We start from the raw sequence: 72,089 nt of genomic DNA on the forward strand, positions 1-72,089 counted from the left end.
ACAAGTGGTACTGGTATAAACTAAAGCTCACAACACAACAACATGAGCCCTCATACAGCTTCTTAGGTGGTCAGAACATGGTGATACACAGATTATTTGAGGTATTAGAGGTAAAACACACATGTATAACAGACTAAGGCTAAATTCAACCACTTCCAAGCACCTTAATGCCAAGGCATAAATCTGACAACATATACTGCTGTCAGATGTTTATACTTTTAAAATAAAAAAGCTGCAAAAAGTATACCTTTTAAAGAAATATCAACTGTTTTGGTGTTATTTTAATGCAAATATATTTGTTTTTTCATGAAAACTGTTAAAACAGTATTATTATTTTTTGGGTATTTGGTATTAAATTTTTTACTTACAATACATACTGATAGCTTTATTTAGCACTTAGATTGTAAGTTCAACAAAAGATTATATTTTAATACAATTTGCTCATTCTGTGCATTTTAGAGGGTGGTACCAGAGCTGGGCTGTTTTCCAGTAGTACATGTGCATGAGCTTTATTTCCCTTACTTCTCTGGCCAATTACAACACAGCGCTTACTCCTCTCCTCTCACAGTGCTATACCATGATCGTGTGCCAGATAAAATGCATTGGACTGAAAAGGCTGGCACTGTGTTGGGATGATAATTTACACAGCACACTTCTATGGGGGTATGTGATGGAAGAAAGAGTTTTTATGCACTGGGAGCAGAAATGAAATAAATAACAGCAACAGGATCACAGCAAGAAAAGAGTCAAACCAAGTGCTGGGCGGCTACTGTTGTTACTGCTGCTGAGAAGCTAGAGAGAAGAAAAAGGAAGAGAGGGGGAGATAACACTGCAACAGTAATTGACATTCTCTCTCTCTCTCTCTCTCTCTCTCTCTCTCTCTCTCTCTCTCTCTCTCTCTCTCTCTCTCTCTCTCTCTCTCTCTCTCTCTCTCTGCATTTTTGGTTAATCAATAACATTGAGTGAAGTTGACAGTGTCCATTTCATACATGATATTATTTAAATAAATAAACAAACAAATAATATATATATATATATATATATATATATATATATATATATATATACACAGACTCTAAATTTAATACATACCTTGTGTATCCTACATCGAAATTGCCTTAGTGATTCAACATTATTATATCTGAATAAGAAATTTGGACAGTGAAGGACGCAATGTCTTACTAATAAAAGATCTTGACTTGTGAAAACCTTGCCTGAGACAAATAATAAACTGATGATGGTTTTGTGCAAGAACATTCTTCTTGTGCTCTCTGCACAATAGAGTTAGATTGTAAGTTCTTCTACATTAGTCACGATACTGATAATATTTTTACATCCATGAGCACCTGCTATGTTAAGAGTAAGATGAAGAACACGCTGAGTGCTTACAAATATGTAGTCTATTATACTCTTATAATTATGTCAATTAGCTTTAGATGCAAAAATACAATTACTCTGTCATGGCTTTGTTTTATTTGATCAATATACCCACACGCTGCGCCCTGAAAGATAACCTCAGGAAAGCAAAATATAGTTGAAAGATGACATTCATATTGCAATATTCAGAGATATTTGCCTAAAGCTTATGTGTTCCTGTTTTTCCTGGAATGTTTTCCTTTTTTGTTCTTTTACATACAACATTCCTTTATTCTCCAATATACAATTGAATTAAAGACAATATAATTCATTGGTTTTTCTATATGGTTTTATTTATCTAGTCTTTGTTCAAGATTAATGGGCTACCTTTAGTCTCAAAATGTGGAATGCATTTAGATGTGTTTAACGTGAGAGATTAAATTAATGTGGGGGCTATTGTATTATTAATCATGTAACATAGTTTATAGGAGTTTGCAGGTACAAATGATTAATGTCCTGTCCTCAGGATAGACCATCAATCACTGGTCTGTGGGGTGCTGATACCTAGCACCCCCACTGATCATTTCTTCAGTGAGGCTGCCATGGCCAGATCTACATAGTGTGGTGGAATGAAAGCTGTTGCAGCTCCCTTTGGCAGAGATTCGGCTGCAGCAGCCCCTCGATCAGCAAGCGATTCTCTATCCTCAGGAAAGGCCATCAATCATTTTTGCCAGGATAACCCCTTAATATATGCATTATATACCTGGTGTGACATATTCATTGTAGCACTTCTTTATATGATCATTTAAAAAGTTTTACGCAGTACACTTTTGCTGCATTGTAAACACACATTTTCTGTTTTAATTGATAAACTACCACGTCTCTCAATAAGCTCCCCAAAAAATGTAAATGCTACAGTAATGCACCGTGTAAACACAGCCTGAGAAGTCAACACAGTGGAGGGAGAAAGAGACTGACACTTCAAAGGAATACAATGACTGCTCTGTACAAGGAACCAGCTCTGTATGAGGAACAAGCTGACTGTGTGGGAACATCAAGAAGGACCTGTGGCGGTGCTGACAAGCATGTAAAGGATCAAAGCCAAATGATAAGCACGGAGGAAGAAAAGGATGCCACACTCACCAGTCTGGTATAAACTTCTTTATTGAAGGATGTAAGTGGGTGTGCAGGTCAGTGTAGCGGGGGCACCTCCATGGGACGGATGGTATCCATTTCGTGTGCTGAGCATACTTCGTTTGCCAACGCTCTAGCATTGGCAGACGAAGTGTACTCAGCACACAAAACGGATACCATTCGTCCTATGGAGGTGCCCCCGCTACACTGACCTGCACACCCACTGACATCCTTCAATAAAGAAGTTTATATCAGACTGGTGAGTGTGGCATCCTTTTCTTCCTCCCTGCTTATCATACAGCCTGAGGAGTAACTGATACAAGCTTAATGAATCTGTGAGATGGGAAAATATAGATGTTACCAGACAAGCAATGGAAGCTGTCACTGAGGTAACAAATGTTAACTAATAATCCTGTCCTAATGTACTTTGCATAAGTTTTCTTCTTGCCCATTGTGCTATTAGAAACTGCAATTCTAATAGACTTTTACCATTTGATCAACACAACATGAATGGTACTTTTAAAGCACCTGACCTGTTTGGTGAGTTCCATGGTCTTCATGCTATTGTTTTTTCAGCACATGTGTGTTTATACTGAGATTAAATTGCATACAGGTGGACCCAAATACAGAGGTATAACTTGTAGCACTTGTAGCTTTTAGGCCCTAATCCAAAATCTGTAACAGGGCCCCAGTGTGCCATTTATAATGCTAGTCTCTTATGGGCAGAACAGCTTTGGGCCACCCGTAGGCACCAGGGCCCCAATTGGACTGCTACTTCTGCACCCCCTTTAGCTACACCCAAGCCTATTTACTAAATATGTGACTTGCTAATGTGACTTGTAAAGGCAATTGGTCTCACCATTTCTTTGTTAGGGGTTTTACAGTAAAGGTGGTAAATACATTTGCACACAACACTTTTCAGATTTATATTTATAAATAATTTTGAAATCCATACAATATTTTTTCCTACTTCCAATTTATGAACTATTTTGTGTTGTTCCACAAAACACAACAAATCACAATAAACTAAGTTTAAATATGTAGTTATATTGTGACAAAATGAAGAAAGGTCAAAGAGAGTAATACTTATGCAAGGCACTGTATATTCGGGCTGCAATTCTGTAGTGAGACACCTTTACACTGGGACTGATAATTTGATATGTTGGTTTTAACCTTTTAAATACTTTAACAACTTCAATAATCGTGGTTTAAAATTGTTCTAGTGCATAAAAAAGCATCAAGAATTACAGATTTTATTACAAGCAAGAGACTCCTATTATAATGCCAAATCTTTCTTTCACTCAGAAACAGCAGCAAAAGAGTTAACAGCAACAAGAAGAAAAAACATAGGTGGATGCAGGTGATATCAGGTTTGCAATCACAAGATGTCCACCAATCAGCATACAGCATAGGTTATAATAGTGTAGGGATCTCTTCATCTTCCTCTTTCTTTTGCTGCTCTCAGATAAGTATCCATATCCCTGGTTTACCTGTTATAGTAATACCATATTGCATGTTTCTGTAGTGCAGCAGCATACTTTCGTTACATATACCCAGTCATTGTTAGTGGTTCCTTATTCTCTGCGGGCATACCGCTATTCACCTTACCAGGCTCGGAACTCTCCTTTCCCCCCATACTACTAACCTGTTTTTCCGTTTCTCTATCGCGGCACCTCCCCCCCCCCCTTTTCCTCCTAACCTCAGCCATAACGCATCCCGGGTTCGCGCCCGGCCGTCTCGCTCTGATGCGATCTCGTCAGATCTCGCGAGATTCTCCTTCTCTGATATGTTCCTTACTACGCGCACGTTACCTCACAGATTCTCAGTCAGCTGTGACTCCGAGCAACGCAAATTGTAACCCTTCAAACCCTTCAGCATTTTTCAATACCTATACTACTCTTTAACCCTTATATCCCCTCTGACCTCCCTTAACCCCTTATTGCCTAATATTTATAATTTTCAGTCATTACCCATTACTCACTCAGTCTCTCCCAGTCACGGCTATACAGTTAGTGAACATGACTGAGGAAAGTGTGACGAAAAAGTTGATTAATCCTGCTTCCCCTGGGGAGGATAAGGACTTTGAAATCTCTTTAGAAGACCATATTAAAAATTTGGTTGATGAATCTGTCTCCATCTCAGTCAGGTCCGCAGTACAGTCAGCCATGGGTACCATGCAGGAAGCACTAACCAATTCTGTGGTTTTAGCCATTTCCCAGGCCTCTCCTGCCAATATACATAATAAACTCCCCGTTACCCCGTCCGAATCCTTTTGGTCGGCAGAGGAATCAATTTCGGCCTTAGCAAAAGGCTTTAAAAAATCGGGGAAGCATTCTCAGAAAAGACATTTTTGCATTACCGATCCTCCCGCCTCAAAAAAGGCGAGTGTCACGATTCGGCTTCCAGGTAGTGGATCCTCTGTGTCAGCGAGGGATTGGCGTGGACCGTGCTAGTGGACCGGTTCTAAGAGGCTACTGGTTTTCACCAGAGCCCGCCGCAAAGCGGGATGGTCTTGCTGCGGCAGTAGCAACCAGGTCGTATCCACTAGCAACGGCTCTACCTCGCTGACTGCTGAGAAGGCGTGGGACAGAAGGACTAGGCAGAGGCAAGGTCAGACGTAGCAGAAGGTCGGGGGCAGGCGGCAAGGTTCGTAGTCAGGATGGGTAGCAGAAGTTCAGGTACACAGGCTTTGGACACACTAAACGCTTTCACTGGCACAAGGCAACAAGATCCGGCAAGGGAGTGCAAGGGAGGAGACTAGATAAAGGCAGGGAGCAGGTGGGAGCCAATTAAGCTAATTGGGCCAGGCACCAATCATTGGTGCACTGGCCCTTTAAGTCTCAGAGAGCTGGCGCGCGCGCGCCCTAGAGAGCGGAGCCGCGCGCGCCAGCACATGACAGCAGGGGACCGGGACGGGTAAGTGACCTGGGATGCGATTCGCGAGCGGGCGCGTCCCGCTGTGCGAATTGCATCCCCAACGGCCAAAACAGTGCAGCGCTCCCGGTCAGCGGGACCGACCGGGGCGCTGCAGGGAGAAAGACGCCGTGAGCGCTCCGGGGAGGAGCGGGAACCCGGAGCGCTAGGCGTAACAGTACCCCCCCCCTTAGGTCTCCCCTTCTCTTTGTCCGGAGACTGCCTCCCCTGGGATGAGGACACCGGGAAAGAATGGAGGGTTTCCTCAACGGCAGGCAGTACAGCAGGAGTGGGAATGGGGAGGGAGGGCAGAGGGCAAGGCCTGGCACGGGGCAGTGTGACACCAGGACGGGGGCCATGGGGAGGCACAGAGGCTTGCCTGATGGGACTGGGAGGGGGGGAGAGGCACTTCCTGTGGCAGGCAGAGTCCCAGTTCCTGATCTCCCCGGTGGTCCAATCAATGGTGGGGGAATGAAGCCGGAGCCAAGGCAGACCGAGGAGGACCTCAGAGGTACAGTTGGGGAGAATGAAGAACTCAATCCTTTCGTGGTGGGGTCCGATAGACATCAGGAGGGGTTCTGTGCGGTAACGCACGGTGCAGTCCAATCTGGCTCCGTTGACCGCGGAAATGTAGAGCGGTTTGACGAGACGGGTCACCGGGATGCTGAATCTATTAACAAAGGACTCCAACATGAAATTCCCGGAGGCACCAGAGTCCAAGCAGGCCACGGCTGAGATGGAGGAGTTGGCTGTAGGGGAAATCCGCACGGGCACCGTGAGACGTGGAGAAGAAGACTTAGAAGCAAAAAATGCCACACCCACGTGAGCTGGGTGCGTGCGTGCGTTTCCCAGGCGTGGAGGACGGATAGGGCAATCCACCAAGAAATGCTCAGTACTGGCACAGTACAGACAGAGATTTTCTTCTCTACGGCGATTCCTCTCTTCCTGGGTCAGGCGAGACCGATCCACTTGCATGGCCTCCTCGGCGGGAGGCCCAGGCGAAGACTGCAAAGGATGCTGTGGGAGAGGTGCCCAGAGATCTAAGTCTTTTTCCTGGCGGAGCTCTTGGTGTCGCTCAGAAAAACGCATGTCAATGCGGGTAGCCAAATGGATGAGTTCTTGGAGGTTGGCAGGAATCTCTCGTGCGGCCAGCACATCCTTGATGCGACTGGATAGGCCTTTTTTAAAGGTCGCGCAGAGAGCCTCATTATTCCAGGATAGTTCAGAAGCAAAAGTACGGAATTGTATGGCGTACTCGCCAACGGAAGAATTACCCTGGACCAGGTTCAGCAAGGCAGTCTCAGCAGAAGAGGCTCGGGCAGGTTCCTCAAAGACACTTCGGACTTCAGCAAAGAAGGACTGGACTGTGGCTGTGGCAGGATCATTGCGGTCCCAGAGCGGTGTGGCCCAAGACAAGGCCTTTCCTGAAAGAAGACTTACTACGAACGCCACCTTAGACCGTTCTGTAGGAAACAAGTCTGACAACATCTCCATATGCAGGGAACACTGAGACAAAAATCCACGGCAGAGTCTGGAGTCCCCATCAAATTTGTCCGGCAGGGACAAGCGGAGGTTAGGAGCGGCCACTCGCTGCGGAGGAGGTGCAGGAGCTGGCGGAGGAGATGGTTGCTGCTGTAGCAGAGGCAGAATTTGCTGTAACATGGCGGTCAACTGCGACAGCTGCTGTCCTTGTTGGGCAATCTGCTGCGATTGCTGAGCGACCACCGTGGGAAGATCAGCGAGACTTGGCAGCGGCACCTCAGCGGGATCCATGGCCGGATCTACTGTCACGATTCGGCTTCCAGGTAGTGGATCCTCTGTGTCAGCGAGGGATTGGCGTGGACCGTGCTAGTGGACCGGTTCTAAGAGGCTACTGGTTTTCACCAGAGCCCGCCGCAAAGCGGGATGGTCTTGCTGCGGCAGTAGCAACCAGGTCGTATCCACTAGCAACGGCTCTACCTCGCTGACTGCTGAGAAGGCGTGGGACAGAAGGACTAGGCAGAGGCAAGGTCAGACGTAGCAGAAGGTCGGGGGCAGGCGGCAAGGTTCGTAGTCAGGATGGGTAGCAGAAGTTCAGGTACACAGGCTTTGGACACACTAAACGCTTTCACTGGCACAAGGCAACAAGATCCGGCAAGGGAGTGCAAGGGAGGAGACTAGATAAAGGCAGGGAGCAGGTGGGAGCCAATTAAGCTAATTGGGCCAGGCACCAATCATTGGTGCACTGGCCCTTTAAGTCTCAGAGAGCTGGCGCGCGCGCGCCCTAGAGAGCGGAGCCGCGCGCGCCAGCACATGACAGCAGGGGACCGGGACGGGTAAGTGACCTGGGATGCGATTCGCGAGCGGGCGCGTCCCGCTGTGCGAATTGCATCCCCAACGGCCAAAACAGTGCAGCGCTCCCGGTCAGCGGGACCGACCGGGGCGCTGCAGGGAGAAAGACGCCGTGAGCGCTCCGGGGAGGAGCGGGAACCCGGAGCGCTAGGCGTAACAGCGAGGACATCTCATAAGGATCAGGCCACGGCTACTGATACGCCTGACCAAGGCAGCACATCTTAAGGTGTTCAGAAATTGCACCACATACCCTCCACCCGTGAGGAGACAAATAAGAAACGGGTTGTAAAGTCCGCTAACAGGCAAAAACCGGACTCTTATAATACGTCTTCTAGCCATGAGTCTTCAGAGAAATCAGGTTCGGATGCGGACCCTCAGTCCTCCAATTCTGAGTATGAGAATATCTCTGACCATGTAGAAGAACCTCAAATACCGACGAGAACCCTACTATATTGGACAGTAAAGGCAAACCCTTTAACCCTGAACTTATAAAACATCCACGTTCGGGTGAATGGGTTCCCAACCCTCAAATCGACGAATTTTTGAACGCCTGGATCCGTAAGCCCTTAGATAAGGCTTCTAGGAGCAAACTGAAGGCGGAGTGCCCCAGACCAGCCTTGGCACACAAAGCCTCCGTCACTCCTGAAATTGATCCGATACTAGTGAAGTATTTGCAGAAAACTGGCAAGAATCCTAAACAGGGGATCGACAGATCCTTTAGGTATTGCCAGGATAAATTCCTAGATCTTCTAGGACCTATCACTAAGATATTAAACCTGTCTGAGGAGGCATATGTATCTGGCCAGCCCGTGGATACGGATACCCTCAGGGGTTGGGCACAGAGATTAGCTTGCCTATTCGGCAGCATTAATGCTGCTTTCTGCAGCAAAAGACGCAGGGCCATATTGTTGAAACTTGATCCCCAATTAATGCATTTAGCTAACACAGAACCTGAGTCCACTAAAGAAGGTCTACTTTTCGGGGATTCATTCATCAAGGAAATCAGTAAATACGTCGGGCTGTTCTCCTCCCTCAGTAAAGCCCAGAGATCTCTCAAAAAAGTTTTTCAGGACAAAATTTTTGGGAAGGCCAGGAGAGGAAAGGGCCGCTTTCCTGGCCGACGCTCCCAAGACAGACAGCATGACAAGGCCCAATTTCAGTACGATAGCCAACTAGGATCGACTTCATACCAACAGTCTCCTTTCTTCCCATCGAGAGGCCGTCCATGGAGCCCGAGAGGTCAACGCGGTTATTCCAAGTCTCGCCCATCCACAGGTAAGTCCATTAATCCAGTTTTCTTCCCCTTTTCCATTAGGAGGAAGACTCAAAAAAAATTTCCCCGCTTGGAATACGATCACTTCAGATGTCTGGATTCTGAACAAAGTCAGAGGATATCTAATAGATTTCCTCTCTCCTCCAATCCAGCTGTCATTTCCTCATCCTATAATTTTCGCAAAGGCAGATCACAATGCGAAAACGGCAGAGATCAGGGATCTTCATGCCAAGAGGGCTATCATCCCGGTTCCTCTAGAATCCCCAGGCTTCATGAGCAACCTCTTTTTGGTAAAAAAGAAGGACGGTAGCTTCAGGCCTGTCATAAATTTGAAACTACTGAACACATTCGTCCAGTATGAGCATTTCAAGATGGAAGGGATTCATCTGTTAAAAGATCTTCTGATCCAAGAGAACTGGATGGTCAAAATAGACCTGAAGGATGCCTATCTAACGGTTCCAATAGACCCCAATAATCAACCTTATTTCCAGTTCCTATGGGAGAATCAGAAGTGGCAGTTTACCAGCCTGCCCTTCGGCCTCTCCTCAGCTCCCTGGTCCTTCACCAAGCTCCTGAAACCAATGGTAGCCTCTCTCCGAAGCCGTGGAGTTCATCTAATAATATATCTGGACGATATACTCATCATGGCTCAATCTCTGTCCCTCATTCACCTTCGTTCGCAGTGGACCCTATCCCTTCTACAAGATTTGGGATTTTTAATAAATCTCAAAAAATCGATCTTAACCCCTTCCAAGGAGGAAGAATTCCTAGGATTTACAATCGACTCCCACTCAGCTCTCTTAAGCTTACCATTAAAGAAATTAAATCTAATCAAAAAAGAAATTCGTCCAGTTCTGAACAAACAGGTAGTATCCTTGAGATCCATCGCTCAGATAGTGGGTCTTCTCTCTGCCTCGATTCAGGCAGTCTTCCCGGCTCCCCTACACTACAGAGCCCTTCAACGCCTCAAGGCTCAACATTTGAGGAACGGCCTGGGATACTCGGACGAGATCCCGCTAACTCCGGACACCAGAGAAGAACTTCTCTGGTGGTTAGACCACATTCAAGAGTGGAACGGGAAGACGATCTTCAACACCTTCCCAGATCTGATTATAGAATCAGATGCGAGTCGTCTGGGTTGGGGGGCTCACTGCGGAGATTTATCTACCGGAGGCAAGTGGTCGGAGGAAGAATCTCTGCTTCACATCAACTGCCTCGAGCTCTTGGCAGGGTAATTCGCCCTCAAGAGTTTCGCCAAAAGGAAATCTCATTGTTGCATCTTGCTGAGGATGGACAACATCTCAGCAGTGCAATACGTCAACCGCCTAGGAGGCACGAAGTCGGAAGCCCTGGCCAACATCGCCAAATACTTTTGGCACTTTTGCCTGAGCAAGAACATAGTTATCAAGGCGGAATACCTCCCAGGCTTATCCAACTTCGTAGCAGATTGGAATTCGCGATATCTTGCGGATTCCAGCGACTGGGAACTCGATCCGGATATTTTCCGGCAAATCAATTCTCTTTGGGGCCCCTTGACGGTGGATCTCTTTGCATCTCGTCTGAATCGTCAGGTTCCCACATTTTTCAGTTGGCGTCCCGACCCGGAAGCTCGGGGAGTAGACGCTTTTCTACAATCTTGGCCAGACGGAATTCTCTACGCTTTTCCTCCTTTCTCCCTCATTTGGCGGACCCTTACCCAAACCAAAATCCAGAAAGCAACCTTAGTGGTCATCACTCCTTGGTGGCCCTCCCAGTCCTGGTTTCCCCAAATCCTGGAAATGTCTATCGATTTTCCGCGCATCATTCCGTCCTCTCCGAACATTCTTCTGGACCCCTACGGGAATCCCAATCCCCTCATATTATCAGGCAATCTCTCCCTAGTGGCATGGTTGATATCGGGTCACCTCAATCTAACCCAGAACTTTCTCAATCAACTAGAGATATCCTTGCCGACGCTTCGGCTCCGGGTACCAAGTCAGCTTATAGAGGTGCCTGGAAACTTTGGCTTCGTTGGTGCTCACAACGGGACCTGGATCCCGTTCATGCACCTCTCGCCCACATCCTGAATTTTCTCTCTTCTTCTTTCGATCAGGGTAAAGCCTATCGCACTATTAATGTCAACCGTTCGGCCATCTCCACTAAACATTCTCCCATTGAATTTTTTCCCGTGGGAAAACATCCCCTTGTGTGTAGACTCCTTAAAGGCATGCGCTTCAAGAGACCTCCACAACCCAAATACCAAACCACTTGGGATGTTTCTTTGATCCTTAATATGTTTAAATCCTGGGAAGACAATGATCTGCTATCCCTTAAACTTCTCTCGTTTAAACTCACAGTTCTTCTTTGCCTTATTTCGGTCAAGAGAGTCTCGGACATCAGGGCTTTAGACATCTCCCATCGTCAATTCTCTCCACAAGGTGTAATCTTTTCCATCCATCGTCGCACTAAGACGAATCTCCAATCTATATTTTACCCCGCTTTTCCTTTCCATGATAAATTATGTGTCGTACGTTGCCTAAAATCTTATGAATCTAAGACAGCTATTCTTAGACCCCCTTCCGCTTCTCAGTTACTTATTTCTTTCTGCAAACCTCACCTCCCTGTTTCTTCTACCACTCTGGCTCGTTGGGTTAAAAAAAACATGCATCTTGCCGGTATTGACATTTCCAATTTCGGAGCTCACTCTATCAGAAGGGAAATGGCTACTAAAGCCTTTCAATCAGGTTGTTCCCTCTCCGACATTCTTAGAACCGCAGATTGGTCATCAGAATCCACCTTCAAAACTTTTTATTTTAGACCAGACTCACATGTTTCTATGAACATTATTTAACTGTGTATATAGATGGTTACTTTACCTGTTTTATTGTATATATATTTGTTTGCAAGCTTTGAACTGGCATTATAATAGGAGCCTCTTGCTTGTAATAAAATTGGAGATTTTCCTAGTGTTTATGACGGAAAATTTGGATTTTATTAAAGACAAGAGGCGAGTATTATCCCACCCTAATTACCCACCCCTATAATCTCGTGTATTTTTCTTCTTGACAGCCTAAAGGATTCCACTGCTTCAGAGAGATCATCGGTTTCCAGAAGCTCCTCAGATGACTATCGTGGTTATTTGTTTGAGAAATTTGGTGATCCTGTTTTCCTGGTTTACTGCATCAAAGATAGAGGAAGATGAAGAGATTGGTGGACACCTTGTGATTGCACACCTGATATCACCTGCATCCACCTATGTTTTTTCTTCTTGTTGTTGTTAACTCTTTTGCTGCTGTTTCTGAGTAAAAGAAAGATTTGGCATTATAATACTCGCCTCTTGTCTTTAATAAAATCCAAATTTTCCGTCATAAACACTAGGAAAATCTCCCATTTTCGACCAATTATAGGTATACATACCTTATTCAAGCTTATGTACTAAAATGTCTTATCCAGGCTTTTAAATTGATGGTTTATCCTCTAGAGAAGACATTAATATGACATTGGTGGGGTTCCGGCTCCTGGCACCTCAGCTGATCATCTGTTTAAATGGTCTGTGGTGCTTAAAGGAGTACTATTGTGCAGGACAATTTATCCTCTTTTCAAAGGAACACGGGTGCGCTGGGTGGTGTGTGGAGGTGCAGGGTGACAGATTATGACCTCTGGGATCCCCCACAATCTCCTACAAGGTACCCCTTCTCTTCCTAGGAATGGAGTGTGTCAACCTACGCACGAAATGGTGGCCGAGACGCCCCCTCCATGTTTCTCTATGGGAGAGCCAGAGACACCTGAACGCTATATCCCCTGGTCTCCCATAGAGATGCGTGGAGTTAGTCACCCCTTCATGCTGGGGTCGACACGCTCCATTCCAGAGGAGAGCTGTGGTGCGGTACAGGAGATCAAAAGGGGTCCCAGCGATCAGACACTTATGTTCTATCCTTTGCAAAGCTGATAAATTGTCATGCACAACAGTGCTCCTTTAAGTGGTGGTAGGTTGTGCAGTATTAACCCATTCACATAATTGGGCCAACACGCACAAGTGCCCTGGCCCCTTTAAACAAATGATTGGCAGGGCTGCCTATAATCGGCCTCCACCAATCTAATATTTATCACCTCTCCGTAGGATAAGACATCAATTTAAAAATACCCAGACAACCTCTGTAATATTTACAGATTAAAAGCAAGCACCATCTGTCTGATCCTGCATTCACGTGTTACTTTATTCCTTTTGCCGCCTCTGTTTGCTAACCTACTAAGACAGTCAAAAAAAAAAAAAAAACATTCTATAGCTTCTCTAACTTTGGGCTGCTAATGCCAAAGGAAGCCACATCTAAGCAGACAGATACCTAGCTATAAGGGTGTAGCATTACATATTGGAAATTCACATAATAGACGGTACATGGATATGATGTGTTCACTATGCTTTTACATGTTTTAGTCACTGTTACGCCTAGCGCTCCGGGTCCCCGCTCCTCCCCGGAGCGCTCACGGCGTCTTTCTCCCTGCAGCGCCCCGGTCAGTCCCGCTGACCGGGAGCGCTGCACTGTCATGGCCGTTGGGGATGCGATTCGCACAGCGGGACGCGCCCGCTCGCGAATCGCATCCCAGGTCACTTACCCGTCCCGGTCCCCTGCTGTCATGTGCTGGCGCGCGCGGCTCCGCTCTCTAGGGCGCGCGCACGCCAGCTCTCTGAGACTTAAAGGGCCAGTGCACCAATGATTGGTGCCTGGCCCAATTAGCTTAATTGGCTTCCACCTGCTCCCTGACTATATCTGACCTCCTCCCATGCACTCCCTCGCCGGATCTTGTTGCCTTGTGCCAGTGAAAGCGTTTAGTGTGTCCAAAGCCTGTGTACCTGAACTTCTGCTACCCATCCTGACTACGAACCTTGCCGCCTGCCCCCGACCTTCTGCTACGTCTGACCTTGCCTCTGCCTAGTCCTTCTGTCCCACGCCTTCTCAGCAGTCAGCGAGGTAGAGCCGTTGCTAGTGGATACGACCTGGTTGCTACTGCCGCAGCAAGACCATCCCGCTTTGCGGCGGGCTCTGGTGAAAACCAGTAGCCTCTTAGAACCGGTCCACTAGCACGGTCCACGCCAATCCCTCGCTGACACAGAGGATCCACTACCTGGAAGCCGAATCGTGACAGTAGATCCGGCCATGGATCCCGCTGAGGTGCCGCTGCCAAGTCTCGCTGATCTTCCCACGGTGGTCGCTCAGCAATCGCAGCAGATTGCCCAACAAGGACAGCAGCTGTCGCAGTTGACCGCCATGTTGCAGCAACTTCTGCCTCTGCTACAGCAGCAACCATCTCCTCCGCCAGCTCCTGCACCTCCTCCGCAGCGAGTGGCCGCTCCTAACCTCCGCTTGTCCCTGCCGGACAAATTTGATGGGGACTCTAAACTCTGCCGTGGATTTTTGTCTCAGTGTTCCCTGCATATGGAGATGTTGTCGGACTTGTTTCCTTCAGAACGGTCTAAGGTGGCGTTCGTAGTAAGCCTTCTTTCAGGAAAGGCCTTGTCTATTGGACCCCACCTTGAGAGGATTGAGTTCTTCATTCTCCCCAACTGTACCTCTGAGGTCCTCCTCGGTCTGCCTTGGCTCCGGCTTCATTCCCCCACCATTGATTGGACCACCGGGGAGATCAGGAACTGGGACTCTGCCTGCCACAGGAAGTGCCTCTCCCCCCCTCCCAGTCCCGTCAGGCAAGCCTCTGTGCCTCCCCATGGCCCCCGTCCTGGTGTCACACTGCCCCGTGCCAGGCCTCGCCCTCTGCCCTCCCTCCCCATTCCCACTCCTGCTGTACTGCCTGCCGTTGAGGAAACCCTCCATTCTTTCCCGGTGTCCTCATCCCAGGGGAGGCAGTTACCGAACAAAGAGAAGGGGAGACCTAAGGGGGGGGGTACTGTTACGCCTAGCGCTCCGGGTCCCCGCTCCTCCCCGGAGCGCTCACGGCGTCTTTCTCCCTGCAGCGCCCCGGTCAGTCCCGCTGACCGGGAGCGCTGCACTGTCATGGCCGTTGGGGATGCGATTCGCACAGCGGGACGCGCCCGCTCGCGAATCGCATCCCAGGTCACTTACCCGTCCCGGTCCCCTGCTGTCATGTGCTGGCGCGCGCGGCTCCGCTCTCTAGGGCGCGCGCACGCCAGCTCTCTGAGACTTAAAGGGCCAGTGCACCAATGATTGGTGCCTGGCCCAATTAGCTTAATTGGCTTCCACCTGCTCCCTGACTATATCTGACCTCCTCCCATGCACTCCCTCGCCGGATCTTGTTGCCTTGTGCCAGTGAAAGCGTTTAGTGTGTCCAAAGCCTGTGTACCTGAACTTCTGCTACCCATCCTGACTACGAACCTTGCCGCCTGCCCCCGACCTTCTGCTACGTCTGACCTTGCCTCTGCCTAGTCCTTCTGTCCCACGCCTTCTCAGCAGTCAGCGAGGTAGAGCCGTTGCTAGTGGATACGACCTGGTTGCTACTGCCGCAGCAAGACCATCCCGCTTTGCGGCGGGCTCTGGTGAAAACCAGTAGCCTCTTAGAACCGGTCCACTAGCACGGTCCACGCCAATCCCTCGCTGACACAGAGGATCCACTACCTGGAAGCCGAATCGTGACAGTCACCAAGCCGATGTTTCATAGAAATGTAACCAATATGTTAGCTCAGTGGTTTACCTTTACTTATTACAGATTTACATACATTGCTGTTCCCTATTCCATCTATTATTACCAATATCTGTATTTTTGTATCACACATAGATCAGAAAAATCAGAAGCAATGCCAGGAATATTATATTACTAAAAGAGTAGTAGAGTCTTTGAACAACCACATCTAGCAGATGTGAGTGAATCCGCAGTAAGTTACTGTAAATATATTTGGGATAAACATAATGTACAGTATATGTATATCAAGGTAAAAACACAAATAAAATAATATAGGGCAGACTAGATGGACCAGGTGGTATTTTTCAGTTGACATTTTTTATGCTTCTTTTTAATCTGGCCAAAGATGATTGTTATTTCAATGATAAGCAGCTGCCAGACACCTGTAACACTACTTACCTCCATGGGAAATGAAGGAGAAGCCAGGAAACAAAGTTCTAGCAGGCCTCATGAACATTGGAGCCTCTATAGACCCTCAGGCCAGGTTTAGTCATGTTGTTTTGCTGCCTCATTTGATATACAGTACAAATAAAAATCACAGACGTTAGGTTTCACAAACCACCTGAGATTGTGGAGATGCAATTCACGGTGTAGTCTGATGGTGTCATCATGTAACCATGGTATAGAACTGGTGCAGTGCGTGTTTCTACTGAGATACTTAATATATTATTCTGTAATTTTTGTCTTGGAAGTAATGAGGCCTGACAGCTTTGGCTTGTGCATGATAACAATCCCACACTGGTATCTTTAAAATCCTGCATTGCCAAATTCATAAGGGAAGATATGACTTCTGCAAAATGACAGTAAACATGCTTCATTTTATAAGACATTTGTGGTTAACAACCTGAAACGATAGAGTGTTTCCAGAGCTACAGCTAAACTAATTTAGGTTACATTAAACATACTGATCTGGAAGCTAAACCTCTTTTACTGGGGAAGTCTACAAACATATATTGTTTAATTCTTATGTACTGTGGCTTGATATATCGTGGTAGAAAAAAATAACATTTGTAGATGATGTGGTAAGGGCTGCAAAGCGAGTGCTCACTAATGCTGACATGATATTGCATAGGACAGTTTTGTGTACAGGAAATAAAGGGATTTTACTTCATCTATCAGCATCACATTAGTAATAATATTTTATTGAATGATAATCCTGCTGATTATTCCGGATTCTTGTCAGTCTGATGACAGATTTTAAACACTGCTGTTTCCTTAAAGTGTACCTGTCGTTACCAAAAACTTTTGATATTGTAATGTCCGTTTTTGTATTTTGTGTTCAGACAATGGTATTCTTTTCTGAGCAGTGTCTGTTCTTATTCTTCCTATTCTTGAAAGAGTTAATTCCTTGAACCAATTGCAACTCGGGTGTGGCTATTTAAACCCTAGCTGTGCTGCACTCTGGTTGCTGGTGATTGATCTTTTCTGATTGTGTTTTATGATGCAGCTTAGCTATTGTGCTATGCTGTCCATGTCTGCTTAATCATGCATCTAGTATTTATATTGTGATATTTCAGAGTTTTTAACCCCTTAAGGACTAAGCGTTTTTCTGTTTTTGCACTTTTGTTTTTTCCTCCTTACCTTTTAAAAATCATAACCCCTTCAATTTTGCACCAAAAAAAAAAACATATGAGGGCTCTTTTTTTGCGCCACCAATTCTACTTTGTAATGACATCCGTCATTTTACCCAAAAATATATGGTGAAACAGAAAAAAAAATCATTGTACGACAAAATTGAAGAAAAAACTCCATTTTGTAAATTTTGAAGGCTTCCGTTTGTACGCAGTACATTTTTCGTTAAAAATGACACTTTATCTATATTCTGTAGGTCCATACAATTAAATTGATACCCTACATATACAGTTTTTGATTTTGTTGTACTTCTGGAAAAAATCATAACTACATGCATGGAAATGAATACATTTAACCCCTTAAGGACCCAGCCATTTTACACCTCAGGACCCGGCCATTTTTTGCAATTCTGACCACTGTCACTTTAAACATTAATAACTCTGGAATGCTTTTAGTTATCATTCTGATTCCGAGATTGTTTTTTCGTGACATATTCTACTTTAACATAGTGGTAAAATTTTGTGGTAACTTGCATCCTTTCTTGGTGAAAAATCCCAACATTTTATGAAAAATTTGAAAATTTTGCATTTTTTTAACTTTGAAGCTCTCTGCTTGTAAGGAAAATGGATATTCTAAATAATTTTTTTTTTATTCACATATACAATATGTCTATTTTATGTTTGCATCATAAAATTTACGTGTTTTTACTTTTGGAAGTCACCAGAGGGCTTCAAAGTTCAGCAGCAATTTTCCAATTTTTCACAAAATTTCCAAACTCACAATTTTTCATGGACCAGTTCAGGTTTGAAGTGGATTTGAAGGGTCTTCATATTAGAAATACCCCACAAATTACCCCATTATAAAAACTGCACCCCCCAGAGTATTCAAAATGACATTCAGTCCGCGTTTTAACCCTTTAGGTGTTTCACAGGAATAGCAGCAAAGTGAAGGAGAAAATTCACAATCTCCATTTTTTACACTCGCATGTTCTTGTAGACCCAATTTTTGAATTTTTACAAGGGGAAAAAGGAGAAAATGTATACTTATATTTGTAGCCCAATTTCTCTCGAGTAAGCACATACCTCATATGTCTATGTAAAGTGTTCGGCGGGCGCAGTAGAGGGCTCAGAAGCGAAGGAGCGACAAGGGGATTTTGGAGAGTACGTTTTTTTTAAATGGTTTTTGGAACGCATGTTGCATTTAGGAAGCCCCTATGGTGCCAGAACAGCAAAAATCCCCCACATGGCATACCATTTTGGAAACTAGACCCATTGAGATACGTAACAAGGAATAAAGTGAGCCTTAATACACCACAGGGGTTTCACGACTTTTGCATATGTAAAAAAATAAAAATAAAATTTCACTAAAATGTGTGTTTCCCCCCAAATTTCACATTTTTGCAAGGGTTAATAGCAGAAAATACCCCCCAAACATTGTAACCCCATCTCTTCTGAGTATGGAGGTATCCCATAAGTTGACCTGAGGTGTACTATGAGTGAACTACAATGCTCAGAAGAGAAGGAGTCATATTTGGCTTTTTGAGAGCAAATTTTGCTCGGGGGCATGTCACATTTAGGAAGCCCCTATGGTGCCAAGACAGCAAAAAAAAAACACATGGCATACCATTTTGGAAACTAGACCCCTTGTGGAACGTAACAAGAAATAAAGTGAGCCTTAATACCCCACAGGGGTTTCACGACTTTTGCATACGTAAAAAAAAAATAAAAAAAATCACTAAAATGTGTGTTTCCCCCCAAATTTCACATTTTTACAAGGGTTAATAGCAGAAAATACCCCCCAAAATTTGTAACCACATCTCTTCTGAGTATGGAGGTACCCCATAAGTTGACCTGAAGTGCACTACGGGCGAACTACAATGCTCAGAAGAGAAGGAGTCATATTTGGCTTTTTGAGAGCAAATTTTGCTCGGGGGGCATGTCGCATTTAGGAAGCCCCTATGGTGCCAGGACAGCAAAATAACCCCCACATGGCATACCATTTTGGAAACTAGACCCCTTGAGGAACGTAACAAGGCATAAAAATGAGCATTTACCCACCACTGGTGTCTGTCAAATCTTTGGAACAGTGGTCTGTACAACATTTTTAATTTGCACAGCCCACTGTTCCAAAGATCTGTCAGACACCAGTGGGGTGTAAATTCTCACTGCACCCCTCATTACATTCCGTGAGGGGTCTAGTTTCCGAAATGGGGTCACATGTGGGGTTTTGTTTTTTTTGCGTTTGTCAAAACCGCTGTAACAATCAGCCACCCCTGTGCAAATCACCTCAAATGTACATGGTGCACTCTCCCTTCTGGGCATTGTTGTGCGCCCCCAGAGCACTTTGTGCCCACATATGGGGTATCTCCGTAGTCGGGAGAAATTGTGTTACAAATTTTGTGGGGCTTTTTTCCCCTTTACCTCTTGTCAAAATGAAAAGTATAGGGCAACACCAGCATGTTAGTGTAAAAAATTTATTTTTTTTACACTAACATGCTGGTGTAGACCCCAACTTCACCTTTTCATAAGGGGTGAAAGGAGAAAAAGACCCCCAAGATTTGTAAGGCAATTTCTCCCGAGTACGGCGATACCCCATATGTGGCCCTAAACTGTTGCCCTGAAATACGACAGGGCTCCAAAGTGAGAGCGCCATGTGCATTTGAGGCCTGAATTAGGGATTTGCATAGGGGTGGACATAGGGGTATTCTACGCCAGTGATTCCCAAACAGGGTGCCTCCAGCTGTTGTAAAACTCCCAGCATGCCTGGACAGTCAACGGCTGTCTGGCAATACTGGGAGTTGTTGTTTTGCAACAGCTGGAGGCTCCATTTTGGAAAGAGTGGCGTACCAGACGTTTTTCATTTTTATTGGGGAGGGAGGGGGGCTGTGTAGGGGTATGTGTATATGTAGTGTTTTTTACTTTTTATTTTATTTTGTGTAAGTGTAGTGTAGTGTTTTTAGGGTACAGTCACACGGGCGGGGGGATTACAGCGAGTTTGAGCTGCCGCGCAAAATTTGCTGCATCGCAAACTTGCAGCCCGATACTCACTGTAAGCCCCCTGCCCATGTGAATGTACCCTGTACATTCACAGGGGGGGGACCTCCAGCTGTTGCAAAACTACAACTCCCAGCATGCCTGAGAATGTTTGGGAGTTGTGGTTTTGCAACAGCTGGAGGCACACGGGTTGGGAAACACTGAGTTAGGAAACAATGTTTCCCAACCAGTGTGCCTCCAGCTGTTGCAAAACCACAACTCCCAAACATTCTCAGGCATGCTGGGAGTAGTAGTTCGGCAACATCTTTAGAGCCAGATGTTGCCGAACTACAACTCCCAGCATGCTTGGAGTTGTAGTTTTGCAACATCTGGAGGAATACAGTTTGCAGACCACTAATACAGTGGTTCCCAATCTGTGCCCTTCCAGATGTTGCAAAACTACAACTCCCAGTATGCCAAAACTGTCCAGGCATGCTGGGAGTTGTAGTTCTGCAACATCTGAAGGGCCAGATGTTACAGAACTACAACTCCCAGCATGCCTGGACAGTAAGGGCATGCTGAGGATGTGTAGTTTTGCAACATCTGGAAGGGCACAGTGGTCTCCAAACTGTGTACCTCCAGATGTTGCAAAACTGCAACTCCCAGCATGCCCAGACGCCAAGGGCTGTCTGGGCATGCTGGGAGTTGTAGTTTACAGGGTCCTATTACAGCAATGCCTGTCGCTTTACGGCGACGTGCATTGCTGTAAAGGGCCCGACCGCGGCTGAAGATCTACTCACCTGTCGCCGCCGCCGCCATCTTCATCGTCTGGATCCGGGTCTTCAGGGACGAGGTAAGTACCGGGGCCGGTCCCCAGCACTCCCCCGTCCCCCGCCGTGTCCTCCGGTCTTCCTCCCGTCCTCTCCGGACTTTCAGGGGCCGGGCAGGACGGGAGGAAGTAACCGCCCCCCCCTCCTGCGATTGGTCGGTTAACTAACCGACAGATCGCAGGGGATCGGAGGAGGTGGCCGGCTTGCCACCTCGCTCCGATACTCCAGCATGGTCCTGGCTGTCTGTGACAGCCGGGATCATGCGAAATTACCGGGTGGTCGGGTCCCAGAGACCCGATCAGCCCGGTATCGCCGCAGATCGCAAGGGCGATTTCCCTTGCGATTTGCGGCGATCGCCGACATGGGGGGCCTACATGGCCCCCCTCGGCGTTTGCCCTGGATGCCTGCTGAAGGATTTCAGCAGGCATCCAGTTCCGATCTCTGCCCGGCGAGCGGCAGAGACCGGAAAACGCCATGACGTATGCATACGTCATGGGTCCTTAAGACCCAGGGTGTGAAGACGTATGCATACGTCATGGGTCCTGAACAGCTTAAAATTGTCATCTTCTGACCCCTATAACTTTTACATTTTTTTTTTTTTTGCATACGGGGCTGAATTAGGGCTAATTTTTTTGCATCGTGATGTGAAGTTTTCATCGGTACCATTTTTGTTTTGATCAGACTTTTTGATCGCTTTTGAAAAAAAATGTTATGGTATAAAAAGTGACCAAAAATACGCTATTTTGGAAAATGTTTTGCGTGTACGCCATTGACCGTGCTGTTTAATTAACAATATATTTTTATAATTCGGACATTTATGCACGCAGCAATACCACATATGTTTATTTTTATTATGTTTATATATTTTTTATATGGAGTTTGGGAAAAGGGGGTGATTTAAACTTGTGTGCGTGTGTGTTTTAAACTTTTTTTAAACTTTTTTTTTTTACACTTTTAAATCCCCTTAGGGGACTTTTAGGAAGAATCATTTGATTCCACATACAGATACAATGTGTGCTCTGCACTCGATTGATAAAGCCTGGTCCTACCAGGCTTTATCATTCTCAGTGCAGGAGCCGGCAGTGAAGGAGAGGTAAGCCCTGAGGCTACCTCAGAAGTGGATGCCCCCCCGCGGGATCGTGCTGTGGGGGGGCATCCCACCCCACTGGACTACCAGTTAGTGGATAAAGGCACCTTTAGACACAGCTGTCATCTTTGACAGCGGCGATCTAAAGTGTTAATAGCCAACCGCGGCGATCACCACATATCGGCTTTTAGCACCGGCCCCCAGCTACAGAAATAAGCTGGGGGCGGGCAGGTAGGACACGGCCTCATGTCGGGAGCCTGCGCCATAACACGTTAACGGCACATGGACGAGTATTGACCTCCATGGTCGTTAACCTGTTGGGGATGAAGGGCGCACAGGTACGCCCTCACGTTCTGGTATACGCCCGTGGGAGTTTTTGTCCCTGTCGTGCACCAGACGGGGACCGGACAGGGATGACTGCTGATATCTATCAGCAGGCATCCCGTGGCAATGCCTAGGGGAGTCCTGAGCCCCCCCCCCGCATGTTGGCGATCAGCGATTTCAGGCTGATCGGGTCTCTGATGACCCGATAGCTCGGAAAATTTTGATGATGGAGTTGTCAGAGACCGCTCCAATGATCCTAAAGGATAGGAGTGAGGTGGCAGTGGTTCCACCACCTCCTATCCCCTGCCATTAGTCAGTTAAGACTAACTCCCCAATGGCTGTTGGTGGCGGGGGGGTTAAAGGTGAAATTCCCGCTCTGCCCACCCCTGGAAGTCGGGGCAGAGCGGCGGGAACGATGGTGGCGGGAATCTGAGGGACCGGTGACCAGCGGCGCGACCAGCAGTGGGATCGGCGGCGGTAAGCAGGTAACGGCGGCAGAGCAGCGGTGAAGGTAGCAGTAAAGATTGCCGTAAAGTGATCTTTACTGCTGCCTTCTAGAAGTTGCCAAACTACAACTCCCAGCATGCCCAGACAGCCAAAGGCTGTCTAAGCATGCTAGGAATTGTAGCTTTACAACATCTGGAAGGCCACAGTTTGGAGACCACTGTGTAGTGGTCTCTAAACTGTTGTCCTCCAGATGTTGCAAAGCTACAACTTTCAGCATGTACTGACTATCTGGGCATGCTGGGAGTTGTAGTTTTGCAACATTTAAAGTGGCACAGTTTGGAGACCACTATACAGTGGCCTCCAAACTGTAGCCCCCCAGATGTTGCAAAACTACAATTCCCAGCATGCCCAGACAGTCAGGGATGCTGGGCTGAGTAGTTCTGCAATCCCCTGCCATTAGTCAGTTAAGACTAACTAACCAATGGCTGTTGGGTGCGAGGGATTAAAGGTGAAATCCCCTCTCTGCCCGCCCCTGGATGTCGGGGCAGAGTGGCGGGAAAGATGGCGGAGGGAATCTTAAGGACCGGTGTCCAACGGCGGGATCAGTGGCGGTAAGCAGGTGGCGGCGGCAGGAGCAGCGGTGAAGGTAGCAGTAAAGATCGCCGTAAAGTGATCTTTACTGCTGCCTTCTAGAAGTTGCCAAACTACAACTCCCAACATGCCCAGACAGCCAAAGGCTGTCTGAGCATGCTGGGAATTGTAGTTTTACAACATCTGGAAGGCCACAGTTTGGAGACCATTGTGTAGTGGTCTCTAAACTGTGGTCCTCCAGATGTTGCAAAACTACAACTTTCAGCATGAACTGACTGTCTGGGCATGCTGGGAGTTGTAATTTTGCAACATCTAAAGTGGCACAGTTTGCAGACCACTATACAGTGGTGTCCAAACTGTAGCCCCCCAGATATTGCAAAACTACAATTCCCAGCATGCCCAGACAGTCAGGGATGCTGGGCGGTGTAGTTCTGCAATATCTGGCCCTTCAGATGTTGCAGAACTACAACTCCCAGCATGCATGGGCAGTCTGAGCATGCTTGGAGTTGTAGTTTTGCAATATCTGGAGGGCTACAGTTTGGAGACCACTACTTAGCAGTCTTCAAACTATTCTTCCCCAGTTGTTGCAAAACTACAACTCCTAGTATGCCCAGACAGTCCAGGCCTGCTGGTAATTGTATTTCTGCAACATCTGAAGTGCAAATATTGCAGAACTACACTGCCCAGCATCCCTGACTGTCTGGGCATGCTGGGAATTGTAGTTTTGCAACAGCTGTAGGCACACGGGTTGGACTCACTGAGCTAGAGTCTGTTTCCTAACTCAGTGGTTCCCCATCAGTGTGCCTACAGCTGTTGCAAAACTACAACTCCCAGCATGTACGGTCCGTCAGTGCATTCTGGGAGTTGTAGTTTTGCAACGGCTAAAGGTTTGGGGTGCCCTCCCCCCCATGTGAATGTACAGGGTATATTCACACGGGCGGGTTTACAGTGGGTTTCCTTCTACAAGTTTGAGCTGCGGCAAATTTTCTGCTGCAGCTCAAACTCCCAGCAGAAAATTCACTGTGAACCCCCGCCTGTTTGAATGTACACTAAAAACATTACACTACACTACCACAAAATAAAAAGTAAAACACTACATATACACATACCCCTACACAGTCCTTCCCCTCCCCCCTCCCCCCAATAAAAATGAAAAATGTCTCATACGGCAGTGTTTCTAAAATGGAGCCTCCAGCTGTTGCAAAACAACAACTCCCAGTATTGCCAGACAGCCATTGACTGTCCTGGCAGGCTGGGAGTTTTGCAACAGCTGGAGGCACCCTGTTTGGGAAACACTGCTGTAGGGTTTTGGTGGAGACAAGCCCCATCCTTCTATCCGGGTCTGCCCCTATTGCAAAGTCCTAATTTAGGCCTCAAATATGCACGACACTCTCTCTTCGGAGCCCTGTAGTATTTCAAGGCAACAGTCTAGATCCAGATATGGGGTATTTCCGTACTCTGGAGCAATTGTGTTACAAATTTTGGGGGGATTTTTCTCCTTTTTCCCCTTATGAAAAGGAAAAGTTAGGGGCTACACCAGCATGTTAGTGTAAAAAAAAAAAAAAAATGACACTAACATGCTGGTGTTGCCCCATACTTTTCATTTTCACAAGAGGTAAAAGGAGAAAAGACCCCCAAAATTTGTAACGCAATTTCTTCTGAATACGGAAATACCCCATATGTGGACGTAAAATGCTCTGCGGGCGCACAACAAGGCTCAGGAGTGAGAGCGCACTCTGTACATTTGAGGCCTAAATTGGTGATTTGCAAAGGGGTGGCTAAAAAAAAAAAAACACGTGTGACCCAATTTTTGAAACTACACCCCTCACGGAACGTAACAAGGGGTATAGTGAGCCTTAACACCCCGCAGAACTTTTGACGAATTTTCGTTAAAGTTCGACGTGAAAATAAATTTTTTTTTTCCCTGTTTTTTTTACTGGTGTTACCCCAAATTTTTCATTTTCACAAGGGGTAATAGGAGAAAAGGCCCCCAAAAATTTGAAATGATGGAAAGAAATTATGCAAGTATCGACAAAAATTTACCACTAACATAAAGTAGAATATGTCGTGAAAAAACAATCTCGGAATCAAGTTTATAATTAAAAGCATAAAGTGATAGAGGTCAGATTTTAAAAAATGCTCTCATCCTTAGGGTCATAATGGGCTCCATCCCAAATGGGTTAACAGGTTAACCATGGTGAATAGTCCTGTGTATTATAGATTTTAGTCTGTAGTACATTTGTCTTTTTTTTGGATTATGTATATCCGTTCTGCTTTAGCCCTGTGTCTTAGTCTGTGGTCACACTGTAAGCCTCTTTTGTATAATTCCTGTTCTGGTATCCTGGTTCCCCCATGTTGTTTGGAGTTTGTTTTCCTGGAGTCTAGTGTTCCATGTCTTATATTTCTGTTTCCTTCTAGGTCAGTATACTGATCACACGGTGGAGTGTGCCCACCAAGTTGTTTGCTTATCTTTAGAGTTTATAGTACATGCACTGATCATAGAGTACTTGATCACTGTTCTAGTGTTTCCTCTTTGCTTTACCATTGGTCTATAGTGTCCTCTGTGCTTACTAGGGATTAGCGAATCGAATCTAAATTGCGGATCCACATGTGAGGACATGGGGCAAGGAATCCTGGGAAGGTGGGAACAAGCGTTGGCGGGATGACCCTGAATCACATGCAGCATGCAGCCTATCAGCAGCCAGCCACCCCTGTGATGTCACAGCCCTATATAATTGGCAGCCATCTTGTGACCACTCACATCAGTGTTCTATTACAGAGAGAGAGGGACAGAGAGCAGAGTGTTGCACAGAAAAGCTTTTTTACAGCAGAAATTCACCCCAAGCCCAAATCCAGCCTAGAAGCACAGATTGAGAAGGCAAAGAGATTGAGAGAGAAAGTGCAATTGTAGGTGTATTACAGCAGTGTAACACTCACTGTTCAGTAGACAGGAATAACGGTGGATGTGGATCTGCTGGACCTATGTGGCAGATGACGCAGATCATACTAGGGAGCGGAGTCTAAAGTGCTGCTAGTTTTCACCAGAGCCCACCGCAAAGCGGGATGGATTTGCTGCAGCAGGCGGCACCCAGGTCGCTACCCCTGGCATGACTCGACCACACAGGCGGCTGAGGAGATTCGAGGTACAGATGTAAAGCAGCAACTCATAGTCTGCATAGCAGAAGGTCAGGGCTGGCAGCACAGGTGCGTAGTCAGGAACGAAGCAGGAGGTCAGTAGTCAGGCGGCATAGGAGCAAGGTCAGGAACGTAGCAAGAGGTCAGTAAAAAGGCAAGGCCAAACACAGTAACACTTTCTCATTGGCACAAGGCAACAAAGATCTGGAAGGGATGTGGGGGAGTAGACACAGGTGAACACATAATAAAGGGTGTAGTGGCCCTTTAAATCTTAATGCTCTGGTAAGTGTGCCCCAGAAGATGAGGACACGCTCGCCGGAGGTGAGAGGCAGTAGAGGAGGTGGCAAAGGACCGGGGTGAGTGACGGGCTGGGATTCGCATGTAGGTGCTTCAGTAGATGACAGGAAAATGCGCTCACGGCCAGCACAGGCAGCCAGAGCGCAGACCTTAACAAGCAGTGATTCATCTCAATAACAAATCCAACCTAGAAGCACTGACAGGGAAGGGAGTGAGATTGAAAGAGAAAGTGCAATTTTGGGTGTAGTACAAAGTGACTATGCGCTGCAGCACTGGGTTGCACAACAACTGAAAAGCTAATAGTAGCCAGCCAGTTTGGGTGAGGAGAGCACTAAAAATGTATTGTCCTCTATTAAGTGTAACCTGTGCGTACATCTAAGTGGTGCACCATTTTGTTTCTGATAAAGTCTTAAGAGCCTAGATACTGTGAAAGCTAAAAGTACACACCTGCTGGTGTTGTAGACAAATACTGTTTAAAGCATACTGGAGCACATTGTACTCCCCCCCCCCCCCCCCCACAATATGTGCATACCACATACGTACATCTAAGTGGTGTACCATTTTGTTCCTGTTAAATAGTGATGTCGCAAACATAAAATTTTCGCAAAGGTTCGCGAACCGGGCGAACCGCCATTGACTTCAATGGGCAGGTGAATTTTAAAACCCACAGGGACCCTTTCTGGCCACAGTAGTGATTTAAAAGTTGTTTCAAAGGGACTAACACCTGGACTGTGGTGTGCCGGAGTGGCATCCATGGCAAAACTCCCATGGAAAATTACATAGTTGTTGCAGAGTCTGGTTTTAATCCATAAATGACCTAACATTCCTAAATGGTTTGGAATAACGTGCTTTAGCCCCTTTAGGCATCACATAGTTAGATCCCCCCTTTAGGCAGCACATAGCTTCCCCCATGTTAGGCTGCACATAATTAGAGCTCCCCTTTAGGCAGCACATAAGATTCCCTCATATTAGGCAGCACATAGTTAGAGCCCCCCTTGAGGCAGAACATAGTGGGATTTTAACCCAAGGCCCCAGCGCTGCAAGGCAGCAGTGCTAACCTCTGAGCCACCATGCTACCCTTACCATACATCTAATATCCACGGTTGCTAAAATGGACAGAGATGTCAGCAGAGAGTACCAGAAAAATTAGGCATGTAAACATGCATGAAAAATGTGGTATTGTAGCAGCGGCCAGAAAAATTGCAGCACCATAACAAGTGCAGCAGCAGAGGCCAGAAAAATTAGGCATGTGCACATGGATAAAAAATTGGGTATTGTCGCAGCCGCTTCTGTAGCGGCGGCCAGAAAAATTACAGCACCATAACAAGTGCAGCAGCAGAGGCCAGAAAAATGATGCATGTATACCTGGCTGGAAAATGTGGTATTGTCGCAGCCGCTGCTGTAGCAGCGGCCAGAAAAAATTCTGTTTGTTGAGCCAGGCAGAAAGTGCCCTAAAACATTGCGGCTTGAACCCTAGTTGGTGGCGGATAAGTCACACAAGTCATCCGGCATTCAGAGTTCAAATACAGCAGCGTGTTTTAGCCCAAGGCAGCTCATCTGATCAGGCCTTGTTCAGTCAAATGTATCGCCCAGTGTCAGTCCCTTCAGGATCCATCCCTCATTCATCTTAAGAAAGGTGAGGTAATCCTGACTTTTTTGACCAAGGCGACTCCTCTTCTCAGTGACAATACCTCCTGCTGCACTGAAGGTCCTTTCTGACAGGACACTTGAAGCGGGACAGGCCAGAAGTTCGAGCGCAAATAGGGATAGCTCAGGCCACAAGTCAAGCCGGCACTCCCAGTAGTCAAGGGGTTCATCGCTCCTCAGAGTGTCGATATCTACGGTTAAGGCCAGGTAGTCTGCTACCTGTCGGTCAACTCGTTCTCTGAAGGTGGAGCCCGAAGGGCTGTGGCGATGCGTAGGACTTAAAATGCTCTGCATGTCCTCCATCAACAGCATGTCTGTACAGCATCCTGTCCTTGCCGGCGTGTTCGTGGGAGGAGGATTACTTTCACCTCTTCCCCTGTTAGATCCCTGTTGTGCTGTGACATGACCCTTATACGCTGTGTACAGAATACTTCTTAATTTATTTTGGACCTGCTGAATCCTTTCCGCCTTGCTGTAAAGCGGTATCATGTCAGGCACTTTATCTTTATACCGGGGGTCTAGTAGTGTGGACATCCAGTACAGGTCGTTCTCCTTCATCCTTTTTATACGAGGGTCCCTCAACAGACACGACAGCATGAAAGACCCCATTTGCACAAGGACGGATGCCGAGCTACTCATGTCCCGTTCCTCATCCTCAGTGATGTCAGGGAAGATATAATCTTCTTCCCCCCAGCCACGTACAACACCACGGGAACCCGATAGGTGACAAGGAGCACCCTGGGATGCCTGCTGTGGTTGGTCTTCCTCTTCCTTTTCAAAGCCACATTCCTTCTCTGACTCCTCCTCCTCACAATCCTCTTCCAGCATTGCCGCAGGTCCAGCAAGCGATGCTGATAAGGCTGTTTCTGGTGGCTGTTTCTTCCTCTTCACGCTCATCTACTGCCTGATCTAGCACTCTTCGCAGGGCACGCTCCAGGAAGAAAACAAACTGTATGATGTCGCTGATGGTGCCTTCGGTGCGACTGACCAGGTTTGTCACCTCCTCAAAAGGACGCATGAGCCTACAGGCATTGCGCATGAGCCTCCAGTAACGTGGCAAAAAAAATTCCCAGCTCCGCAGATGATGTCCTAGCACCCCGGTCATACAAATATTTGTTGACGTCTTTTTCTTGTTGGAGCAGGCAGTCGAACATTAGGAGTGTTGAATTCCAACGTGTCAGGCTGTCGCAAATCAAGCGCCTCACTGGCATGTTGTTTCGCCACTGGATATCTGACAAGTGCGCCATGGCTGTGTAGGAACGCCTTAAATGACTGCTTCAGGACATCCTGTAAGCCTGGTTACTTGAGCACAAAGCGTTGAACAATCAGATTACACACATGTGCCATGCACGGCACATGTGTCAACTTGCCCAACCTCAATGCCGCCGACAAATTGTTCTGTTGTCACAAACCACCTTGCCGATCTCCAGTTGGTGCGGAGTCAGCCACTGGTCCACCTGTGCGTTCAGGGCCGACAGGAGCGCTGGTGCGGTGTGACTCTCCGCTTTGAGGCAAGTCAACCCCAAGGTGGCGTGACACTGCCGTATTCGGGATGTGGAATAGCACCTGGGGAGCTGGGGGGGGGTTCCGGTGATGTGGAGCAAGATGCAGCAGTGGAAGAGGACTCGGCCGAGGATGTTATGGAAGAGGATGGAGTAGAAGGAGTATAGGAGGTGGCAGCAGGCCTGCCTGCAAGTCGTGGCGGTGTCACCAACTCCTCTGCAGAGCCACGCATTCCATGCTTGGCAGCCGTCACCAGGTTTAACCAATGCACAGTGTAGGTGATATACCTGCCCTGACCATGCTTTGCAGACCAGGTATCAGTGGTCAGATGGACCCTTGCCCCTACACTGTGTACCAGACATGCCATCATTTCCTTTTGCACAATGGAGTAAAGGTTGGGGATTGCCTTTTGTGCTAAATAATTTCGACCGGGTACCTTCCACTGCGGTGTCCCAATGGCTACAAATTTTTTAAAGGCCTCAGAATCCACCAGCTTGTATGGTAAAAGCTGGCGGGCTAGCAGTTCCGACAAGCCAGCTGTCAGACGCCGGGCTAGGGGGTGACTTTGAGACATTGTCTTCTTGCGCTCAAACATCTCCTTGACAGACACCTGACTGTGGGCAGATGAGCAGGAACTGCTCAAGGCAAGAGACGGAGAGGCGGATGGTTGAGAGGGGGCAAGGAGTGCAGCAGTGGTTGACCTGGCTGAAGATGCTGGACCAGGAGGAGGATGGCGGCTTTGACTTTGTGTGCTGCTTGTACTGACGTGTTGATCCCATAGGCGTTTGTGATGTGACATCATGTGCCTTCGCAAAGCAGTTGTGCCTAGGTGGATGTTGGACTTCCCATGACTCAGTTTCTTCTGGCACAGGTTGCAAATGGCCTCGCTGTTGTCAGAGGCAGACACACAAAAAAAATGCCTCACTGTTGAGCTCTGCGATGACTGCATTCTGGTGGTGGCAACAGCAAGCGTTGATTGGCGTCCCGTCTGGCTGACCCCGGGTGCTGATGCATGCTGTCTGACTATGCCACTAGCTCCTTGCGATGACCTCCCCCTGCTTCCAACTCGTCTCCTCCTCCTCTCTGTCTCCCCATCTGAACTTTCCCCTCTTCTTCTCTTCTAGCGGGCACCCACATGGCATCCACGGACACATCATCAACCACAACACCTTTGGGGGTTCAGGGTACGTGGCCTCTGAACACTGGCCATTCTAGGGCCAAAGGGATTCCCAGCACCACGGCGGCACCTGCGGGGTAGCCTTCCTCTTCATGTCATTTTTTTGGTTAAATTTGCACAAGTGTCATACCAAATGTGATTTGCACTAGGGTGACACAATTTGCCCTGCAGGCAAAAAAACTGGTAACTCTGACGTGAACTGACAGTGACAACTGGTTTTATTTAACAGCCAAAAAAGGTATTTTTTTTTATTTGCACAACTGTCACACCTAATGTGATTTGCACTGGGGTGACACAATTTGCCCTGCAGGCAAAAAAACTGGCAACTGTGACGTGAACTGACAGTGACGACTAGTTTGATTTAACAGCCAAAAATGTTTTTTTTTAAATTTGCACAACTGTCACACCAAATGTGATGTGCACTAGTGTGAGAATGAGCAAAAAAGCTTGCCAGCGGAGTTCCCCTTTTAAGCAGTGGTCCCCAACCAGGGTGCCACCAGCTGTTGCAAAACACACGGACTGATATATTTCAACCCTATGAATACTCTAGTAGTTAGTTGTTTTAAAGAAAAAAAGCTTGCCAGCGGAGTTCCCCTTTTAAGCAGTGGTCCCCAACCAGGGTGCTTCCAGCTGTTGCAAAACACACGGACTGATATCTTTCAGCCCTTTGAATACTGTAGTAGTTAGTTGCTTGAAGGAACTTAAGTTTGATTCTGGAGTACCCCTTTTAACCATCGGTTCCCTCCCAACCAGGGTGCCTCCAGCTGTTGCAAGACACATGGACTGATATCTTTCAGCCCTAAAAAGGGCTTTTTTGGGTGCTGTCCTTAAAGCAGATGTTACACTAGTGCTTTAGAAGTAAACTGGACCCTGAATACACCACCTAGCAGCAACCTAGCTATCGCTTTCCTTATGCAGCAGGAGCAGCTTCTCTGACCCTCCACTTCCTAAGCCTGCAGCATGCTGAATGAGGCTAAAATGGCATCCGTGCAAGAGGTAGGAGGGTCTGGAAGGGAGGGACTGCTGCTGATTGGCTGTAATGTGTCTGCTGACTCTGACTCACATGGTCAAAGTTTACTGCAATGTTAAAGCATAGGGGCGGATCGAACTTCACATATGTTCGCCCGGCGATGCGAACATGCTGAATTCGCCGGGAACTGTTCGCCGGTGAACAATTCGCGACATCTCACTGTTAAAGTCTTAAGGACCTAGATACTGTGAAAGGCTAGCCAGAAGTACACACCTGCTGGTGTTGTAGACAAATACTAATTTAAGCGTAGTGGAGCATATTGTCCTCCCCTCATATACGCACTAAGTATGTGAGGAAGAAAAGTACCAGGACATGCACAGAGGAGTGTCAGAGGCCTAAATTCATCAGGCTGAGGTCGAAGCAGACTAGGGGCAAGTGGCAGCAGGAGTCACAGCGAGAGGCCTGAGCTCCTGTTATCAGCTAGCGGTCGTGTCTCGACCAGCAACCCATCTGCCGTCATCGATTTGTTAACACTGTCATCCACTTAATCACAAGTGACATCTGACACCCCCAGTCAACAGTTGTTGGGTTCCTCAGACACAACCCTCAGTTGGCATGGCCCAGGAGCAGTTTCTGTCTTCCCATTGTCTCTGTCCTATGCTGTTCCCTCCCCCACAGAATTATCTTATGTTGTGGGTTCAGCTCCACTCTTTAGTGAGGACGATCTAATAGAGGACAGTCAGCAGCTACTGCCAAGCCAAGAAGTGGAGGAGACATCCACTGCTTACTCCACTAGGCGGGCAACTAGTGATGAGAAGAGTGGTGTCAGAGGTGTTGTTGAAACATTCAGGCTCCTGAAGCAGACAATGTTGAGGAACCTGAGGAGCACATCAGTGACGTGCAGACACAACTCGATGATGAAGCCGATCACACTTGGGAGCCGGGTGCAGAAGGAGCTTCATCATCATCATCAGGAGAAGAGGGTTGCAGGTTGCCCGTGAGGCAGCAGCTGAGCCAGCAAGGTGGTAGCATGGTTGGCAGTCAGCATGGTGAGGGAAGTGGAAAGTCTGGAGCCAGACGTGCTGGGGGAGACAACCTGCTTCACGGCAGCCTACTTTCCCAGGAGGTAGTGGAACAGGGGGTCCTGGAGTCGTCGGCAGTAGAAGTCAATCAGTGCGGACTGTTGGTGGGAAAATCAGCTACTCGGCAGTGTGGCAGTTTTACATCAAGCATCCGGAGGAGGTTAACATGGCCACATGCAAGATGTGTCGGCAGAAGGTGAAGCGTGGCCAGGGTCCCAATGTTAACACCACGGCCATGCGTCAACATATGCTTCGCCACCATAAAGTGGCCTGGGAGAACCATGGCTCCGATGTGGTGGTCCAGCCTGCTGCATCACCCAGTGGCACTTCACTCTCTGTTTCAGCCAGCCAAGGCTCGACCACCTCAGCCGAAGGGAGCTGTGTGTCATACCCACTCATCCAATGGCGCAGAAGCTGAATGTGCTCCTGTCCAAGTTGCTGGTGCTGCAGTCCCTCTCTCTTCAAGTGGTGGACTCTGCACCTTTCAGAGAACTGATGGCTTGTGCCGAGCCGAGGTGGGAGTCCCAAGCAGACATTTCTTTGCAAAGAAGGCAGTACCAGCCCTGCACAATTTTGTGGAACAGAAGGTAGGCCAGTCTTTGAGCCTGTCGGTGTGTACCAAAGTTCACGGCAGCGCCAGAATGTGGAGCTGTAACTATGGTCAGGGACAATACATGTCCTTTATGGCCTACTGGGTGAATGTGGTTCCTGCTCAGCTACAACAGCAACTTGGACAGGTCACGTCGCTTCTGCCTCCACGCTCTCAGTCCGTTGGTCCTCTGACAGTGTGCGACTCCGCCTCCTCATCCTACACCGTGTCCTCAGCCTCCACTGCACAGAAAAGTCTCAGTGCCCCTCCAGCATACCATGTGTGCAGGGCACGGCAGTTTCACGCTGTTCTTCACATGGTTTAACTTGGCGAACGGGGTCACACGGGAGGAACTGCTAAAAGTCATTAATCAAGAAATCAAATCATGGCTTACTCCACGAAAACTGGAAATGGGAACCATGGTGACCGACAACAGGAAGAACATCTTGACTGCACTGCGACAGGAAAGGCTGAGCCATGCCCCCTGCATGGCACACATGTTCAATCTGGTTGTCAAGCGGTTCCTGAAGTGTTCCTCCCATCTGCAAGACATCCTAACAATGGGAAAGAAACTTTGCATGTACTTCAGCCACTCATACAACGCAAAGCACACCTTCCTTGAGCTGCAGTATCAGAACGGTCTCCCCCAACATAGTCTGATATGTGACGTTGCCACACATTGGCATTCCCCCAACCATATGTTGGACCGACTATATGAACAGAGAAAACCATCACCGATTTCTTGATGATCCAAGCGGATTGGGGTACTCTCCTATGTAACTTCAATGTGAACCTGTGGCAGCTCATACGTGTCACCTGCCGTTTTCTCAGGCACTTTGAGGAAGCCACATTATTAGTCGGTTGCCAGGATTACGGGATGATCAACGTCATTCCACTGCTTCATTTACTACAACACGTGTTGGAAACGATAGCTGGTCAGGGCAATGGAGACATGGCGCCTACATCTCAAGACCACAAGAACCCTGTGGGGGGTGAGGTGGAGGAGGAGGAGGAGGGAGATGGGCACAGTGGAGCACAGTTTAGGTTTTGCTAAATGGGTGGTTTTTCTAGTCATCTGACAGGAGAGGAGGAGCAGGAGCAGCCAGAGGAGCTAGAGGGTTATAAGGAAGGCGAAACAGAGGTCCCAGACACACAGTGGCAGTATGCAGTAGAGATGGAGGCTGGGAGTCCCTGCGAGTCACTTGCACCAATGGCACGATGCATGCTCACTTGCTTGCGTAGTTACCGCCAAATTGTCACCATTCAGAAGCGTGATCACTTCTGGCTCTACGCCTTATTGGACACTCGCTACCGCTACACCCACTGAAAGGGAGGACAAACTGACCTACTACAGAAACATCCTATGTAGTCAGTTGGCCGATGTCTATCGGCCATCAGCCATCCTCTCGCAGGTCTGACTTGGGGGGGCCCTCTGCGCTCCCCTTCCACTGCCATGGCTGCTGGGGAGGGTTGGGGTGGAAGGAGCAGCACCAGCTCCATCAGCAGCAGCCGAAGTCTACAGTCGCTGATGAGTACATTTCTTCATAGTGAAGAAACTCATCAGCAGCAGGTAGACCTGGAGCAGGACCTGAACCAGCAGGTGGTGGCATACCTTGACATGCCCATGCTAACACCTTGAAGATCCGCTGAACTTCTGGACAGCCAAACTTGATATGTGGGTGCAACTAGCTGTCCTGCCGGGCCAGTAGTGTGCCATCAGAGCAGGTGTTTAGTGCGGCGGGGGCCATAGTCACCCCAATGAGAACGCGTCTGTCCACGAAAAATGTGGAGAGACTGACTTTTGGGAAGATAAATCAGGCATGGATCAGCCAGGATTTCCACCCACCAATGCCTGATGCATCAGAGATCATGGTGCTACACCAACACTTCACAAATATGTATAGCGCCAAATAGATTTAAGGCGCTGCTCCTCAGTTACAAACATTCCTCGGCATCAGACCTATTTTCACCCACCTTCGTCATCGGGAATTGGTATTGCCACCCACCGCACCACTCTGTCACGGGTCACTTTCAGGACTCCTGATGCTGCTGCTGCCACCTCCATGTTCTCCTCATGCTGCCACCAACTCCAGGCTGTGCCTTTCAGCCACTATATGTTCTACTCATGCTGCCGCCAACTCCAGGCTGTGCCATTCAACCACTATATCTTCTCGTCATGCTGACGCCAACTCCAGGCTGTGCCATTTAGCCACTTTATGGTCTCCTCATGCTGCCGTCACCTCCACGCTGTGTCATTCAGCCCCTATATGTTCTGCTCATGCTGATGCCAACTCCACGCTGTGCCATTCAGCCACTATATGTTCTACTCATGCTGCCGCCAACTCCAGGCTTTGCCATTCAGCCACTATATGGTCTTCTCATGCTGCTGCCACTTCCACGCTGTGTCATTCAGCCACTATATGTTCTACTCATACTGTTGCCCACTCCAGGCTGTTTCATTCAGACACTATATGTTCTACTCATTCTGCCGTCAACTCTAGGCTGTGTCATTCAGCCACTATATGGTCTCCTCATCTGCCGCCAACTCCAGGCATTGCTATTCAGCCACTATATGTTCTACTCATGCTCCCACCAACTCCAGGCTGGGCCATTCAGCCACTATATGTTCTCCTCATGCTTCTGCCACCTCCAGGCTGTGTCATTCAGCCACTATATGTTCTCCTCATGCTGCCGCAAACTCCAGGCTGTTTCTTTCAGCCACTATATGGTCTCCTCATACTGATGCCACCTCCAGGCTCTGTCATTGTGCCACCATGTGACTCCTTTTTAGATTTGGTCCTTTGTAACCAAACTGTTTATTCAAAGTAAATGCCGGGGCCCGGGACATTAAAACTTGGGAGTGTAATTTCAATTTCAAAATCTTTCACTTCAATTTTAAAATTTTAAATTTCAATTTCAAAATCTTAAATTTCAATTTAAAAAAAAAAATCGATGTAATCTTTTCAAGACTGAGGCCCACACGGTTGTTTACGTCATATAGTAGATGTGGAATTACCACAAGAATCCAATGAAACAGGTTGGAGCGATCACAATGAACCATAATTGATTAAATTAACATTTGCAGTTCCACAAAGAGTAAGACAGTGGGAGGGGGGGCAGGGGTGCTGAGAGGCATGGGCTGAAACAGGTGGTAGCTCGCCTCACGGCGAACCGCCAGCTCAATGCTCACCAGAATGGGTACTCAAAAAATGTAAATTCAAATTAAATAAAATAAAAATTACAGAAAAAAATATATAGACTACGGCGGACTCCAGAGGCCAAATGAGTAAATACTTCACTATATGGCATCCCTGGGCGACGTTCTTGTCTACCAGTAATTACTAGACTCTGCAACTCTCCGCCTAAAACATCCACCCTAGCACACACAATCTCCTACCAGGTGTCTTGGACAGCCGGGATGTGTCTTGGTCACGAGGTATGCCGGGCCAGTAGTGTGCCATCAGAGCAGGTGTTTAGTGCGGCGGGGGCCATAGTCACCCCAATGAGAACGCGTCTGTCCACGAAAAATGTGGAGAGACTGACTTTTGGGAAGATAAATCAGGCATGGATCAGCCAGGATTTCCACCCACCAATGCCTGATGCATCAGAGATCATGGTGCTACACCAACACTTCACAAATATGTATAGCGCCAAATAGATTTAAGGCGCTGCTCCTCAGTTACAAACATTCCTCGGCATCAGACCTATTTTCACCCACCTTCGTCATCGGGAATTGGTATTGCCACCCACCGCACCACTCTGTCACGGGTCACTTTCAGGACTCCTGATGCTGCTGCTGCCACCTCCATGTTCTCCTCATGCTGCCACCAACTCCAGGCTGTGCCTTTCAGCCACTATATGTTCTACTCATGCTGCCGCCAACTCCAGGCTGTGCCATTCAACCACTATATCTTCTCGTCATGCTGACGCCAACTCCAGGCTGTGCCATTTAGCCACTTTATGGTCTCCTCATGCTGCCGCCACCTCCACGCTGTGTCATTCAGCCCCTATATGTTCTGCTCATGCTGATGCCAACTCCACGCTGTGCCATTCAGCCACTATATGTTCTACTCATGCTGCCGCCAACTCCAGGCTTTGCCATTCAGCCACTATATGGTCTTCTCATGCTGCTGCCACTTTCACGCTGTGTCATTCAGCCACTATATGTTCTACTCATACTGCTGCCCACTCCAGGCTGTTTCATTCAGACACTATATGTTCTACTCATTCTGCCGTCAACTCTAGGCTGTGTCATTCAGCCACTATATGGTCTCCTCATCTGCCGCCAACTCCAGGCATTGCTATTCAGCCACTATATGTTCTACTCATGCTCCCACCAACTCCAGGTTGGGCCATTCAGCCACTATATGTTCTCCTCATGCTTCTGCCACCTCCAGGCTGTGTCATTCAGCCACTATATGTTCTCTTCATGCTGCCGCAAACTCCAGGCTGTTTCTTTCAGCCACTATATGGTCTCCTCATACTGATGCCACCTCCAGGCTCTGTCTTTGTGCCACCATGTGACTCCTTTTTAGATTTGGTCCTTTGTAACCAAACTGTTTATTCAAAGTAAATGCCGGGGCCCGGGACATTAAAACTTGGGAGTGTAATTTCAATTTCAAAATCTTTCACTTCAATTTTAAAATTTTAAATTTCAATTTCAAAATCTTAAATTTCAATTTAAAAAAAAATCGATGTAATCTTTTCAAGACTGAGGCCCACACGGTTGTTTACGTCATATAGTAGATGTGGAATTACCACAAGAATCCAATGAAACAGGTTGGAGCGATCACAATGAACCATAATTGATTAAATTAACATTTGCAGTTCCACAAAGAGTAAGACAGTGGGAGGGGGGGCAGGGGTGCTGAGAGGCATGGGCTGAAACAGGTGGTAGCTCGCCTCACGGCGAACCGCCAGCTCAATGCTCACCAGAATGGGTACTCAAAAAATGTAAATTCAAATTAAATAAAATAAAAATTACAGAAAAAAATATATAGACTACGGCGGACTCCAGAGGCCAAATGAGTAAATACTTCACTATATGGCATCCCTGGACGACGTTCTTGTCTACCAGTAATTACTAGACTCTGCAACTCTCCGCCTAAAACATCCGCCCTAGCACACACAATCTCCTACCAGGTGTCTTGGACAGCCGGGATGTGTCTTGGTCACGAGGTATGCCCCGTCTCTTCTCACTTTTCAGGTTCTACTCCCCCCTGATCCCCGTCCTCTCTTCTCCCTTCCCCTCACTGCCCTGCCCCCCTTCCCTCCGCCCCCTCTTTCTTCTCTCCACTCTCCTCTTCCTAGTCTCCTTCCCTCCTCTCTTCAACTGACTTGAAACTTGACTTTTAACTTTTGACTTTTGTTTTTAGCATTTTGTATTTTGTAATTTGATGTTACTATGACACTGTTATTGCCTTATGCCATTCCTTGCTCTTGCCCTGCTACGACTAGTTGTACTGCCATTGACTGCTTCCAGGAAAGTTACCGCCCTGCCTTGTGACTAAACACTTGTTGCATTGCATCCACAAGAGAGTTGATATGGCTGCCACACTCATTGCTATACTATCGCAATGCCCCGATCAGCACGAACTATACTTGGGGGGCTGCCCCTACGTTCAAACTTTTTCCTTGGCATAATGCACAGTTGTGCTTTTCCACTGTTTGTTGTAATATTACTGTGTTGTTTTGCTATTGAAACTTGAATAAAAATTTATTCTGGAAAAAAAAATCTACCCTGCATCTACCCTGCACCTCACAACCTGACACTACATATTCAAAAATGTATAAGCTGCGTGAGTCTAAAATTTCTGAGATTAATATGTGAGGATTAGCTCATGACATAAATTAAGAACGTCTGGTTGTCTGCTTCCCAAAACAAAAATTCCAAAACTCTCTCTTTTCACAAGTTTTGTGTGAAAAGCACCACCTCTTTTCAGCAAAAGGACTTTTTCATTGCCCTGTCACCTCTATAGCATTCTCTGAAGTGTCGAGTGAGAGCTGACACCCCCACAGCATTGTTGGAGACATCAGAACTGTGTCTTCTCACACGGGACTTCAGAGAGTTAACTGTACATCCTACGTATTGTGTTTTGCAGGTGGTACAGGCTACTAAGTATACAACTCCCCTTGTGTCACAATTGATAACATTCTTGTGGGTATATTTTTTACCTGTACTATATGAAATAAATTCGGAAGTTCTAATCATATATGTGTAGATAATACAACGTGTTTTAGCACATTTATAGTTACCCTTGCAGGTTAGCCAATGTGAAGCTGTATGCTGTGATGAGTTAAATTCACTGGGGAAAACAAGATTAACTAAAGTCGGAGCTTTTTTGGATACACAGTTCACACCTTCATTCACTATTTGTTTTAAAATAATATCTTGTTATAGGTTGGGAATATAGTGTTGTACAATCCATTTAATTTGTGTGAACTGTCTACTGTACGATGTCATAAAAAAGGTTTTGTTGTTATTCTGTTTGCACTTGTCCGATGTGCTGTTGTAAGAAATAAAATCCTGTCGGTTCAAAGACAGGGCTCTAGTCTTACCCCTTTCTATGTTTTGCTTGTAATAGCCCCATTGGAGAAGATGATCTGAGAGTTTTTCTGCTTCATTATTAATTTTTTTTACAGTAACAGGCAAGTGTAGACTCCAACTTTACCTTTTCATAAGGGGTAAAAGGAGAAAAAGCCCTCCAAAATTTGTAATGCAATTTCTCCTGACTACGGAAATACCCCATATGTGGCCCTAAACTGTTGCCTTGAAATATGTCGGGGCTCCGAAGTGAGAGAGCGCCATGCACATTTGAGGACTAAATTAGGGATTTTCATAGGGGAGTACCCGGATGCAAACATTACACTTGCCTCCACCACCAAAAATACTGTATGTCAGTTTTCCCCAAACAGGGTGGCTCCAGCTTTTGCAAAACTCCCAACATGCCTGGACAGTCAATGGCTGTCCGGCAATACTGGGAGTTGTTATTTTGCAACAGCTGGATGCTTTGTTTTGGAAACAGTGCCTTACAAGATGTTTTAAATTTTTATTGGGGTGGGGGTGGGGGTTTGACAGTGTAAGGGTGTAGTGTATACGTAGTGTTTTACTCTTTATTTTGTGTAGTGTAGTGTAGTGAAGTGTTTTTAGGGTACATTCACACTGGCGGAGGTTCACAGCGAGTGAACCCCTGTCCCCCTCCAGCTGTTGCAAAACTGCAACTCCCAGCATGTACTGACAGACCATGCATGCTGGGACTTGTAGTAATGCAACAGCTGGAGGCACACTGGTTGAGAAACACTGAGTTAGGTAACAGACTACCACAGTGTTTCCACACCACTGTCTGTTTCCTAACTCAGTGTTTCCCAACCTGTTGCCTCCAGCTGTTGCAAAACTACGACTCCCAGCATGCATGGTCTGTCAGTGCATGCTGGGAGTTATAGTTTTGCAACCGCTGGAGGCACACGGGTTGGGAAACACTGAGTAAGGAAACAGACAATGTTTCTCAACCAGTTGTTGCAAAATTACAACACCCAGCATGCCCAGACAGCCGAAGGGCATTTTGGGAGTTATAGTTATACAACAACTGGAGGAGAACAGTTTGGAGACCACTGTGTAGTGGTGTCCAAACTGTAGCCCTCTAGATGTTGCAAAACTTCAACTCCAAACATGCCCAGACTGCCCAGGCATGCTGGGAGTTGTAGTTTGGCAACATCTGAAGGACCAGATGTTACCGAACTACAACTCCCAGCATGCCTGGACAGTCTCGGAATGCTTTAAATTGTAGTTTTGCAACATCTGGAGTGCTACAGTTTGGACACCACTGTATAGTGGTCTCCAAACTGTGCCCTTCCAGATGTTGAAAAACTACAACTCTCAGCATGCCGAGACTGTCCAGGCAACTGGGAGTTGTAGTTCTGCAACATCTGAAGAGGCAGATGTTACAGAACTACAACTCCCAGCATGCCTGGACTGTCTGGGCATGCTGAGAGTTGTAGTTTTGCAACATGTGGAAGCGCACAGTTTGGAGACCACTGCATAGTGGTCTCCAAACTGTGGCCCTCCAGATGTTGTAAAACTACAACTCTCAGAATGCCCAGACAGTCCAAGGCTGTCTGGACATGCTGAAAGTTGTAGTTTTGAAACTGCTAGAAGCAGCAGTGAAGATCACTTTACAATGATATACACAAGATAAGAGCAAAAGGCGGAGCGCTCACTGTCTAAATTGTAGAGCTTATTACTTCGGACACATCCGTCCACTGGACCTGCTTGGTCCTAGCAGGGGGGCGGCAGATGATGTAAAGGGGAGTTCAGATGCCAGGCCACAGTCCGTATCACGCCGTAAGGCGCTTTGTCAGGCCGCTCAGTGGCAGGTCCCGTGGACGGATGTGTCTGAAGTAATCAGCTCTACAATTTAGACGGTGAGTGCTCTGCCTCTTGCTCTTATCTTGTGTATATGCATTGAAGTCTATTTGTTTTGGAGCGTGCAGCGCCACCATGTGTCCTCACCTACCTTTCATTAGACTGTACTTACATGTACGGCTGTGCTAGCTACTTTTTTTCTTTCTGGTGAATATAGTATAATAAACTTTACAATGATCTTTACAATGCTGCCTCTGACGCCGCCTGATGCTGGTCCCCCGCAGCCTGCCACCGGTCCTCAGGTATCTGCCGCCGATCCCCCCCCACCACACTGGCCCACGCAACTGTCGCCGCCATCTTCCTCCACTCTGCCTGTACTTCCAGGGGCGAGCAGAGAATCTCAACTTTCACCCCCCCCCTGCCCTGCGATTCATCGGCCAATCGCAGGGGATAGGAGGAGGTGGCAAGGCCAGCCATCCTATGTCCTGGGATGGCTGCTGATAGATATTAGCAGTCATCACATTCCGATCACCGCCCCGTGTGCGGTGGTAAACGGAATTCCCTCCGGAGTACAGGTACGCCCTTGGTCCTTAAGGGGTAAAGTTACATAGTTTAATGTTATTGCAGTTGTATGTATCCCTGATTAATTATGAATATGTTGTGTACATACAATTATTTTAACTTAAAGGGGTATTCCAGGAAAAAACTTTTTTTTATATATCATCTGGCTCCAAAAAGTTAAACAGATTTGTAAATTACTTCTATTAAAAAATCTTAATCCTTTCAGTACTTATGAGCTTCTGAAGTTAAGGTTGTTCTTTTCTGTCTAAGTAATCTCTGATGACATGTGTCTCGGGAAACGCCCAGTTTAGAAGCAAATCCCCATATCAAACCTCTTCTAAACTGGGCGTTTCCCGAGACAGGTGTCATCAGAGAGGATTTAGACAGAAAAGAACAACCTTAACTTCAGAAGCTCATAAGTACTGAAAGGATTAAGATTTTTTGATAGAAGTAATTTACAAATCTGTTTAACTCTCTGGAGCCAGTTGATATATATAAAAACGTTTTTTTCCTGGAATACCCCTTTAAGTGTTCAAGTGTTTTTGTATTTTACATTGTGTGTTTCGAAATTACACAGTATATTTTTAGTATTCTTCAATACTATATCAATCAGTGTTACATTTTTATTTATTTTGAAAGTAAAGCACCACTTTTTATGTTTATTTTCTGCACTGTGATCATTTTCAGTCTTGCTACATCAGCATTTGTTGTAAGATAGCTTTATGAAGATACACATAACTCACTGTACACTATAGCATCTGAGGTCGCAGCCTGAAAATCCTATTTCACATTAGATGCTGGCAGTGCTAAAATGTTATGCAGTTGTGTTGCAGGCGTTTAACAATGGTAGGAAAGGGGTGCCTGAGGGAGGTCAACAAGCTCTTCTTCAATAGAAAGGAAAACCAGCATTTTAATTGACAGATGATAGCTGGAGAACCCTTTTACAGATTCAGGTTTGGAGCCTAGCAGCTTCAAGTTATGCCTCTTAACAAAGCATTTCTGCCTTTAGTCTCAACCCCCCTCACTCTTTTGAGTAGGGCCTTCTTCCCGTCTGTTTAAAAATGTAGAACTGTATTTCGTATTTTCCGGTGTATAAGACAACTTTTTAACCCTGTAAAATGTTCTTAAAAGTCGGGGGTCGTCTTACACGCCTGGTGCTGCAGTCGGCTGGGACACCAGGGGTATGGATTATCCATACCCCTGGCGTCCCGGCCGAGATTAACTTCCCCCATCACATTCGGGACATCCCGGTGCCCCATGATGTCCCTGTTACCTTTCTGCGGCCCTGTGTTAACTTTAAAAACGCTGGGGCTGCCGGGAGGTAGCGCACGCAGGGACGACACTGATGACTCGTGCATGCACCCATAGAAACAGCAGAGTTGAGCAGCGAGGACGCGCGGGCACGGTAAGTTACCAGCGCGTTATCTTCAGTGCCCCGACAACCACTCCTCTGGTCCCGGGACCTACTGCTATGGCCCTGTTTCCCATATATACATAGATAAAGCTAAAATATAAATAAATAAATACAGGCACAACAAGTGTGCATAAAAAAGGACATTACTGATGTCACAATACTCCAGCCCCAAGGTCGTGAGGCTTCAGACTCAGAGCCTCCAGCGCTGCGTGGAGCACACATAGGTGCATGAGAGATGGATAGGGGATAAGATGTGTTAGGGTCAGAGTACCCCTTTAATGTACATACATGGAACAATAAAGTTAATTTAAAGAGAAATATACTATTCTCATATTACAATATATATATATATATATATATATATATATATATATATATATATATAAAAATATATATAAAATTAAGTAATATATAAAAGAACGTCAGTGGGCCCAACACCTTATGATGCCAGGCTGCAGTAAGTTACAAATCTTATTTATTTTACCTGCGGTATTATATGCAAAAAAAAAAAAAAAAACTTATGACAGAGCCCATTTAATATTTTAGTGTTAATAAACCACTTTTTTGGTTAATTTCATATACCAGAAAAAAATGTATAAAAAGAGATTAAAAAGCTCCTTTGAATACCAATTTATTTTTCAGGCAACGATCCACAAGAAAAATTCCTTAGACCATGGATGTCTTCAATGAGAGTCATAACCTCTTCCTTAGAGGCTTTTAGGAATTTCTGTAGCCAACCATACATTCTGCTCTGTATAGATAAAGGTATAGGAAGCTTGAAACAGCTGGAAGTGAATTTGCAGATTAACATAGTACAAAAGTTTTTTTTTCCTATAACTTCATTGGATCTACTGAACAAGATGACCTGAACATATCACTTAGCAAATCCTGGGTTATGTAATTATTCACTAATAAGTCTGAAAGACTAATGAATAATTACACTGGGAAAAAAAAACATGTTTAACAGGGTTTTTCTTTAAGGATATTAGGACTCGCAATTAAGATAATTACTGCATTTTGTCTAGAATCCCCCGCGCCTATGTGGACGGTCATTACTTGTATTTGTTATTTTTCCAATAAGCATTTGGATTAAAATATCATTTTTATGTAGGCTATGTCAGGATTATGTTAACACATGAAACATTATGTGTTTTTGTCAATTCTGTAAAGTAGAAAACATCTTAATTTGCTTACATACGAGAATAGCACAAAATCCCTTATAACACATTCGCATTTAGAAGGATGTTTGTTTGTGCAGTGACATCTTAGTGCATAAAGAATAAAATGGAAGCTTGTGACCTTTGCGAATATGCTCCGACTATTTTTTATTGTGCTTGTCCAGTATGGTGGGTTAATTGTAGAAGAATTTAATACCATGTTTTCTTATCACTCAGCACTGCATTATTTTTTTTTTTTTATTATATGGAAAAAGATTAAGGTGCATACTGTCATAAATGTTTACTAAAAAGGTTGTTTAAAGTGTATAAAGTATTTGATTTGCTTCAGAATTTAATATTTTTGAGGCCCTGCATCACTTCATGTGTTTCAAGGTGCAGACTAGGGCTGCATGATATGGGGAAAATGTGCGATTGCGATTTTGGGCCTAAATATTTCAATTTCGATATGCGATGCAATACAATAACAAAAATTGTTAAATCCCCCCCATTTCATGTCCAATCGCCTCCATTTCATATCTACCTACCCATTTTATGCCCATGACCTATTTCACATTCTCCCCCCCTGTCACATTCTCCTCCCTTATCACATTCTCCTCCCCATCACATTCTCCTCCCCCGTCACATTCCCCCCCCCGTCACATTCTCCCCCCTTATCACATTCTCCTCCCCGTCACATTCTCTTCCCTGTCACATTCTCCTCCCCATCACATTCCCCCCCTTGTCACATTCTCCTCCCCCTTGTTACATTCTCCTCCCCCGTCACATTCCCCCCCTTGTCACATTCCCCCCCTTATCACATTCTCCTCCCCGTCACATTCTCTTCCCTGTCACATTCTCCTCCCCATCACATTCCCCCCCTTGTCACATTCTCCTCCCCCTTGTCACATTCTCCTCCCCCGTCACATTCCCCCCCTTGTCACATTCCCCCCCTTATCACATTCTCCTCCCTTATCACATTCTCCTACCCGTCACATTCCCCCCTTGTCACATTCTCCCCCCTTATCAAATTCTCCTCCCCGTCACATTCTCTTCCCTGTCACATTCTCCTCCCCATCACATTCCCCCCCTTGTCACATTCTCCTACCCGTCACATTCCCCCCCTTGTCACTGTGGTGTCCAGGCACTGGATTGCATCCGTTGTCTTGTGGTGAGGTCCCCAAAGTTAGAATCCCTAGGTGTAGGTGGGGTCCTCATCCTTAGCTAGCCCCTTGCCACCCCTTTTGTAATTAAAACTATTTAAATTTAATGTGTATATATTTGTATAGTAAGTGTACTTACCTAGTTAGTGTTGCAGGACCTGGGGGGTCACGTGATGCGTTCCAAAGACTCTATGGTTTCTGTGTATAGGACCTTTGGAGGAAGTCAGGTGTTCACCCATAAGGCTATGTAACGATGAGTGACAGCTGACCATGGACCAATCCAAAAAGGCCCGGCCCCTGCCCATATAAGGGCGCGGCGGCCATGTTTCTCTCTCTTGTTCCTGGGCTGTTGACAGGGAAGGATCTGCGCTGCTGTCATCAGTGAGTTTAGGCCCGAGCCTTGCGGCAATGGCTGATTTTTACTAAACTGTGAGTATAATTAATCCTTACGGACTCTGCAAGATCACCGGACCATATCTAACCCCTAAATCAGGACGGATCTTCGCAAATTAACCTAAATTCTGAGACTTATATAAAAGGTCAAGGTCCGCAACAACTGTCAGTCACTGAGGTGTATGGAGACTGTATTAAGGAGAATGTTATTGTTCATTGGATGTACCGTAAGTCTTTAAGTAAAGTCTATCCAAGTTCAAGTTCAACTACCTTGTGGACCTTCAGTCATTATATGCATGCACCTATCGTTACTGGGAAGGGCGGCGATAGGCCGGAGAATTACCTCAGCATACTAGCCCTCGGCCTGGCGTCACAAGTAATAGGGTTAACCTTAACCCCTGATATACTGAAGCAACACCCTGACTACACTACCCCTACCCCAGAGGCCTACCACGTCACATTCTCCTCCCCGTCACATCCCCCCCCCCCTTGTCACATTCTCCTCCCTGTCACATTCTCTTCCCTGTCACATTCTCCACCCCCATCACATTCCCCCCCTTGTCACATTCTCCTCCCCTTATCACATTCTCCTCCCCGTCACATTCTCCTCCCCATCACATTCTCCTCCCACGTCACATTTCCCACCTTGTCACATTCTCCTCCCCCTTGTCACATTCTCCTCCCCATCACATTCTCCCCCCCCTTGTCACATTCTCCTCCCCCGTCACATTCCCCCTTGTCACATTCTCCTCCCTTATCACATTCTCCCCCCCGTCACATTCTCCTCCCCCATCACATCCCCCCCATGTCACATTTTCTTCCCCCTGTTCACATTCTCATCCCCCATAGCATTCCCCCCTTGTCACATTCTCCTCCCCCGTCACATTCTCCTCCCCATCAAATTCTCCTCCCCCTTGTCACACCCCCTGTCAAATTCTCCTCCCCCTTGTCACATTCTCCCCATTAAACTCCCCATTAAACTGCCATTAAACTTTGCCACTGTGCTCCAAATCAATTTTGCCACTGTGCCCCCAAATGTACTATGCAACTATCCCTATAAACGGTGCCATATGAACTGTACAACTTTCCCCCCTAGAATACTCACTTCTCCCTGATCCCACACTGCTCTGCTGCTCTGGCCTCTTCTAATCAGGTCTGGCCACAGCAGAATGATGCAGGCAGAGCTAATCGTGCAGCTGGAACAAGGAATATCCAGCACCACAGTATCGGATAAGAAGGTAGTATTTATTGCAGAGTCTTTGACAGGAACATTTAAACACAGAGAGCATGGACCAAGGAGTGACGAGTTTCGGCAGACGTAGCCGACTAAGTCGGCTACATCCGCAGAAACCCGTCACTCCTTGGTCCGTGCTCTCTGTGTTTAAATGTTCCTGTCGAAGACTCTGCAATAAATACTACCTTCTTATCCGATACTGTGGTGCTGGATATTGCTTGTTCCTGTTAGTTTGTGCGTGTAGTCCCCACGCATCCGTGCACACAAGGCGGATTGGTGAGCTGGATACTCCATTACTACATTACTAATTGTGCAGCTGCATTATCATAGATAACTATTTTAATTGTATTGTGTCTTAAAAATTGCGACACCAACTGTGAGGAACCCACCCCCTGACAGCTCCCTAGACCAGTTGAAGGTGGTGGAGGCCCTGTTCCTTCTGTTTCTTATATGGATGAAGCCCTTTGGGGTCCCTAAACTATTGTGCTCACTGAGACCCCTATAGTTATGCCATTCTTTGATGCCTAGAAGTTGGTATAATTATAGAGCTGTCTGTCTTTAGATCCTTACAAAAAGTAACTTTTTTAAATTCTTGGCAAATGGCAAATGTATCACAACATGCTTATATTCAGGATGGTTATGTGATGGTTAGACCAGGAAAGAGAACAATAACCGATCCATTCATTTCAGAGTAAACAACTGACTTTACTTTAAACTGAGTCCTCTGGTGTATGGTTGACTCTGGTGAAGTGGCAACTGGTTAGAATTTGAACATATTTATTGAAATTGTTCATACCTTTGGAGTTTGCCCTAATTGCGATTTACTGATCCAGAGCTGAACCAAAAAGCTTCTAAACCGACAAATTCTGTCAGCTATGCTTCAGTAAACTATTGCAAGGTGTATACAACAGAATAATTATCAGTGAATAACCTGTCCTACTGTATGCAGGGTAAAATAGATAAAAGTGCATCTGAACTGAAAGAAAATGGGAACTGATCAATGAGGAGATTGGGAAACTTAGGCTGTATGATGTAGTTGACAATATATCTAAGATATCTAAGCATGATATTTAATATGGCTCTCAATAGACATAAGGGATGCCTTTGCTTTAGAGTTTTTTTATGTAGAGAACTTCATAATGCCCAAAAGGACCTGCTGGCAGGGTAACAGTAATAAAACAAGGTTCAGGGCTTTACCTAGTGCCGCTCCAACATTATCTGGTAACACGAGAACATTTCACTACATAGATGCTAGAGGTCATGCATAAAATAGCATTTCAATGTTTTTCATGGCTTTTCAAAGTCAAAACTGGCAAAAGTAAAAAAAAATTCAATAGATGTGTAAAGTAAGCTTAGTCATATGCAATGCTTATGCAGCACATGCAAGGAATGGACAGACTATGGGTAGGTGTCCACCGATGGCAACATTTAGATGTGGGAAGCACAATTTAAATGTTCACTTATCTTTCTACAATATTTTCAGGATAAGCTGTCATGAAAAATAGCACTATTTCTGACACTTTCATAGCTTAAATGTGGCATTGTTCACATGTTTCTCCCTCTGAAGGCTCCATCTGTAATTTTCAGTTCTCCTGGAGTTGGTGGGTAGAGACTAGCTGTTATGATGTCCCCCATACAGTGCACATATAAGAGGGGACCCTGCTCCAGTATACCTTTTAGGCACACCCTCCAGAGTGGAGGACATAATCAAGCAGTACTAAGCAGGGTAAACCAAATTGAGCTCTGGAAAGAGAGAAATTATTCTAGATCTTTCAGCAATGGCTCCCTTTTCCTCTGTCTTACTCTGCAGATCTATTCCCTTTCCATCTTCATAGGCTTCTATGGACAGCATATAACAAGATCAGTCAATAATGAGTCCATATTTTGTTTCAAACTTACAGACTTTTAGCAGTTCTTTTAGAGTGAATGATGCATTTAGGGTGAGAAAGGAGGAGAAAGTTAGCCTGATAAGTGGAGAATGAAGTATTGTCTTTAATAAGATATGTCACAAAGTTACTTGTAAATGCATGTACTATTGTTTTATGCAAAGTCTGATGAAAAACCAATATTATTATATCATAATGCTTTTTGACACAACTATACAAATGCATATAGATGGTGCACAAATAACATGCATATTCCAAAGAGGCAGCTAAACCTGTCACCTTGTGATGAAGGCTGATACCCATCAGATAAATGACTGGCCACCTTCAATATGTTGAGCTTTAAAGGGGTATTCCAGGAAAAAAACTTTTTTTTTCTTATATCAACTGGCTCCAGAAAGTTAAACAGATTTGTAAATTACTTCTATTAAAAAATCTTAATCCTTTCAATAATTATCGGCTGCTGAATTTGAGTTGTTGTTTTCTGTCTGGCAACAGTGCTCTCTGCTGACATCTCTGCTTTTCTCGGGAACTGCACGGAGTAGAAGAGGTTTGCTATGGGGATTTGCTTCTAAACTGGGCGGTTCCCGAGACACGTGTCATCAGAGAGCCCTTAGACAGAAAAGAACAACTCAACTTCAGCAGCTCATAAGTAGTGAAAGGATTAACATTTTTTAATAGAAGTAATTTATAAATTTGTTTAACTTTCTGGAGCCAGTTAATATATATAAAAAAGTTGTTTTTTTTCCTGGATAACCCCTTTAAGCTCTAAGACCAGGGAAGGGCATGTTCTAAAACAACAGCTTAGCCAAATTCAGTCAAAAGATTAGATGTGTTTAATGGGAAAACCAGATAACTTGTGTCCCAGTTCCCTATTTAAATGTAGCTAAAATCTCTGCTATTTGCCTGTGCACATGTGCCCATCAAATACACTGTTATTATTATTTATATTATTTTGAATACTATTATAATCATCACTTTTGTTCGCATGTTGTATAAATTTTATAGAGTTTTACTTACAGTCTCTCTCCTTCTACCTAGACATCCATTCATGTGTGTGACAAGGCAGAGCTTGCTGGCTAGTTACATGACAGAACAGCTCCTTTTCTAGGATAGCCAAGTTTAGGTTGATGTTTAATTGGGTGAGTGGGACTGCTTTCTTGGCTGGAAAGAATGGTGATTAACATAGAAATGACTATTGCTGTATCCACCCTTGCTTTTTCTGTATAGATATATAAAAGTATCTTTTAACAAGCTGAAGAGAAGTCTGTTTTACGATTGGAGTTTTTGGCGCTTTAAGGCAAAATAAGCTGAAAAGGAAAATACTTAAATCACATTTTGACATTGACAGATATAAGTCTCACCCATATAATGCATCTTTGCATTGGCTGAAATAATTGCTACATGCAGAACATACACATTAACTGGAAAAAATGTACGTGCATCTAATCATTTGCATAACTTGCATCGAAATGTCGTCCAAGTTCAAATTAAGGATGATACATTTATTTTAGTTAGGGCTATTATTTCTATTTTATATATTTTGCTGAGAAATCAAATCTTTTTTTTTTTTTTTTTTTTAAGGCCATCCTTTGCACGCAATAGATTTCCCCTAATAAGTAGAGTTTATTAGGATTATATATTTAATTTGGGTTCTAGAAATTCAATAACATAAACATTTCTGATGAATTGTTTTGTGGTAGAGCATTCTTTAATCTATATATATATATAACCCAATGGGGGAGATTTATCAAAGGATTTAGACTGGTTTTTCCCATCTAAATTTGTCGCACAGAAAGTCACAGTCTAAATATCTGCGATTTTTTTGTGACTTTTGCTTTAGAGGATTTTTAGAACATGATGCATTCTAGTCTATTTTAGATGGAAAAATGCATTGGTGCTGAATTTATCAAAAACGACTTTTCAGCAACAAGTCGCATCGGCTGAAAGTACGTTGAAATGTCAGACCATGCTGGAGCAAATACAGTCTAAAGCATAGATCCCGAAGTCTGTGCGCAGAATTTATCAAGAGCCATGCGCTTTTTCATAAATTAGGCACACAATAGACCGGCCTAACCCTCTGTAGTTTGGTCTATATTGATACGAGACATAGACAACTTTGATAAATCTCCCCCCAATGTGTGTGTGTATGTGTGTATGTATGTGTGTATGTTCCAGCATCACGTCCAAACGGCTGAAGATATTAACATGAAACTTGGCACACATTACTTATATGTCAACAACAAAAATAGGATAGGTAATTTAACCCTTACTCACCCCCATTTGCCAGGGTCAGGATTTTTGTTTAAAGTTCTATACAAGTCTATGGGAACTTCCAAACACCTGGAGATATTTCAATAATACTTGGTCACTTTTTACTTATATGTCCACTTAAAATATAGGACAGTTAATTTAACCTTTAACTACTCCCATTTGTGAGGGTCAGGGTTTTTGTTTCAAGTCCCAAGCAAATCAATGGTAAATGTATGTTCCCACATAACTTCCGTATGGCGGGAGATATTTCAATAATATTGGGTACATATATTAATCATATGTCAAAATAAAAATATATGAGAGTTAAATTAACCCTTACCTATACCCTTATATAAAAGATGGATTTTTGTTTCAAGTCCCATGCAAGTATATGGGACTTCAAGTACCTTACTCCACAAGCTCCGCTCTGCATCTCCTGGTGAACGTTTCAATCCGGCTTGCAAACCACACCCATCTCACAAAGACACACCCACATTTCAAGACCCACCCTTTTTATTATCTACCCTTTTTGTGCATTGGTCTGGCTTGCAAATCACGCCCAGTCCCACAAAACCACATCCCCTTCTATTTTCAGCTTAAAATATCTTCATCACAAATCAGTCCCACCTGAGGACAGGATATGAGGATGGGACATGAGGACGGGATATGAGATCAGCATATGAGGCTGGGATATGAGGACGAGACATAAGGACGGGATATGAGGTCGAGATAGGAGGATGGGAAATGAGGTTGAGTTAGGAGCTCGGGATATGAGGACGGGATATAAGGACGGTATATGAGGTCGGGATATGAAGGCAGGATGTGAGGATAGGATATGAGGACAGGATGGGAGGTGGGGATATGAGGTTGAGATAGGAGGACAGGAAATGAGGTTGAGATAGGAAGTTGGGATATGAGGACGAGATATGAGGACAGGATAGGAGGTAGGGATAGAAGGTCGAGATATGAGGATGGGATATGAGGTTGGGATATGAGGACGGGATATAAGGTTGGGATAGGAGATCAGGATATAAGGTCAGGATATGAAGACGGGATATGAGGTCGAGATAGGAGGGTGGGATAGGAGGTCGGGATATGAGGACAGGATATGAGGTTGAGATAGGAGTCCGGGATAGGAGGTAAAAATATGAGGTCGAGATATGATGAAGGGGATATGAGGACGGGATATGAGGTCGGGATATGAGGTTGAGATATGAGGACGGGATATGGGGACAAGATATGGAGACGGGATATGGGGTTGGGATATGAGAACAATATATGAAGATGGGATATGAAGTCAAAAGCTTCCTCCATTGTTAATTTTCCTCCCCAACAAGGATTAGGAAGGAAAAACTGAGTACTCAGCTAGTATTATATATTTGTTGAGAGAATACTGATTATTTGACCTCTGCCTAACTTCCACAATGCCAGATATATTTATAATGTATAACATTGGTTGAAGTAAACAACATTCAAAATCAGCTACTGTATGTCAGAAATGTTTTCATATTTATGGAATATGAACTAAGAAAATTTCTTCCACAGTTTCACTTGTAAAGTACTAAATATCTGATCACAGAGGGTCCGACTGCTGGGGTTTTCCTGTGATCTTGAGAACAGTCACCTAAAAATACTGTTAGGGTCTATTCACACGTACAGTATTTTGTGCAGATTGGATGCGCAGATTTTATGCGCAGGATTTCAAGCTGTGTCCAGTTATTAAGTTTACATTAAAATCTGCAGCAGAAAATCCTGTGCATCAAATCTGCTCATCAAATTTGCGCAGAATACTGTACGTGTGAATAGACCATTAATATGGAATTAGGGGTCTGGCATGCTTGCTGCTGCTCTATTTATTTTCTATGGGAGCCGCAGGGACAGTTGGATTCTGTACCCAGCTATCTCTTAGCTCCTATGGAAAAAAGTGGCATGCACAGGTCCCTGTTCTCAAGATTACAGGGGAACCCAGTGGTTGGACCTCCTGCAATAGTTATCCCCTATCCACAGGAATTTCCAAGATGGGAAAACCCCTTTAACTACAGTAGCTCGTTATCATAAAGCCTACTGCTAAACATAGTATGCAAAGCAAATAATACAGTTGCACTACCACTCAATGGGTAAAGAACATCCTATGTACTGACATGAGGGGAATTTGTATGGCTCAATTTTTCCTCTAAACTCAATAATTTTAGGCTAGATTTCATGTTTAACATTTTTCTTTTCCATATGAAACTTGAATCTCATCCCAATCCCACAATGTTCAGAATATTAATTTATAAATTGTCCTATGTGCCTATGCCTTATAACTACCCATCGGGATGGCCGGAATTAGTTCCAGTCTCACAGCTGTAATCATGCCTACTGAGATGTGACTGATAAGCCATATGGCTCATGTCATCCACTGCGCATGCTTAGAACAATGTGGAAAGGTAATGGATGATATAGGACACCCATTTGTTTGTCAGTCACGTCTCAATGGTGCGATTACAGCCAAGAGAATGTGAGTAGTTCTCAGAAGCCACCCATCCTGATGACTAGTTGCGGAGCATTAGCATACAGTGCAGATTAAAATTTCATTTTCTGAACATTGCAGGATAAGGGTGACGCAATAATCTATGAAGTGTCATGTTTTCTTTTTGGTAATTCTGATACCAGAATTGCAGCACTTTATTCTTAATTGAATGAATCTATCATGAGCACTACAACCATTTATTAATAGTTGATATTTATTGCATGTATTTTATTGTCTCATGTGTTATGAACTATAGGAGGATTCATTGCATCCCTGCATGATTATTTAAATAGGCACTGCCAGCTTCATAATTGTTTCAAATGTTGTTACTGATAAAAAAAAATTAAGGCATTTTATTATATGGTTGCTTAAAATTTTGTGAATATTTAATAAAGAAAATGGCTCCTGAAAATCCCACCACTAAGGGTCCCCATACCTACTGGGACACTAACCAGTCCTGCAGCAGCATCAGCATGTCCATGAGTCATGGACAAGGCTGCATGAGCAGACACACCAATCACCTACCACCACCACATGGGAGGGACACACCCCCTTCCCCCTGAGAGGATTTCTAACACTGTGAGCTAATGAAAAGAGACATATTTATAATAAATATAGGTGATAGAGGCATACAAATGAGATGTACTTGATCAGGATTATGTACTGAGTATAATTTTTTTGTGGGATTCGACCAATAAGCTTTAATACAGATTAGATTAAGATTGCCCTTTAATTTTGCATACTTGTTGTGTATTTTATGTAGGACATGGAGGAGATTTACCCATATAAAGCTCTGCCCATTTTCAATGTGTTAGATCTGTGGCGCTCATAGTCGGCTTGGATGTCTGCCACATTTGCTGTCAAAAATTAGACCTAAAGTCACGTGTGAGAAGGGTGTGCTCCCCACACACCACCTTCATGCGAAGCTGTGTACAAGATGTCATTACAAAGTGTGACATTTTATACCAAGAAAGCTTTAAAGGGGTACTCCGGTGAAAAACTTTTTTTTTTTTTTTAAATCAACCGATGCCAGGAAGTTAAACGGATTTGTAAATTAATTCTATTAAAAATCTTAATCCTTACAGTACTTATTAGCGTCTGTATACGACAGAGGAAATTATTTTCTTTTTGGATTTCTTTTCTGTCATGACCACAGTGCTCTCTGCTGACACCTCTGTCCATGTCAGGAACTCTCCGGAGCAGGAGAAAATCCCCATAGCAAACAGAGATGTCACCAGAGAGCATTGTAGTCGTGGCAGAAAAGAAATCCAATAAGTACTGGAAGGATTAAGATTTTTTTAATCGAAGTAATAGAAGCAATTTACAAATCTGGTTAACTTTCTGGCACCAGTTGATTAAAAAAAAAAAGTTTTCCACTGGAGAACCCCTTTAAAGAGTTGTGTAAAGTTTCTAATAATGATTTACATATCAAAAGAGAAGAGAGGCAATAGCTTTCTTCTATTTACACAATAATGAAAAGCCGGCACTACAATGGTGTAAGGGACATCTCATTCCACATAAATGGAGTCGACCGTTCCTAGGTGACTGACTGACTTCCTGAGATTTAATTCAGCAGCTGTACTCCAATTAATGAAATGTTCCTAAACCATCTAACAGCTGCTCCACTCCTTCAGCTTGTAGCACAGATGTGTCATTCTGACACGAACTCAGCTTCTATTTAGAAAACATGGACTTCTGAGATGTAATGTGTTGTCTTCACAAGTGTTGTGTGAGTTTACATTTCTTACTAGAATGTTAATAAAATTGCTGCCTAAATTTATTTTACACCATGTTCATGTGAACACATTCAACATGCATGTTTATGCACCGTAATAGCTCCTGACACATTTACCAAATGTAGCCATGGCCCTCACTGACCCAAAAAAACGGTGTCCTTGTGGTCTCCATGAGGCAGATACAAGCCAGCATACCACATGGTATCCATTTTTTTTTTTGCTCTGTTTATCTTCCTTTCCCTTTCCTTGTAGATTACAAGCACTTGCTGGCAGGGCCCTCTCTCCCTGTCTATTAGTCCATCATGTACTGTTTCACGTTCATTATACCTTTTACGTTTGTTTTATATGTATTTAAACCCCTTATCATTTGTGTAGCACTATGGAATCAAAGGCACAATAAAAAAATTAATAATAAAAATGAAAAAAAGAGAGAAATACAGTTGACAGAATAACGTGACCTGATGTAACAACACCAGTAAAATATACAGTTGAAAATGATATATTTGAATAGAAAAGTACAAAAAAGTTGACAAAATCATTTCATTAACCCCTTAACGACATAAGATGTGAATGGACTTCCTGGTGCCTGATGTGCAATTACATCCTAAGGGACATTCTGACTTTGAAGTGAGAACAGAAACTGCACTTGCTTCATAGATGGCAGGTCCTTGCAGCTTATGGCAGACATTAGCAATTACCGTATTTATCGGGGTATACCACGCACCGGCCTATAACACGCACCCTCATTTTACCAAGGATATTTGGGTAAAAAAAGTTTTTTACCCAAATATCCATGGTAAAATGAGGGTGCGTGTGTGCGCGTGTATACCCCGATATACCCCCAGGAAAGGCAGGGGGAGAGAGGCCGTCACTGCCCGCTTCTCTCCCCCGACAGCCAGGGGGAGAGAAGGGGCAGCGGCACCCATTGCCGGCCTCCCCCCATCCCCGGTGGCATAATTACCTGAGTCGAGTCCGCGCTGCTGCAGGCCTCCGGCGTGCGTCCCCTGCGTCGTTGCTATGCATGGCGCGGCGCACTGACGTCATGCGCCACGCCGTTCAGCGCATAGCAACGACGCCGGGGACGCACGCCGGAGGCCTGCAGCAGCGCGGACCCGACTCAGGTAATTATGCCACCGGGGATGGGGGGAGGCAACGGGGCAGCGGCGCCGGCAATGGATGCCGCTGCCCCTTCTCTCCCCCCTGGCTGTCGGCGCCGCTTCTCTCCCCCTGGCTACCGGCGCCGGCAATGGGGCGCCGGCACCGATAGTCAGGGGGAAAGAACGGGCAGCGGCGCCGATAGCCAGGGGGTGAGAAGGGCCGACAGCAGCGCTCTAGACCCCAGGGAAGGCAGGGGGAGAGAAGCTGGCAGCGACGGCCTCTCTCCCTCTGCCTTTCCTGGGGCGGTATCGGCGTATAACACGCACACAGACTTTAGGCTAAAAATTTTAGCCTAAAAAGTGCGTGTTATGCGCCGATAAATACGGTACACTAAAGCCTGCCATTAACCTATCAGTGATCGATACTGATTATGGCATCTGAAGCAGTGGCAGTGCTTGTATTCACTCACTGGACCACCTGCAGCATGATCGTGGGGGTCTGATGAGTGAAAAATACAGCTGGAGGTCTCCTCACCTGCCTACTGCTGCCCTGGAGATCTTCTTATATAGTCTGACCACAGAGGCAGACTATACAAATAGATTGCTGATATTACTGATCAGTTCTATGCCACTGCATAAAATTGTCCCTTTTTCCAGAATTACAAAAAAAGTGCTAAATTGTACCCAATTACATGCTATTTTTACCATAAAAAACATTCTGTAAAAAAAAAAAAAAAAAATTCTCAAAAGTTGCAAAATTGTGATTTTCTTTTCAAATTTCTCCCGCAAATAATATTTTTTTTTAGTTTTATGGTACATTTAATGTTTAAATGAAAGGTGTCATTGCAAAGTACAATTGGTCGTACAAAAAAATAAGCCCAAGCCCTCATATGAGTCTGTGAATGGAAAAACAAAGATTTATGGCGACGAGGAAAAAGCACAAATTCAAAAATGAAAATTGGCGGTGTCCCCAAGGACAAAATGGGCTTTGTCCTAAATGGGTTAACTTCTAAATCAAAATATTATATTTCTTGTTGGATATTGAACAATAATATAATGTTATATTTAAATGTGCAACTAAGAATTCTTACATGTGATGATCATTATAATTCTTATCTTGTTATTCTGTCCTCCCTGGATATGACTTTCTCGAGCTCTTCTCTCCCACCTGGAGGCATAACCTTTTCTACCTGTTTTACTAATATGTATTTAGAGATTTTAATACAGTCGGTTGGCTGAGAAAACTTATTTCTAAAATCTGCATTGCAGTTGCTGACATTTCACAATGTAAATTCAGATTGCTTGCTGTACATCTGTGATATCTAAAACAACCTTGTTTTTAATTTAACCAATATTGGATAGCAAACATGAATGAGTAATTTACCGAGCACAGCGATGAGCAAGGTGGGAACCAGACAGAGGTGTCATCCTATTCATAGAACAACATTTTCTGTGTATGCCTCATAAAAATAAACAGTGATGTAGGCATTTGGAAGAAATGCTCATCCTCATTTTGCTAAATCTGGCTATTTAATCCCCTACCCACGCTACTGGGTATATATACTGCCTACTAAGTCTTATACTAGTCTGATGCTCTTTACTTGTAGCATTAGGGTCACTTAGAAAAAAAAAATTACATTTCACATGTCATAAGTGAATATTAACATGATAGACCAGGGTTTCGGTGCTAAGACCCCACTGATATAGCCAGGAGAAGTCTGAGGCTGTTCTCTTCACTCTGTAGCTTGCTGCTCAATCTGACATGGACATGGGCTTCATAGATTTACAATCTCAACAATATATCGGACTAAATGGTAAGCCAGGGAGTGAAGCACACAGTCGGTTCTTTCTGTCTGTATCTAGAGAATGGTGGGGGTCTCAACATCAAGACCCCCACTGATACAAACTTTTGACATGTCTGTGCGACATGTCAAAAGTTTTTTTGAATGACTGTAATGCTTTATGATAGGTAATCAATGTTTGATCAGATCCAATGTCCACCACTCCGACCCAATGTCCACTTCTCAGTCCATTGTCCATTACTCAGAAGAATGTTTACTCAAGTAAATGTGGCTGAGCTGTAGTAATACAGACAAAGTTGCTATGCCTGAACAACAAATGAAAGGATAATGCTCTTTGGAACACCCCTTTATTGTGCCTATTCTTTGGGTTGGTTCTTGGGTTCTTGTAATTAACCCATCTAGGACACGGGGCGTACAGGTACGCTGAGGCTCCCTGGGACCTAAAGGGGTACTCCAGAAAGATAAACAGATTTGTAAATTACTTCTATTAAAAAATCTTAACTCTTCCAGTACTTATTAGCTGCTGAATACTACAGAGGAAGTTATTTTCTTTTTGGAACACAGAGCTCTCTGCTGACATCACAAGCACAGTGCTCTCTGCTGACATCTCTGTCCATTTTAAGAACTGTCCAGAGTAGGAGAAAATCCCCATTGCAAACATATGCTGCTCTGGACAGTTCCTAAAATGGACAGAGATGTCAGCAGAGAGCACTGTGCTTGTGATGTCAGCAGAGAGCTCTGTGTTCCAAAAAGAAAATAATTTCCTCTGTAGTATTCAGCAGCTAATAAGTACTGGAAGGATTAAGATTTTTTAATAGAAGTCATTTACAAATCTATTTAACTTTCTGGCACCAGTTGATTTAAAAAAAAAAAAAAAAAAAAAAAGAGTTTTCCACCGGAGTACCCCTTTCACCTGTTCAGGACCCAAGACGTATGCATGTGTCTTGGGACCCTGGTACTTAAGGAACCAGGACGTATGCATAGATCCTGAGTCATTCCGGTCTCCGCCGCTCGCCGGGCAGAGGTCGGAAGCGGATGCCTGCTGAAATCATTCAGCAGGCATCCAGGGCAAACGCCGAGGGGGGCCATGTAGGCCCCCCATGTTGGCGATCGCCGCAAATTGCTGCTGAAATCACGACAGCAATCTGCGGCGATACCGGGCTGATCGGGTCTCTGGGACCCGACCGCCCAGTAATTTTGCATGATCCCGGTTGTCACAGACAGCCAGGACCATGCTGAAGTATAGGAGCGAGGTGGCAAGTCTGCCACCTCCTCCTATCCCCTGCGGTTCCTCGGTTAGCTAACCGACCAATCGCAGGGGGGGGGGGCTGTTACTTCCTCCAGCCCTCCCGATCCCTGGAAGTCCGGAGAGAACGGGAGGACACGGCGGGGACAGGGGAGTGCTGGGGCCCGGCCCCGATACTCACCTCGTCCCTGAAGACCCGGATCCCGGTGGCGGAGAAGGCGGCGGTGGCGACAGGTGAGTGGATCTTCGGCGGCGTCGCAGGACCTTTGCAGCAGTCCAGACCGCCGTAAAGCGATCTGGACTGCTCCATCTGGTCCCCTTATACTACAACTCCCAGCATGCCCAGACAGCCCTTGGCATCTTGGCATGCTGGGAGTTGCAGTTTTGCAACATCTGGAGGTCCACAGTTTGGAGACCACTGTGCCCTTCCAGATGGTGCAAAACTACACATCCTCAGCATGCCCTTACTGTCCAGGCAATATTCACAGCCCACTGTTCCAAACATCGTGAAATAACCTGTGGGGTGTAAATGCTCACTGCACCCCATATTACGTTCCTTAAGGGGTGTAGTTTCCAAAACGGTGTCACATGTGGGGGGTTTCCGCTGTTCTGACACCATGGGGCATTGTAAAGTCGACATGGCCTCCAACTTCAATTCCAGCCAAATCCTCTCTCTAAAATCCCAAAGTTGCTCCTTCCATTATGAGCCCTGTTGTGTGCCCGCACAACACATTATGTCCACATATGGGGTGTTTCCTGATTCAGGTGAAATAGGGTCACAAATTTTAGTGTAAAAATTCAAATTTTTTATTTTTCCGACCCACTGTAACAAACACTTGTGGGGTCTTTATGCTTACCATACCCCTTGTTACGTTCCTTGAGGGGTGTATTTTCCAAAACAGTGTCACATGTGGGGGTTTCCACTGTTCTGACACCATGCAGGCTTTGTAAAGGGGACATGGCCTCTGACTTCCATTCCATCCAAATTCTCTCTCCAAAGAAGTTGCTTCTTTCCTCCTGAGCCCTGTTGTGCGCCCGCACAACACATTATGTCCACATATGAGGTGTTTCCTGATTCAAGAGAAATAGGGTTATAAATTTTGTGGTGCATTTTGTCCGTTGACCCCTTGTAAAAATGAAAAACTTGGGGCTACAACAACATGTTAGTATAAAAAGTAGAGATTTGGACATTTATTTGGACTTGGACTGCTATTGCTGTAAAGCACCTAAATGGTTAACAAACTTACTAAATATAATTTTGAATACTCTGAAGGGTGACATTTTTATAACAAGGTTATTTATAGGGAATTTATAACATGAAAGCCCCTAAATTCCATTTCAAACTGAACTAGTCCCTAAAAAATTCAGATTTAGAAATTTTTGTGAAAAATTAAAAAATTGCTGCTATACTTTGAATTGTATATATGAATCAATATATAATTCATTTAAAATTACCATTTTCCTTACATGCAGAGCATTTAAAACTTAGAAAAATGCAAATTTTTTAATTTTTTCATGAAATGTTGGAATTTTTTTTTTTTTACAAATAAATGATACAAGTATCAACAAAAATTTACCACTATCTTATAGTAGAATATGTCATGAAAAAACAGTCTTGGAATAATATTCATAAGTAAAAGCATCTCAGAGTTATCAATGCCGAAAGTAACACAGGTCAGATTCGAAAAATTTGTCTGTGTCCTTGAGGTCAAAATGGGCTGCATCCTTAAGGGGTTAAGGTCATGATGGGCTGTGTCCTTAAGGGGTTAAATGTTTATGACCCATCCTATAGATTAGCTGTAGAGATGTCGCAAATTGTTTGCCGGCGAGCAGTTCCCGGCGAATTTGGCATGTTCGCGTTCGCATCGTCGGGCGAATATATGTGAAGTTTGATCCGCCCCCTATACTTTAACATTGCAGTAAACTTTGACCATGTGAGTCAGAGTCAGCAGACACATTACAGCCAATCAGAAGCAGTCCTTCCCTTCCAGACCCTCCTACCTCTTGCACGGACGCCATTTTACCCTCATTCGGCATGCTGCAGGCTTAGGAAGTGGAGGATTAGAGAAGCTGCTCCTGCTGTATAGGAAAAGCGATAGCTAGGTTGCTGCTAGGTGGTGTATTCAGGGTCCAGGTTACTTCTAAAGCAATAGTGTAACATCTGCTTTAAGGACAGCACCAAAAAAAGCCCTTTTTAGAGCTGAAAGATATCAGTCCGTGTGTCTTGCAACAGCTGGAGGCACCCTGGTTGGGAGGGAACCGCTGGTTAAAAGGGGTACTCCAGAAACAAACTTAAGTTCCTTCAAGCAACTAACTACTACAGTATTCAAAGGGTTGAAAGATATCAGTCCGTGAGTCTTGCAACAGCTGGAGGCACCCTGGTTGGTGACCACTGCTTAAAAGGGGAACTCCGCTGGCAAGTTTTTCTTTAAAGCAACTAACTACTACAGTATTCAAAGGGCTGAAATGTATCAGTCCGTGTGTTTCGCAACAGCTGGAGGCACCCTGGATGGGGACCACTGCATAAAAGGGGAACTCCGCTGGCAAGCTTTTTTTTTTTTTAAAACAACTAACTACTACAGTATTCAAAGGACTGAAATATATCAGTCTGTGTATTTTGCAACATCTGGAGACACCCTGGTTGGGGACCACTGCTTAAAAGGGGAACTCCGCTGGCAAGCTTTTTTGCTCATTGTCACACTAGTGCAAAATCACATTTGCTGTGACAGTTGTGCAAATTTTAAAAAAATACCTTTTTTGGCTGTTAAATAAAATCAGTTGTCACTGTCAGTTCACGTCACAGTTGCCATTTTTTTTGCCTGCAGGGCAAATTGTGTCACCCTAGTGCAAATCACATTAGGTGTGACAGTTGTGCAAATAAAATAAAATAAAAACCTTTTTTGGCTGTTAAATAAAATCAGTCGTCACTGTCAGTTCACGTCACAGTTGCCATTTTTTTTTGCCTGCAGGGAAAATTGTGTCACCCTAGTGCAAATCACGTTAGGTGTGATAGTTGTGCAAATTAAAAAAAAAAAAACTTTTTGGGCTGTTAAATAAAATCAGTCGTCACTGTCAGTTCACGTCACTGTTGCCATTTTTTTTGTCTGCAGGGCAAATTGTGTAACCCTAGTGCAAATCACAATAGGTGTGACGGTTGTGCAAATAAAAAAAAAGACCTTTTTTGGCAGTTAAATAAAATCAGTCATCACTGTCAGTTCACGTCACAGTTGCCATTTTTTTTGCCTGCAGGGAAAATTGTGTCACCCTAGTGCAAATCACGTTAGGTGTGATAGTTGTGCAAATTAAAAAAAAAAAAAACTTTTTTGGCTGTTAAATAAAATCAGTCGTCACTGTCAGTTCACGTCACTGTTGCCATTTTTTTTGTCTGCAGGGCAAATTGTGTAACCCTAGTGCAAATCACAATAGGTGTGACAGTTGTGCAAATAAAAAAAAGACCTTTTTTGACAGTTAAATAAAATCAGTCGTCACTGTCAGTTCACGTCACAGTTGCCATTTTTTTGCCTGCAGGGCAAATTGTGTCACCCTAATGCAAATCACATTAGGTGTGACAGTTGTGCAAATTAAAAAAAAAAAACCTTTTTTGGCTGTTAAATAAAATCAGTCGTCACTGTCAGTTCACGTCACAGTTGACATTTTTTTTGCCTGCCGGGCAAATTGTGTCACCCTAGTGCAAATCACATTAGGTGTGACACTTGTGCAAATGTTAACCAAAAAAATGACAGGCAGAGGAAGGCCACCCCGCACGGGCCGTCGTGGTGCTGGGATTCCCTTTGGCCCTAGAATGGCCAGTGTTCAGAGGCCACGTACCCAGAACCCCCAAAGTTCTGAGGACTTAGTTGACTGGCTATCACTAGGCACTCAATCTACTACAGCTTCTGCTCAGAACCTTGACGCACCGTTCTCCTCCTCTAGCTTAGCTTCGGGCACCTCTCATGCTACCACTTGCCCATCTGCCGCCACCACCAACATTAGCACCACAGCAGCTTTACTTAATCCGTCAGAGGAGTTATTTACCTATCAGTTTGAAGACATGAATGATGCGCAACCATTATTGCCAGAGGACTTCGCTAACAGGGATATGTCTCAGTCAGGCAGCATTACACACATGGACGTACGATGTGATGATGATGTTGTACCCGCTGCTGCTTCCTTTCTTGAGGTGTCAGATAGCGGTGAAGGTGTTGGTGATGACGATGTGTCCGAAGATGCCACGTGGGTGCCCGCTAGAAGAGAAGAAGAGGGGGAAAGTTCAGATGGGGAGACAGAGAGGAGGAGTAGACGAGTTGGAAGCAGGGGGAGGTCGTCGCAAGGAGCTAGTGGCACAGTCAGACAACATCAGTCAGACAACATGCATCAGCACCCGTTGGTCAGCCAGACAGGACGCCAATGAACACATGCATGTATGCATGGCATGTCTGGCACACAGTGTAGGGGCAAGGGTTCATCTGACCACTGATACCTGGTCTGCAAAGCATGGTCAGGGCAGGTATATCACCTACACTGCACATTGGGTAAACCTGGTGACGGCTGCCAAGCATGGAATGCGTGGCTATGCAGAGGAGTTGGTGACACCGCCACAACTTGCAGGCAGGCCTGCTGCCACCTCCTCTACTCCTCCTACTCCATTCTCTTCCATAACATCCTCTGCCGAGTCCTCTTCCACTGCTGCGTCTTGCTCCACATCACCGGCACCCCTCTAGCTCCCCAGGTGCTATTCCACATCCCGGATACGGCAGTGTCACGCCATCTTGGGGTTGACTTGCCTCAAAGGGGAGAGTCACACCGCACCAGCGCTCCTGTCGGCCCTGAATGCACAGGTGGACCAGTGGCTGACTCCGCACGAACTGGAGATCGGCAAGGTGGTTTGTGGCAACAGAACAAATTTATTGGCGTCATTGAGGTTGGGCAAGTTGACACATGTGCCGTGCATGGCACATGTGTGTAATCTGATTGTACAACGCTTTGTGCTCAAGTACCCAGGCTTACAGGATGTTACAGGAAGGTGTGTGGCCATTTCAGGCGTTCCTACACGGCCATGGCGCACTTGTCAGATATCCAGTGGCGAAACAACATGCCAGTGAGGCGCTTGATTTGCGACAGCCCGACACATTGGAATTCAACACTCCTAATGTTCGACCGCCTGCTCCAACAAGAAAAAGCCATCAACGAATATTTGTATGACCAGGTTGCTAGGACATTATCTGCGGAGCTGGGATTTTTTTTGCCACGTTACTGGAGGCTCATGCGCAATGCCTGTAGGCTCATGCGTCCTTTTGAGGAGGTGACAAACCTGGTCAGTCGCACTGAAGGCACCATCAGTGACATCAAACCGTTTGTTTTCTTCCTGGAGCCTGCCCTGCGAAGAGTGCTAGATCAGGCAGTAGGTGAGCGTGAAGAGGAAGAGTTGTGGACACCATCACCACCAGAAACAGCCTTATCAGCATCGCTTGCTGGACCTGCGGTAACGCTGGAAGAGGATTGTGAGGAAGAAGAGTCAGAGGGGGAATGTGGCTTTGAAGAGGAGGAGGAAGCCCAACCACAGCAGGCATCCCAGGGTGCTCCTTGTCACCTATCTGGTTCCTGTGGTGTTGTACGTGGCTGGGGGAAGAAGATTATACCTTCCCTGACATCACTAAGGACGAGGAACGGGATATGAGTAGCTCGGCATCCGTCCTTGTGCAAATGGGGTCTTTCATGCAGTTGTGCCTGTTGAGGGACCCTCGTATAAAAAGGATGAAGGAGAACGACCTGTACTGGGTGTCCATGCTACTAGACCCCTGGTATAAACATAAAGTGCCTGACATGTTACCACATTACAGCAAGGCGGAAAGGATTCAACAGGTCCAAAATAAATTAAGAAGTATGCTGTACACAGCGTATAAGGATCATGACACATCACAACAGGGATCTAACAGGGGAAGAGGTGAAAGTAATCCTCCTCCTCCTCCCACGAACACGCCGGCAAGGAAAGGATGCTGTACAGACATGCTGTTGATGGAGGACATGCAGAGCTTTTTAAGTCCTATGCATCGCCACAGCCCTTCGGGGTCCACCATCAGAGAACGACTTGACCGACAGGTAGCAGACTACCTGGCCTTAACTGCAGATATCGACACTCTGAGGAGTGATGAACCCCTTGACTACTGGGTGTGCCGGCTTGACCTGTGGCCTGAGCTATCCCAATTTGCGCTCAAACTTCTGGCCTGTCCTGATTCAAGTGTTCTGTCAGAAAGGACCTTCAGTGCAGCAGGAGGTATTGTCACTGAGAAGAGGAGTCGTCTTGGTCAAAAAAGTCTGGATTACCTCACCTTTCTTAAGATGAATGAGGGATGGATCCATAAGGGACTGACACTGGGCGATACATTTGACTTAACAAGGCCTGATCAGATGAGCTGCCTTGGGCTAAAAATGGTCCACACGCTGCTGTATTTGAACTCTGAATTCCGGATGACTTGCGTGACTTATCCGCCACCAACTAGGGTTCAAGCCGCAATGTTTTAGGGCACTTTCTGCCTGGCGAAACAAACAGAATTTTTTCTGGCCGCTGCTACAGCATCGGCTGCGACATACCAAATTTTCCAGCCAGGTGTACATGCCTAATCTCTCTGGCCTCTGCTGCTGCACTTGTAATGGTGCTACAATTTTTCTGGCCGCTGCTACAACTGCGGCTGCGACAATACCCAATTTTTCATCCATGTGTACATGCCAAATTTTTCTGGCCTCTGCTGCTGCACTTGTTATGGTGCTGCAATTTTTCTGGCCACTACTACTGAAGCGGCTGCAACAATACCACATTTTTCAGGTATGTGTTCATGCCTAATTTTTCTGGTACTCTCTGCTGACATCTCTGTCCATTTTAGCAACCGTGGATATTAGATGTATGCTAAGGGTAGCATGGTGTCTCTGAGGTTAGCACTGCTGCCTTGCAGCGCTGGAGCCTTGCTTTCAAATACCACTATGTGCTGCCTCAAGGGGGGCTCTAACTATGTGCTGCCTAATATCGGGGAATCTTATGTGCTGCCTAAAGGGGAGCTCTAACTATGTGCTGACTAACATGGGGAAATCTAACTATGTGATGCCTAAAGGGGGGATCTAACTATGTGCTGCCTAAACGGAGGCTCTAACCATGGGCTGCCTAATATGGGGGAATCTATGTGCTCTCCAAAGGGGGGAATCTAACTATGTGATGCCTAAAGGGGGGCTCTATGTGCTGCCTAAAGGGGGCTAAAGCATGTTATTCCAAACCATTTAGGAATATAGGTGATTTATGCCCTTTATGGATTAAAACCAGACTCTGCGTCAACTATGTCATTTTCCATGGGAGTTTTGCCATGGATCCCACTCCGGCACGCCACAGTCCAGGTGTTAGTCCCCTTGAAACAACTTTTAAATCACTATTGTGGACAGAAAGAGTACCTGTGGGTTTTAAAATTTGCCTGCCCATTGAAGCCAATGGCGGTTCGCCTGGTTCGCAAACTTTTGCAGAAGTTAGCGTTCGCGGTTCGCGAACCGAAAATTTTATGTTCGCGGCATCACTAATTAGCTGTAGTATCAAAGTTTTAGTTCTAAAACTCATTCAAAGGTAACCATAGAGGTCTGTAGAAGTCTGTAGAAGGTGCAGAGATTGTGTAAAACAGCTGTCACCTGATTGCATTAGGAAAAGAGCACTGGGTAACCTAGCCCATGGTGTCAACACAGAGTTGATTCACAATGGATCTGTTTAAAGGAGTACTCTGGGATAAGAAAACTTATCCCCTATCCTAAGGCTACTTCAACAAAGAACCAAGCGCCCCGTATGGGAGATTTCAGGGGGCCCCAGCGGTTAGACCCCCCGCGATCTGCAAATTATATGCAAATTATCTGCAATAAGTTTTCTTATCCTGGGGTACTCCTTTAACTCTACACGGAATAAAGATATCTAAAGGACTATAAGTGAGTCACTGCCCTCTTTTTCCGCTTGCACTGCTTATATTTGTATTACTAAGCTATTTAACCCTTTAACGACCACAGACGTAAATGTACGTCCTGGTTTGGCGGGACTTCCCGCACCAGGACGTACATTTATGTCCTGTATATGACCGCGAGCACAGGAGCAGGGTGCTCACGTCATACACGGCAGGTTCCATCTGCTATCAGCAGCCGGGGACCCGCCGGTAATGGCCGACATCTGCGATCGTGCGGATGTACGCCATTAACCCCGCAGATGCCGTGATCTGTACAGATCATGGCATCTGCGGCAGTGTGGTACTTTGAATGGATGATCAGTTCGCCCGCAGCACTGCCGCGGCGATCCAATCATCCAGCATGGCGGCCGGAGGTCCCCTCACCTGGCTCCGGCCGTCTCCCGGCGTCTCCTGCTCTGGTCTGAGATCGAGCAGACCAGAGCAGTAGATTGCCGATAATACTGATCAGTGCTATGTTCTATACATAGCACTGAACAGTATTAGCAAACAAAGAATTGCTATAGATAGTCCCCTATGGGGACATAAAAAGTGTAAAAAAAAAAAGTTGAAAAATATAAAAACAAAAAGTAAAAAAAAGTGACATATCCCCTCCCCCAATAAAAAAAAAAATTGTCCGTTTTTCCCATTTTACCCCCAAAAAGCGTAATTTTTTAAATAAACATATTTGGTATCGCCACATGCATAAATGTCCGAACTATCAAAATATAATGTTAATGATCCCGTACGGTGAACGGCGTAAATGTAAAAAAAAATGTAAAAAGTAAAAAAATTCGGCTTTTTTGTCACATTTTATAAAAAAAAAATTATATAAAATTATATAAAAGTTTTATATATGCAAATGTGTAATCAATAAAAAGTTCAGATGACGGAGCAAAAAATTTGCCCTCATACCACCCTATATACGGAAAAATGAAAAATTAATAGGAGGTCAAAATAGGGCGATTTTAGATTACTGATTTTGTACAAAAAGTTTTAGATTTTTTTTAAGCGGTACAAAAATATAAAAGTATCTAGTCATGGGTATCATTTTAATCGTATTGACCCACAGAAAAAAGAACATGTGTCATTTTTACTGTAAATTGTACAGTGTGAAAATGAAACCCTCCAAAATGTGCAAAATTGTGTTTTTCATTTAAATGTCTTCCCTAAAAAAAGATGGAAATATGAAAGAGTTACAGATATTAGAAGGCGAGGAGAAAAAAACAAAATGCAAAAATAAAATTGGCCTAGTCCTTAAGGTGAAAATGGCTTGGTCTTTAAGGGGTTAAGGGTTATCAGCACCACATACCTTCATTGGCGGATTCCTGGTTTGGCCAAGTTCAGATAAAGAGAATAGTGTTGCTAAACTCACAGAAGGGGTGGGATATATTAGGCAGAAAGTGAATAGCCAGTTATTGAATTTGATGTGTTGAAAGAACTACAATTGGGCAAGTGATAAATAGTCACTTTAGGTCATAGTTAGTGACAGGTCACATAGGATGTTCCCAGTATGCAGAGGTTAGTACCGAGGAAAAGGGGTCTAAGGAAGGACAAGTGGTGACTGTGACAGGAAGATTCCCAAAGCTGAATAAAATTTACAAGAAACAAAAGCTAACTCATTTGGAATGTTCCAATGAAAAAGCTAATGTAGTAAAATCTACTAAAAAGGTAATGTATGCCTAACTGCAAGTGGTGAGGTGTCACATGCACATGTCTGAGTAAAGTAGGTAGATTGCACCTGCAAGGCACCATCGCACTGTGGTCTTGAGATGTCACAAGCATCATAGTGGTGATCTTTACAATGGACACATTAGAATTGGACAATAGAGCAGAGGAAGAAAATGGCTTGGTCTGATGAATCATGTTTTCTTTTACTTCATTTACAGCAGAGTTGGATGCCCCAAAAGGTTTTTGTTAGGGTGAATGACATGAAATGTCTACCTCTGAAAAATAACACAGAGATGCCTTCCTTTTGGGAGGTTCTATGTGGGCAAGACCATTTGCCAGGGAGGTTTGATAGGTTCTTCTTTGTGGGAGGTTCTATGTGGGCAAGACCATTCGCCAGCTCCAGATGCGGTTCCGGGAGCAGGGAGCATGTACGCTCTATTCAGACCAGACTTGGTGCTTCTAGGTTCATTGTCCACATGAACCAGACACACAATGGCAAACATGATGAACTCAAATTCTTGGGCTTGGAAAAAGTACTACCATTAAGGAATTGAGGGGATAGAGGAAGACTCCTCCTCCAGCGAGAAGCCTGCTGGATTGCACGCCTGAATGCCAGAGGCAATGCAGGTCTTAATGACCGCAACAAATTCGGTGCATTTTTATAAATTTCACATTATTAGTTGTGGATAGTATACCTTGTTTAGTTATATCTTCACTATAATTGTTGCTATACTCACATTGCTTGTTATTCATGTTGCCTTGGTGTTCCGGTCATGTGACCGGCACTTGTGGTCACATGATTTGGACGCTCACCATGTTGCCAGGCGACTGTTTCATGCTGCTCCTATATATTAGAAGGTGCACCAGAAGACGTCATTTCCGGCTAGAGGAAGTGCGCATCACCACACGAAACAGCTTGTTCCGGGTCCCCGTCCTCCTCCCCGCTCCCCCGCCTGTTACATCTTGCCAATGACCGGAAAAAAATAAAGTCCTGGATGGTGAGTGCGACTCCTGTATGTTCTTTGTTCTTGCTGCCTTCCTTTTATCCATTCCCCTTTTCATATATAAAATTTGTGTGGTGGGCGGAGCTTCTGATTGTCACATGATTTGCATTTAACTCCGTTTCCCAGCCAACAGTCATTAGTGCAGATGCTCACATAATGGAAAAGATATCTCTTCTCTCCTCACTCATAATACAGTGTTATTATAGTAAATACTATCCCACCCCCTCCTCTCCTGTCAAGTAAATTAAATGTTACAGGTTGTAATATAGAAGCTATAGCTTAACATAATGTATAGTTACCTTATCCCGGTCAGTGAATATTCAGCCAGGCAAGCAGACTTTCTCATACGTGTATGTTGTATAAGAGAACTGTATGCAGTTTTGCTGCTGTACAGTATATGCTATAGTGTATGTGGCTGTATATTTACTGTGTGTGACAAAAACTGAGGAACTGAGCATGCCTGACCAGAAAAGGAAACTGCCTACAGGACGTATTCCATGACAAAAAGCAAAAAACAAAGAAAAAAAAGAGAGTTTCCAGCCTATTTTGTTAGGGCCGTCATTCAAAAACGATCGATTTCTAAAATGTACTTAATTTTCACATAATGCATCAGTTTGAACAATATATCTTCATGGTAAACCCCCTTTAACTAGAGAAGAGATGGATTCAGGATTTACTATTGGAAGAAGGTAAGCCAGTGAAGGCAGTTTTCTTCTTAAAAATTGTGGGTCCTGGCATTTATGTGAATGTTACTTTGACATGTTACATTTATCTGAAGATTGT

The sequence above is a fragment of the Hyla sarda genome, chromosome 3, assembly GCF_029499605.1.
Source record: "Hyla sarda isolate aHylSar1 chromosome 3, aHylSar1.hap1, whole genome shotgun sequence".
In the NCBI taxonomy this organism is placed as follows: Eukaryota; Metazoa; Chordata; class Amphibia; order Anura; family Hylidae; genus Hyla; species Hyla sarda.